The following is a 72089-nucleotide window of genomic DNA, read 5'->3' as shown; positions in this document are numbered from 1 at the left end:
TTTTTTACCAAAACGACAGCTTAAATAGGGTGATAAAAATGTTGATATGAATGTGATTTTTTTTCTGACTGCGGTTTCAAAACCATGCACCAGAATCCACTTCTTTCAACTCAGTAATACATTTTGGATGTGTACCTAGAGTTTAAAGCAGAAAAACCGGAACTTTTAGAATTTTCATTTTTTGACCAAAACGACAGCCCCGGGGGTGATAAAAATGTTGATATGGATGTGAATTTTTTTCTGACTGCGGTTTCAAAACCATGCACCAGAATCCACTTCTTTCAACTCAGTAATACATTTTGGATGTGTACCTAGAGTTTAAAGCAGAAAAACAGGAACTTTTAGAATTTTCATTTTTTGACCAAAACGACAGCCCCGGGGGTGATAAAAATGTTGATATGGATATGATTTTTTTTCTGACTGCGGTTTCAAAACCATGCACCAGAATCCACTTCTTTCAACTCAGTAATACATTTTGGATGTGTACCTAGAGTTTAAAGCAGAAAAACCGGAACTTTTAGAATTTTCATTTTTTTACCAAAACGACAGCCCCGGGGGTGATAAAAATGTTGATATGGATGTGTTTTTTTTCTGACTGCGGTTTCAAAACCATGCACCAGAATCCACTTCTTTCAACTCAGTAATACATTTTGGATGTGTACCTAGAGTTTAAAGCAGAAAAACAGGAACTTTTAGAATTTTCATTTTTTGACCAAAACGACAGCCCCGGGGGTGATAAAAATGTTGATATTGATGTGATTTTTTTTCTGACTGCGGTTTCAAAACCATGCACAGAATCCACTTCTTTCAACTCAGTAATACATTTTGGATGTGTACCTAGAGTTTAAAGCAGAAAAACAGGAACTTTTAGAATTTTCATTTTTTGACCAAAACAACAGCCCCGTGGGTGATAAAAATGTTGATATGGATGTGATTTTTTTTCTGACTGCGGTTTCAAAACCATGCACCAGAATCCACTTCTTTCAACTCAGTAATACATTTTGGATGTGTACCTAGAGTTTAAAGCAGAAAAACAGGAACTTTTAGAATTTTCATTTTTTGACCAAAACAACAGCCCCGTGGGTGATAAAAATGTTGATATGGATGTGATTTTTTTTTCTGACTGCGGTTTCAAAACCATGCACCAGAATCCACTTCTTTCAACTCAGTAATACATTTTGGATGTGTACCTAGAGTTTAAAGCAGAAAAACAGGAACTTTTAGAATTTTCATTTTTTGACCAAAATGACAGCCCCGGGGGTGATAAAAATGTTGATATGGATGTGATTTTTTTTCTGACTGCGGTTTCAAAACCATGCACCAGAATCCACTTCTTTCAACTCAGTAATACATTTTGGATGTGTACCTAGAGTTTAAAGCAGAAAAACCGGAACTTTTAGAATTTTCATTTTTTGACCAAAACGATAGCCCCGGGGGTGATAAAAATGTTGATATGGATGTGATTTTTTTTCTGACTGCGGTTTCAAAACCATGCACCAGAATCCACTTCTTTCAACTCAGTAATACATTTTGGATGTGTACCTAGAGTTTAAAGCAGAAAAACAGGAACTTTTAGAATTTTCATTTTTTTACCAAAACGACAGCTTAAATAGGGTGATAAAAATGTTGATATGAATGTGATTTTTTTTCTGACTGCGGTTTCAAAACCATGCACCAGAATCCACTTCTTTCAACTCAGTAATACATTTTGGATGTGTACCTAGAGTTTAAAGCAGAAAAACCGGAACTTTTAGAATTTTCATTTTTTGACCAAAACGACAGCCCCGGGGGTGATAAAAATGTTGATATGGATGTGATTTTTTTTCTGACTGCGGTTTCAAAACCATGCACCAGAATCCACTTCTTTCAACTCAGTAATACATTTTGGATGTGTACCTAGAGTTTAAAGCAGAAAAACAGGAACTTTTAGAATTTTCATTTTTTGAACAAAACGACAGACCCGGGGGTGATAAAAATGTTGATATGGATGTGAATTTTTTTCTGACTGCGGTTTCAAAACCATGCACCAGAATCCACTTCTTTCAACTCAGTAATACATTTTGGATGTGTACCTAGAGTTTAAAGCAGAAAAACAGGAACTTTTAGAATTTTCATTTTTTGACCAAAACGACAGCCCCGGGGGTGATAAAAATGTTGATATGGATATGATTTTTTTTCTGACTGCGGTTTCAAAACCATGCACCAGAATCCACTTCTTTCAACTCAGTAATACATTTTGGATGTGTACCTAGAGTTTAAAGCAGAAAAACCGGAACTTTTAGAATTTTCATTTTTTTACCAAAACGACAGCCCCGGGGGTGATAAAAATGTTGATATGGATGTGTTTTTTTTCTGACTGCGGTTTCAAAACCATGCACCAGAATCCACTTCTTTCAACTCAGTAATACATTTTGGATGTGTACCTAGAGTTTAAAGCAGAAAAACAGGAACTTTTAGAATTTTCATTTTTTGACCAAAACGACAGCCCCGGGGGTGATAAAAATGTTGATATTGATGTGATTTTTTTTCTGACTGCGGTTTCAAAACCATGCACCAGAATCCACTTCTTTCAACTCAGTAATACATTTTGGATGTGTACCTAGAGTTTAAAGCAGAAAAACAGGAACTTTTAGAATTTTCATTTTTTGACCAAAACAACAGCCCCGTGGGTGATAAAAATGTTGATATGGATGTGATTTTTTTTCTGACTGCGGTTTCAAAACCATGCACCAGAATCCACTTCTTTCAACTCAGTAATACATTTTGGATGTGTACCTAGAGTTTAAAGCAGAAAAACAGGAACTTTTAGAATTTTCATTTTTTGACCAAAACAACAGCCCCGGGGGTGATAAAAATGTTGATATGGATGTGATTTTTTTTCTGGCTGCGGTTTCAAAACCATGCACCAGAATCCACTTCTTTCAACTCAGTAATACATTTTGGATGTGTACCTAGAGTTTAAAGCAGAAAAACCGGAACTTTTAGAATTTTCATTTTTTTACCAAAATGACAGCCCCGGGGATGATAAAATTGTTGATATGGATGTGATTTTTTTTCTGACTGCGGTTTCAAAACCATGCACCAGAATCCACTTCTTTCAACTCAGTAATACATTTTGGATGTGTACCTAGAGTTTAAAGCAGAAAAACAGGAACTTTTAGAATTTTCATTTTTTGACCAAAACGACAGCCCCGGGGGTGATAAAAATGTTGATATGGATATGATTTTTTTTCTGACTGCGGTTTCAAAACCATGCACCAGAATCCACTTCTTTCAACTCAGTAATACATTTTGGATGTGTACCTAGAGTTTAAAGCAGAAAAACCGGAACTTTTAGAATTTTCATTTTTTTACCAAAACGACAGCCCCGGGGGTGATAAAAATGTTGATATGGATGTGTTTTTTTTCTGACTGCGGTTTCAAAACCATGCACCAGAATCCACTTCTTTCAACTCAGTAATACATTTTGGATGTGTACCTAGAGTTTAAAGCAGAAAAACAGGAACTTTTAGAATTTTCATTTTTTGACCAAAACGACAGCCCCGGGGGTGATAAAAATGTTGATATTGATGTGATTTTTTTTCTGACTGCGGTTTCAAAACCATGCACATAATCCACTTCTTTCAACTCAGTAATACATTTTGGATGTGTACCTAGAGTTTAAAGCAGAAAAACAGGAACTTTTAGAATTTTCATTTTTTGACCAAAACAACAGCCCCGTGGGTGATAAAAATGTTGATATGGATGTGATTTTTTTTCTGACTGCGGTTTCAAAACCATGCACCAGAATCCACTTCTTTCAACTCAGTAATACATTTTGGATGTGTACCTAGAGTTTAAAGCAGAAAAACAGGAACTTTTAGAATTTTCATTTTTTGACCAAAACAACAGCCCCGTGGGTGATAAAAATGTTGATATGGATGTGATTTTTTTTTCTGACTGCGGTTTCAAAACCATGCACCAGAATCCACTTCTTTCAACTCAGTAATACATTTTGGATGTGTACCTAGAGTTTAAAGCAGAAAAACAGGAACTTTTAGAATTTTCATTTTTTGACCAAAATGACAGCCCCGGGGGTGATAAAAATGTTGATATGGATGTGATTTTTTTTCTGACTGCGGTTTCAAAACCATGCACCAGAATCCACTTCTTTCAACTCAGTAATACATTTTGGATGTGTACCTAGAGTTTAAAGCAGAAAAACCGGAACTTTTAGAATTTTCATTTTTTGACCAAAACGATAGCCCCGGGGGTGATAAAAATGTTGATATGGATGTGATTTTTTTTCTGACTGCGGTTTCAAAACCATGCACCAGAATCCACTTCTTTCAACTCAGTAATACATTTTGGATGTGTACCTAGAGTTTAAAGCAGAAAAACAGGAACTTTTAGAATTTTCATTTTTTTACCAAAACGACAGCTTAAATAGGGTGATAAAAATGTTGATATGAATGTGATTTTTTTTCTGACTGCGGTTTCAAAACCATGCACCAGAATCCACTTCTTTCAACTCAGTAATACATTTTGGATGTGTACCTAGAGTTTAAAGCAGAAAAACCGGAACTTTTAGAATTTTCATTTTTTGACCAAAACGACAGCCCCGGGGGTGATAAAAATGTTGATATGGATGTGATTTTTTTTCTGACTGCGGTTTCAAAACCATGCACCAGAATCCACTTCTTTCAACTCAGTAATACATTTTGGATGTGTACCTAGAGTTTAAAGCAGAAAAACAGGAACTTTTAGAATTTTCATTTTTTGAACAAAACGACAGACCCGGGGGTGATAAAAATGTTGATATGGATGTGAATTTTTTTCTGACTGCGGTTTCAAAACCATGCACCAGAATCCACTTCTTTCAACTCAGTAATACATTTTGGATGTGTACCTAGAGTTTAAAGCAGAAAAACAGGAACTTTTAGAATTTTCATTTTTTGACCAAAACGACAGCCCCGGGGGTGATAAAAATGTTGATATGGATATGATTTTTTTTCTGACTGCGGTTTCAAAACCATGCACCAGAATCCACTTCTTTCAACTCAGTAATACATTTTGGATGTGTACCTAGAGTTTAAAGCAGAAAAACCGGAACTTTTAGAATTTTCATTTTTTTACCAAAACGACAGCCCCGGGGGTGATAAAAATGTTGATATGGATGTGTTTTTTTTCTGACTGCGGTTTCAAAACCATGCACCAGAATCCACTTCTTTCAACTCAGTAATACATTTTGGATGTGTACCTAGAGTTTAAAGCAGAAAAACAGGAACTTTTAGAATTTTCATTTTTTGACCAAAACGACAGCCCCGGGGGTGATAAAAATGTTGATATTGATGTGATTTTTTTTCTGACTGCGGTTTCAAAACCATGCACCAGAATCCACTTCTTTCAACTCAGTAATACATTTTGGATGTGTACCTAGAGTTTAAAGCAGAAAAACAGGAACTTTTAGAATTTTCATTTTTTGACCAAAACAACAGCCCCGTGGGTGATAAAAATGTTGATATGGATGTGATTTTTTTTCTGACTGCGGTTTCAAAACCATGCACCAGAATCCACTTCTTTCAACTCAGTAATACATTTTGGATGTGTACCTAGAGTTTAAAGCAGAAAAACAGGAACTTTTAGAATTTTCATTTTTTGACCAAAACAACAGCCCCGGGGGTGATAAAAATGTTGATATGGATGTGATTTTTTTTCTGGCTGCGGTTTCAAAACCATGCACCAGAATCCACTTCTTTCAACTCAGTAATACATTTTGGATGTGTACCTAGAGTTTAAAGCAGAAAAACCGGAACTTTTAGAATTTTCATTTTTTTACCAAAATGACAGCCCCGGGGATGATAAAATTGTTGATATGGATGTGATTTTTTTTCTGACTGCGGTTTCAAAACCATGCACCAGAATCCACTTCTTTCAACTCAGTAATACATTTTGGATGTGTACCTAGAGTTTAAAGCAGAAAAACAGGAACTTTTAGAATTTTCATTTTTTGAACAAAACGACAGACCCGGGGGTGATAAAAATGTTGATATGGATGTGAATTTTTTTCTGACTGCGGTTTCAAAACCATGCACCAGAATCCACTTCTTTCAACTCAGTAATACATTTTGGATGTGTACCTAGAGTTTAAAGCAGAAAAACAGTAACTTTTAGAATTTTCATTTTTTGACCAAAACGACAGCCCCGGGGGTGATAAAAATGTTGATATGGATGTGATTTTTTTTCTGACTGCGGTTTCAAAACCATGCACCAGAATCCACTTCTTTCAACTCAGTAATACATTTTGGATGTGTACCTAGAGTTTAAAGCAGAAAAACAGGAACTTTTAGAATTTTCATTTTTTGAACAAAACGACAGCTTAAATAGGGTGATAAAAATGTTGATATGAATGTGATTTTTTTTCTGACTGCGGTTTCAAAACCATGCACCAGAATCCACTTCTTTCAACTCAGTAATACATTTTGGATGTGTACCTAGAGTTTAAAGCAGAAAAACAGGAACTTTTAGAATTTTCATTTTTTGACCAAAACGACAGCCCCGGGGGTGATAAAAATGTTGATATGAATGTGATTTTTTTTCTGACTGCGGTTTCAAAACCATGCACCAGAATCCACTTCTTTCAACTCAGTAATACATTTTGGATGTGTACCTAGAGTTTAAAGCAGAAAAACCGGAACTTTTAGAATTTTCATTTTTTGACCAAAACGACAGCCCCGGGGGTGATAAAAATGTTGATATGAATGTGATTTTTTTTCTGACTGCGGTTTCAAAACCATGCACCAGAATCCACTTCTTTCAACTCAGTAATACATTTTGGATGTGTACCTAGAGTTTAAAGCAGAAAAACCGGAACTTTTAGAATTTTCATTTTTTGACCAAAACGACAGCCCCGGGGGTGATAAAAATGTTGATATGGATGTGATTTTTTTTCTGACTGCGGTTTCAAAACCATGCACCAGAATCCAATTCTTTCAACTCAGTAATACATTTTGGATGTGTACCTAGAGTTTAAAGCAGAAAAACAGGAACTTTTAGAATTTTCATTTTTTGAACAAAACGACAGACCCGGGGATGATAAAAATGTTGATATGGATGTGAATTTTTTTCTGACTGCGGTTTCAAAACCATGCACCAGAATCCACTTCTTTCAACTCAGTAATACATTTTGGATGTGTACCTAGAGTTTAAAGCAGAAAAACCGGAACTTTTAGAATTTTCATTTTTTTACCAAATCGACAGCCCCGGGGGTGATAAAAATGTTGATATGGATGTGATTTTTTTTCTGACTGCGGTTTCAAAACCATGCACCAGAATCCACTTCTTTCAACTAAGTAATACATTTTGGATGTGTACCTAGAGTTTAAAGCAGAAAAACAGGAACTTTTAGAATTTTCATTTTTTGACCAAAATGACAGCCCCGGGGGTGATAAAAATGTTGATATGGATGTGATTTTTTTTCTGACTGCGGTTTCAAAACCATGCACCAGAATCCACTTCTTTCAACTCAGTAATACATTTTGGATGTGTACCTAGAGTTTAAAGCAGAAAAACCGGAACTTTTAGAATTTTCATTTTTTGACCAAAACGATAGCCCTGGGGGTGATAAAAATGTTGATATGGATGTGATTTTTTTTCTGACTGCGGTTTCAAAACCATGCACCAGAATCCACTTCTTTCAACTCAGTAATACATTTTGGATGTGTACCTAGAGTTTAAAGCAGAAAAACAGGAACTTTTAGAATTTTCATTTTTTTACCAAAACGACAGCTTAAATAGGGTGATAAAAATGTTGATATGAATGTGATTTTTTTTCTGACTGCGGTTTCAAAACCATGCACCAGAATCCAATTCTTTCAACTCAGTAATACATTTTGGATGTGTACCTAGAGTTTAAAGCAGAAAAACAGGAACTTTTAGAATTTTCATTTTTTGAACAAAACGACAGACCCGGGGATGATAAAAATGTTGATATGGATGTGAATTTTTTTCTGACTGCGGTTTCAAAACCATGCACCAGAATCCACTTCTTTCAACTCAGTAATACATTTTGGATGTGTACCTAGAGTTTAAAGCAGAAAAACCGGAACTTTTAGAATTTTCATTTTTTTACCAAATCGACAGCCCCGGGGGTGATAAAAATGTTGATATGGATGTGATTTTTTTTCTGACTGCGGTTTCAAAACCATGCACCAGAATCCACTTCTTTCAACTAAGTAATACATTTTGGATGTGTACCTAGAGTTTAAAGCAGAAAAACAGGAACTTTTAGAATTTTCATTTTTTGACCAAAATGACAGCCCCGGGGGTGATAAAAATGTTGATATGGATGTGATTTTTTTTCTGACTGCGGTTTCAAAACCATGCACCAGAATCCACTTCTTTCAACTCAGTAATACATTTTGGATGTGTACCTAGAGTTTAAAGCAGAAAAACCGGAACTTTTAGAATTTTCATTTTTTGACCAAAACGATAGCCCTGGGGGTGATAAAAATGTTGATATGGATGTGATTTTTTTTCTGACTGCGGTTTCAAAACCATGCACCAGAATCCACTTCTTTCAACTCAGTAATACATTTTGGATGTGTACCTAGAGTTTAAAGCAGAAAAACAGGAACTTTTAGAATTTTCATTTTTTTACCAAAACGACAGCTTAAATAGGGTGATAAAAATGTTGATATGAATGTGTTTTTTTTTCTGACTTCGGTTTCAAAACCATGCACCAGAATCCACTTCTTTCAACTCAGTAATACATTTTGGATGTGTACCTAGAGTTTAAAGCAGAAAAACCGGAACTTTTAGAATTTTCATTTTTTGACCAAAACGACAGCCCCGGGGGTGATAAAAATGTTGATATGGATGTGATTTTTTTTCTGACTGCGGTTTCAAAACCATGCACCAGAATCCACTTCTTTCAACTCAGTAATACATTTTGGATGTGTACCTAGAGTTTAAAGCAGAAAAACAGGAACTTTTAGAATTTTCATTTTTTGACCAAAACGACAGCCCCGGGGGTGATAAAAATGTTGATATGGATGTGATTTTTTTTCTGACTGCGGTTTCAAAACCATGCACCAGAATCCACTATTTTCAACTCAGTAATACATTTTGGATGTGTATCTAGAGTTAAAAGCAGAAAAAACGGAACTTTTAGAATTTTCATTTTTTTACCAAAACGACAGCCCCGGGGGTGATAAAAATGTTGATATGGATGTGATTTTTTTTCTGACTGCGGTTTCAAAACCATGCACCAGAATCCACTTCTTTCAACTCAGTAATACATTTTGGATGTGTACCTAGAGTTTAAAGCAGAAAAACAGGAACTTTTAGAATTTTCATTTTTTGACCAAAACGACAGCCCCGGGGGTGATAAAAATGTTGATATTGATGTGATTTTTTTTCTGACTGCGGTTTCAAAACCATGCACCAGAATCCACTTCTTTCAACTCAGTAATACATTTTGGATGTGTACCTAGAGTTTAAAGCAGAAAAACAGGAACTTTTAGAATTTTCATTTTTTGACCAAAACAACAGCCCCGTGGGTGATAAAAATGTTGATATGGATGTGATTTTTTTTTCTGACTGCGGTTTCAAAACCATGCACCAGAATCCACTTCTTTCAACTCAGTAATACATTTTGGATGTGTACCTAGAGTTTAAAGCAGAAAAACAGGAACTTTTAGAATTTTCATTTTTTGACCAAAATGACAGCCCCGGGGGTGATAAAAATGTTGATATGGATGTGATTTTTTTTTCTGACTGCGGTTTCAAAACCATGCACCAGAATCCACTTCTTTCAACTCAGTAATACATTTTGGATGTGTACCTAGAGTTTAAAGCAGAAAAACCGGAACTTTTAGAATTTTCATTTTTTGACCAAAACGATAGCCCCGGGAGTGATAAAAATGTTGATATGGATGTGATTTTTTTTCTGACTGCGGTTTCAAAACCATGCACCAGAATCCACTTCTTTCAACTCAGTAATACATTTTGGATGTGTACCTAGAGTTTAAAGCAGAAAAACAGGAACTTTTAGAATTTTCATTTTTTTACCAAAACGACAGCTTAAATAGGGTGATAAAAATGTTGATATGAATGTGATTTTTTTTCTGACTGCGGTTTCAAAACCATGCACCAGAATCCACTTCTTTCAACTCAGTAATACATTTTGGATGTGTACCTAGAGTTTAAAGCAGAAAAACCGGAACTTTTAGAATTTTAATTTTTTGACCAAAACGACAGCCCCGGGGGTGATAAAAATGTTGATATGGATGTGATTTTTTTTCTGACTGCGGTTTCAAAACCATGCACCAGAATCCACTTCTTTCAACTCAGTAATACATTTTGGATGTGTACCTAGAGTTTAAAGCAGAAAAACAGGAACTTTTAGAATTTTCATTTTTTGAACAAAACGACAGACCCGGGGGTGATAAAAATGTTGATATGGATGTGAATTTTTTTCTGACTGCGGTTTCAAAACCATGCACCAGAATCCACTTCTTTCAACTCAGTAATACATTTTGGATGTGTACCTAGAGTTTAAAGCAGAAAAACAGGAACTTTTAGAATTTTCATTTTTTGACCAAAATGACAGCCCCGGGGGTGATAAAAATGTTGATATGGATGTGATTTTTTTTCTGACTGCGGTTTCAAAACCATGCACCAGAATCCACTTCTTTCAACTCAGTAATACATTTTGGATGTGTACCTAGAGTTTAAAGCAGAAAAACCGGAACTTTTAGAATTTTCATTTTTTTACCAAAACGACAGCCCCGGGGGTGATAAAAATGTTGATATGGATGTGATTTTTTTTCTGACTGCGGTTTCAAAACCATGCACCAGAATCCACTTCTTTCAACTCAGTAATACATTTTGGATGTGTACCTAGAGTTTAAAGCAGAAAAACAGGAACTTTTAGAATTTTCATTTTTTGACCAAAACGACAGCCCCGGGGGTGATAAAAATGTTGATATTGATGTGATTTTTTTTCTGACTGCGGTTTCAAAACCATGCACCAGAATCCACTTCTTTCAACTCAGTAATACATTTTGGATGTGTACCTAGAGTTTAAAGCAGAAAAACAGGAACTTTTAGAATTTTCATTTTTTGACCAAAATGACAGCCCCGGGGCTGATAAAAATGTTGATATGGATGTGATTTTTTTTCTGACTGCGGTTTCAAAACCATGCACCAGAATCCACTTCTTTCAACTCAGTAATACATTTTGGATGTGTACCTAGAGTTTAAAGCAGAAAAACCGGAACTTTTAGAATTTTCATTTTTTGACCAAAACGACAGCCCCGGGGGTGATAAAAATGTTGATATGGATGTGATTTTTTTTCTGACTGCGGTTTCAAAACCATGCACCAGAATCCACTTCTTTCAACTCAGTAATACATTTTGGATGTGTACCTAGAGTTTAAAGCAGAAAAACAGGAACTTTTAGAATTTTCATTTTTTGACCAAAACAACAGCCCCGGGAGTGATAAAAATGTTGATATGGATGTGATTTTTTTTATGACTGCGGTTTCAAAACCATGCACCAGAATCCACTTCTTTCAACTCAGTAATACATTTTGGATGTGTACCTAGAGTTTAAAGCAGAAAAACAGGAACTTTTAGAATTTTCATTTTTTGACCAAAACAACAGCCCCGGGGGTGATAAAAATGTTGATATGGATGTGATTTTTTTTCTGACTGCGGTTTCAAAACCATGCACCAGAATCCACTTCTTTCAACTCAGTAATACATTTTGGATGTGTACCTAGAGTTTAAAGCAGAAAAACTGGAACTTTTAGAATTTTCATTTTTTGACCAAAACGACAGCCCCGGGGGTGATAAAAATGTTGATATGGATGTGATTTTTTTTCTGGCTGCGGTTTCAAAACCATGCACCAGAATCCACTTCTTTCAACTCAGTAATACATTTTGGATGTGTACCTAGAGTTTAAAGCAGAAAAAACGGAACTTTTAGAATTTTCATTTTTTGACCAAAATGACAGCCCCGGGGGTGATAAAATTGTTGATATGGATGTGATTTTTTTTCTGACTGCGGTTTCAAAACCATGCACCAGAATCCACTTCTTTCAACTCAGTAATACATTTTGGATGTGTACCTAGAGTTTAAAGCAGAAAAACAGGAACTTTTAGAATTTTCATTTTTTGAACAAAACGACAGACCCGGGGGTGATAAAAATGTTGATATGGATGTGAATTTTTTCTGACTGCGGTTTCAAAACCATGCACCAGAATCCACTTCTTTCAACTCAGTAATACATTTTGGATGTGTACCTAGAGTTTAAAGCAGAAAAACAGGAACTTTTAGAATTTTCATTTTTTGACCAAAACGACAGCCCCGGGGTTGATAAAAATGTTGATATGGATGTGATTTTTTTTCTGACTGCGGTTTCAAAACCATGCACCAGAATCCACTTCTTTCAACTCAGTAATACATTTCGGATGTGTACCTAGAGTTTAAAGCAGAAAAACAGGAACTTTTAGAATTTTCATTTTTTGACCAAAACGACAGCCCCGGGGGTTATAAAAATGTTGATATGGATGTGATTTTTTTTCTGACTGCGGTTTCAAAACCATGAACCAGAATCCACTTCTTTCAACTCAGTAATACATTTTGGATGTGTACCTAGAGTTTAAAGCAGAAAAACAGGAACTTTTAGAATTTTCATTTTTTGAACAAAACGACAGCCCCGGGGGTGATAAAAATGTTGATATGAATGTGATTTTTTTTCTGACTGCGGTTTCAAAACCATGCACCAGAATCCACTTCTTTCAACTCAGTAATACATTTTGGATGTGTACCTAGAGTTTAAAGCAGAAAAACCGGAACTTTTAGAATTTTCATTTTTTGACCAAAACGACAGCCCCGGGGGTGATAAAAATGTTGATATGGATGTGATTTTTTTTCTGACTGCGGTTTCAAAACCATGCACCAGAATCCAATTCTTTCAACTCAGTAATACATTTTGGATGTGTACCTAGAGTTTAAAGCAGAAAAACAGGAACTTTTAGAATTTTCATTTTTTGAACAAAACGACAGACCCGGGGATGATAAAAATGTTGATATGGATGTGAATTTTTTTCTGACTGCGGTTTCAAAACCATGCACCAGAATCCACTTCTTTCAACTCAGTAATACATTTTGGATGTGTACCTAGAGTTTAAAGCAGAAAAACCGGAACTTTTAGAATTTTCATTTTTTTACCAAAACGACAGCCCCGGGGGTGATAAAAATGTTGATATGGATGTGATTTTTTTTCTGACTGCGGTTTCAAAACCATGCACCAGAATCCACTTCTTTCAACTCAGTAATACATTTTGGATGTGTACCTAGAGTTTAAAGCAGAAAAACAGGAACTTTTAGAATTTTCATTTTTTGACCAAAACGACAGCCCCGGGGGTGATAAAAATGTTGATATGAATGTGATTTTTTTTCTGACTGCGGTTTCAAAACCATGCACCAGAATCCACTTCTTTCAACTCAGTAATACATTTTGGATGTGTACCTAGAGTTTAAAGCAGAAAAACCGGAACTTTTAGAATTTTCATTTTTTTACCAAAACGACAGCCCCGGGGGTGATAAAAATGTTGATATGGATGTGATTTTTTTTTCTGACTGCGGTTTCAAAACCATGCACCAGAATCCACTTCTTTCAACTCAGTAATACATTTTGGATGTGTACCTAGAGTTTAAAGCAGAAAAACCGGAACTTTTAGAATTTTCATTTTTTTACCAAAACGACAGCCCCGGGGGTGATAAAAATGTTGATATGGATGTGATTTTTTTTCTGACTGCGGTTTCAAAACCATGCACCAGAATCCACTTCTTTCAACTCAGTAATACATTTTGGATGTGTACCTAGAGTTTAAAGCAGAAAAACAGGAACTTTTAGAATTTTCATTTTTTGACCAAAACGACAGCCCCGGGGGTGATAAAAATGTTGATATTGATGTGATTTTTTTTCTGACTGCGGTTTCAAAACCATGCACCAGAATCCACTTCTTTCAACTCAGTAATACATTTTGGATGTGTACCTAGAGTTTAAAGCAGAAAAACCGGAACTTTTAGAATTTTCATTTTTTGACCAAAACGACAGCCCCGGGGGTGATAAAAATGTTGATATGGATGTGATTTTTTTTCTGACTGCGGTTTCAAAACCATGCACCAGAATCCACTTCTTTCAACTCAGTAATACATTTTGGATGTGTACCTAGAGTTTAAAGCAGAAAAACAGGAACTTTTAGAATTTTCATTTTTTGACCAAAACAACAGCCCCGGGAGTGATAAAAATGTTGATATGGATGTGATTTTTTTTCTGACTGCGGTTTCAAAACCATGCACCAGAATCCACTTCTTTCAACTCAGTAATACATTTTGGATGTGTACCTAGAGTTTAAAGCAGAAAAACAGGAACTTTTAGAATTTTCATTTTTTGACCAAAACAACAGCCCCGGGGGTGATAAAAATGTTGATATGGATGTGATTTTTTTTCTGACTGCGGTTTCAAAACCATGCACCAGAATCCACTTCTTTCAACTCAGTAATACATTTTGGATGTGTACCTAGAGTTTAAAGCAGAAAAACTGGAACTTTTAGAATTTTCATTTTTTGACCAAAACGACAGCCCCGGGGGTGATAAAAATGTTGATATGGATGTGATTTTTTTTCTGGCTGCGGTTTCAAAACCATGCACCAGAATCCACTTCTTTCAACTCAGTAATACATTTTGGATGTGTACCTAGAGTTTAAAGCAGAAAAAACGGAACTTTTAGAATTTTCATTTTTTGACCAAAATGACAGCCCCGGGGGTGATAAAATTGTTGATATGGATGTGATTTTTTTTCTGACTGCGGTTTCAAAACCATGCACCAGAATCCACTTCTTTCAACTCAGTAATACATTTTGGATGTGTACCTAGAGTTTAAAGCAGAAAAACAGGAACTTTTAGAATTTTCATTTTTTGAACAAAACGACAGACCCGGGGGTGATAAAAATGTTGATATGGATGTGAATTTTTTCTGACTGCGGTTTCAAAACCATGCACCAGAATCCACTTCTTTCAACTCAGTAATACATTTTGGATGTGTACCTAGAGTTTAAAGCAGAAAAACAGGAACTTTTAGAATTTTCATTTTTTGACCAAAACGACAGCCCCGGGGTTGATAAAAATGTTGATATGGATGTGATTTTTTTTCTGACTGCGGTTTCAAAACCATGCACCAGAATCCACTTCTTTCAACTCAGTAATACATTTTGGATGTGTACCTAGAGTTTAAAGCAGAAAAACAGGAACTTTTAGAATTTTCATTTTTTGACCAAAACGACAGCCCCGGGGGTTATAAAAATGTTGATATGGATGTGATTTTTTTTCTGACTGCGGTTTCAAAACCATGAACCAGAATCCACTTCTTTCAACTCAGTAATACATTTTGGATGTGTACCTAGAGTTTAAAGCAGAAAAACAGGAACTTTTAGAATTTTCATTTTTTGAACAAAACGACAGCCCCGGGGGTGATAAAAATGTTGATATGAATGTGATTTTTTTTCTGACTGCGGTTTCAAAACCATGCACCAGAATCCACTTCTTTCAACTCAGTAATACATTTTGGATGTGTACCTAGAGTTTAAAGCAGAAAAACCGGAACTTTTAGAATTTTCATTTTTTGACCAAAACGACAGCCCCGGGGGTGATAAAAATGTTGATATGGATGTGATTTTTTTTCTGACTGCGGTTTCAAAACCATGCACCAGAATCCAATTCTTTCAACTCAGTAATACATTTTGGATGTGTACCTAGAGTTTAAAGCAGAAAAACAGGAACTTTTAGAATTTTCATTTTTTGAACAAAACGACAGACCCGGGGATGATAAAAATGTTGATATGGATGTGAATTTTTTTCTGACTGCGGTTTCAAAACCATGCACCAGAATCCACTTCTTTCAACTCAGTAATACATTTTGGATGTGTACCTAGAGTTTAAAGCAGAAAAACCGGAACTTTTAGAATTTTCATTTTTTTACCAAAACGACAGCCCCGGGGGTGATAAAAATGTTGATATGGATGTGATTTTTTTTCTGACTGCGGTTTCAAAACCATGCACCAGAATCCACTTCTTTCAACTCAGTAATACATTTTGGATGTGTACCTAGAGTTTAAAGCAGAAAAACAGGAACTTTTAGAATTTTCATTTTTTGACCAAAACGACAGCCCCGGGGGTGATAAAAATGTTGATATGAATGTGATTTTTTTTCTGACTGCGGTTTCAAAACCATGCACCAGAATCCACTTCTTTCAACTCAGTAATACATTTTGGATGTGTACCTAGAGTTTAAAGCAGAAAAACCGGAACTTTTAGAATTTTCATTTTTTGACCAAAACGACAGCCCCGGGGGTGATAAAAATGTTGATATGGATGTGATTTTTTTTTCTGACTGCGGTTTCAAAACCATGCACCAGAATCCACTTCTTTCAACTCAGTAATACATTTTGGATGTGTACCTAGAGTTTAAAGCAGAAAAACAGGAACTTTTAGAATTTTCATTTTTTGAACAAAACGACAGACCCGGGGGTGATAAAAATGTTGATATGGATGTGAATTTTTTCTGACTGCGGTTTCAAAACCATGCACCAGAATCCACTTCTTTCAACTCAGTAATACATTTTGGATGTGTACCTAGAGTTTAAAGCAGAAAAACAGGAACTTTTAGAATTTTCATTTTTTGACCAAAACGACAGCCCCGGGGGTGATAAAAATGTTGATATGGATGTGATTTTTTTTCTGACTGCGGTTTCAAAACCATGCACCAGAATCCACTTCTTTCAACTCAGTAATACATTTTGGATGTGTACCTAGAGTTTAAAGCAGAAAAACAGGAACTTTTAGAATTTTCATTTTTTGACCAAAACGACAGCCCCGGGGGTTATAAAAATGTTGATATGGATGTGATTTTTTTTCTGACTGCGGTTTCAAAACCATGAACCAGAATCCACTTCTTTCAACTCAGTAATACATTTTGGATGTGTACCTAGAGTTTAAAGCAGAAAAACAGGAACTTTTAGAATTTTCATTTTTTGAACAAAACGACAGCCCCGGGGGTGATAAAAATGTTGATATGAATGTGATTTTTTTTCTGACTGCGGTTTCAAAACCATGCACCAGAATCCACTTCTTTCAACTCAGTAATACATTTTGGATGTGTACCTAGAGTTTAAAGCAGAAAAACCGGAACTTTTAGAATTTTCATTTTTTGACCAAAACGACAGCCCCGGGGGTGATAAAAATGTTGATATGGATGTGATTTTTTTTCTGACTGCGGTTTCAAAACCATGCACCAGAATCCAATTCTTTCAACTCAGTAATACATTTTGGATGTGTACCTAGAGTTTAAAGCAGAAAAACAGGAACTTTTAGAATTTTCATTTTTTGAACAAAACGACAGACCCGGGGATGATAAAAATGTTGATATGGATGTGAATTTTTTTCTGACTGCGGTTTCAAAACCATGCACCAGAATCCACTTCTTTCAACTCAGTAATACATTTTGGATGTGTACCTAGAGTTTAAAGCAGAAAAACCGGAACTTTTAGAATTTTCATTTTTTTACCAAAACGACAGCCCCGGGGGTGATAAAAATGTTGATATGGATGTGATTTTTTTTCTGACTGCGGTTTCAAAACCATGCACCAGAATCCACTTCTTTCAACTCAGTAATACATTTTGGATGTGTACCTAGAGTTTAAAGCAGAAAAACAGGAACTTTTAGAATTTTCATTTTTTGACCAAAACGACAGCCCCGGGGGTGATAAAAATGTTGATATTGATGTGATTTTTTTTCTGACTGCGGTTTCAAAACCATGCACCAGAATCCACTTCTTTCAACTCAGTAATACATTTTGGATGTGTACCTAGAGTTTAAAGCAGAAAAACAGGAACTTTTAGAATTTTCATTTTTTGACCAAAACGACAGCCCCGGGGGTGATAAAAATGTTGATATGGATGTGATTTTTTTTTCTGACTGCGGTTTCAAAACCATGCACCAGAATCCACTTCTTTCAACTCAGTAATACATTTTGGATGTGTACCTAGAGTTTAAAGCAGAAAAACAGGAACTTTTAGAATTTTCATTTTTTGACCAAAACGACAGCCCCGGGGGTGATAAAAATGTTGATATGGATGTGATTTTTTTTTCTGACTGCGGTTTCAAAACCATGCACCAGAATCCACTTCTTTCAACTCAGTAATACATTTTGGATGTGTACCTAGAGTTTAAAGCAGAAAAACAGGAACTTTTAGAATTTTCATTTTTTGACCAAAACGACAGCCCCGGGGGTGATAAAAATGTTGATATTGATGTGATTTTTTTTCTGACTGCGGTTTCAAAACCATGCACCAGAATCCACTTCTTTCAACTCAGTAATACATTTTGGATGTGTACCTAGAGTTTAAAGCAGAAAAACAGGAACTTTTAGAATTTTCATTTTTTTACCAAAACGACAGCTTAAATAGGGTGATAAAAATGTTGATATGAATGTGATTTTTTTTCTGACTGCGGTTTCAAAACCATGCACCAGAATCCACTTCTTTCAACTCAGTAATACATTTTGGATGTGTACCTAGAGTTTAAAGCAGAAAAACCGGAACTTTTAGAATTTTCATTTTTTGACCAAAACGACAGCCCCGGGGGTGATAAAAATGTTGATATGGATGTGATTTTTTTTCTGACTGCGGTTTCAAAACCATGCACCAGAATCCACTTCTTTCAACTCAGTAATACATTTTGGATGTGTACCTAGAGTTTAAAGCAGAAAAACAGGAACTTTTAGAATTTTCATTTTTTGAACAAAACGACAGACCCGGGGGTGATAAAAATGTTGATATGGATGTGAATTTTTTTCTGACTGCGGTTTCAAAACCATGCACCAGAATCCACTTCTTTCAACTCAGTAATACATTTTGGATGTGTACCTAGAGTTTAAAGCAGAAAAACAGGAACTTTTAGAATTTTCATTTTTTGACCAAAACGACAGCCCCGGGGGTGATAAAAATGTTGATATGGATGTGATTTTTTTTCTGACTGCGGTTTCAAAACCATGCACCAGAATCCACTTCTTTCAACTCAGTAATACATTTTGGATGTGTACCTAGAGTTTAAAGCAGAAAAACCGGAACTTTTAGAATTTTCATTTTTTTACCAAAACGACAGCCCCGGGGGTGATAAAAATGTTGATATGGATGTGATTTTTTTTCTGACTGCGGTTTCAAAACCATGCACCAGAATCCAATTCTTTCAACTCAGTAATACATTTTGGATGTGTACCTAGAGTTTAAAGCAGAAAAACAGGAACTTTTAGAATTTTCATTTTTTGAACAAAACGACAGACCCGGGGATGATAAAAATGTTGATATGGATGTGAATTTTTTTCTGACTGCGGTTTCAAAACCATGCACCAGAATCCACTTCTTTCAACTCAGTAATACATTTTGGATGTGTACCTAGAGTTTAAAGCAGAAAAACAGGAACTTTTAGAATTTTCATTTTTTGACCAAAACGACAGCCCCGGGGGTGATAAAAATGTTGATATGGATGTGATTTTTTTTCTGACTGCGGTTTCAAAACCATGCACCAGAATCCACTTCTTTCAACTCAGTAATACATTTTGGATGTGTACCTAGAGTTTAAAGCAGAAAAACCGGAACTTTTAGAATTTTCATTTTTTTACCAAAACGACAGCCCCGGGGGTGATAAAAATGTTGATATGGATGTGATTTTTTTTCTGACTGCGGTTTCAAAACCATGCACCAGAATCCAATTCTTTCAACTCAGTAATACATTTTGGATGTGTACCTAGAGTTTAAAGCAGAAAAACAGGAACTTTTAGAATTTTCATTTTTTGAACAAAACGACAGACCCGGGGATGATAAAAATGTTGATATGGATGTGAATTTTTTTCTGACTGCGGTTTCAAAACCATGCACCAGAATCCACTTCTTTCAACTCAGTAATACATTTTGGATGTGTACCTAGAGTTTAAAGCAGAAAAACCGGAACTTTTAGAATTTTCATTTTTTTACCAAAACGACAGCCCCGGGGGTGATAAAAATGTTGATATGGATGTGATTTTTTTTCTGACTGCGGTTTCAAAACCATGCACCAGAATCCACTTCTTTCAACTCAGTAATACATTTTGGATGTGTACCTAGAGTTTAAAGCAGAAAAACAGGAACTTTTAGAATTTTCATTTTTTGACCAAAACGACAGCCCCGGGGGTGATAAAAATGTTGATATTGATGTGATTTTTTTTCTGACTGCGGTTTCAAAACCATGCACCAGAATCCACTTCTTTCAACTCAGTAATATATTTTGGATGTGTACCTAGAGTTTAAAGCAGAAAAACAGGAACTTTTAGAATTTTCATTTTTTGACCAAAACAACAGCCCCGTGGGTGATAAAAATGTTGATATGGATGTGATTTTTTTTCTGACTGCGGTTTCAAAACCATGCACCAGAATCCACTTCTTTCAACTCAGTAATACATTTTGGATGTGTACCTAGAGTTTAAAGCAGAAAAACAGGAACTTTTAGAATTTTCATTTTTTGACCAAATTGACAGCCCCGGGGGTGATAAAAATGTTGATATGGATGTGATTTTTTTTCTGACTGCGGTTTCAAAACCATGCACCAGAATCCACTTCTTTCAACTCAGTAATACATTTTGGATGTGTACCTAGAGTTTAAAGCAGAAAAACAGGAACTTTTAGAATTTTCATTTTTTGACCAAAACGATAGCCCCGGGGGTGATAAAAATGTTGATATGGATGTGATTTTTTTTCTGACTGCGGTTTCAAAACCATGCACCAGAATCCACTTCTTTCAACTCAGTAATACATTTTGGATGTGTACCTAGAGTTTAAAGCAGAAAAACAGGAACTTTTAGAATTTTCATTTTTTTACCAAAACGACAGCTTAAATAGGGTGATAAAAATGTTGATATGAATGTGATTTTTTTTCTGACTGCGGTTTCAAAACCATGCACCAGAATCCACTTCTTTCAACTCAGTAATACATTTTGGATGTGTACCTAGAGTTTAAAGCAGAAAAACCGGAACTTTTAGAATTTTCATTTTTTGACCAAAACGACAGCCCCGGGGGTGATAAAAATGTTGATATGGATGTGATTTTTTTTCTGACTGCGGTTTCAAAACCATGCACCAGAATCCACTTCTTTCAACTCAGTAATACATTTTGGATGTGTACCTAGAGTTTAAAGCAGAAAAACAGGAACTTTTAGAATTTTCATTTTTTGAACAAAACGACAGACCCGGGGGTGATAAAAATGTTGATATGGATGTGAATTTTTTTCTGACTGCGGTTTCAAAACCATGCACCAGAATCCACTTCTTTCAACTCAGTAATACATTTTGGATGTGTACCTAGAGTTTAAAGCAGAAAAACAGGAACTTTTAGAATTTTCATTTTTTGACCAAAACGACAGCCCCGGGGGTGATAAAAATGTTGATATGGATGTGATTTTTTTTCTGACTGCGGTTTCAAAACCATGCACCAGAATCCACTTCTTTCAACTCAGTAATACATTTTGGATGTGTACCTAGAGTTTAAAGCAGAAAAACCGGAACTTTTAGAATTTTCATTTTTTTACCAAAACGACAGCCCCGGGGGTGATAAAAATGTTGATATGGATGTGATTTTTTTTCTGACTGCGGTTTCAAAACCATGCACCAGAATCCACTTCTTTCAACTCAGTAATACATTTTGGATGTGTACCTAGAGTTTAAAGCAGAAAAACAGGAACTTTTAGAATTTTCATTTTTTGACCAAAACAACAGCCCCGGGGGTGATAAAAATGTTGATATGGATGTGATTTTTTTTCTGACTGCGGTTTCAAAACCATGCACCAGAATCCACTTCTTTCAACTCAGTAATACATTTTGGATGTGTACCTAGAGTTTAAAGCAGAAAAACAGGAACTTTTAGAATTTTCATTTTTTGACCAAAACGACAGCCCCGGGGGTTATAAAAATGTTGATATGTATGTGATTTTTTTTCTGACTGCGGTTTCAAAACCATGAACCAGAATCCACTTCTTTCAACTCAGTAATACATTTTGGATGTGTACCTAGAGTTTAAAGCAGAAAAACAGGAACTTTTAGAATTTTCATTTTTTGAACAAAACGACAGCTTAAATAGGGTGATAAAAATGTTGATATGAATGTGATTTTTTTTCTGACTGCGGTTTCAAAACCATGCACCAGAATCCACTTCTTTCAACTCAGTAATACATTTTGGATGTGTACCTAGAGTTTAAAGCAGAAAAACCGGAACTTTTAGAATTTTCATTTTTTTACCAAAACGACAGCCCAGGGGGTGATAAAAATGTTGATATGGATGTGATTTTTTTTCTGACTGCGGTTTCAAAACCATGCACCAGAATCCACTTCTTTCAACTCAGTAATACATTTTGGATGTGTACCTAGAGTTTAAAGCAGAAAAACAGGAACTTTTAGAATTTTCATTTTTTGACCAAAACGACAGCCCCGGGGTTGATAAAAATGTTGATATTGATGTGATTTTTTTTCTGACTGCGGTTTCAAAACCATGCACCAGAATCCACTTCTTTCAACTCAGTAATACATTTTGGATGTGTACCTAGAGTTTAAAGCAGAAAAACAGGAACTTTTAGAATTTTCATTTTTTGACCAAAACAACAGCCCCGTGGGTGATAAAAATGTTGATATGGATGTGATTTTTTTTCTGACTGCGGTTTCAAAACCATGCACCAGAATCCACTTCTTTCAACTCAGTAATACATTTTGGATGTGTACCTAGAGTTTAAAGCAGAAAAACAGGAACTTTTAGAATTTTCATTTTTTGACCAAATTGACAGCCCCGGGGGTGATAAAAATGTTGATATGGATGTGATTTTTTTTCTGACTGCGGTTTCAAAACCATGCACCAGAATCCACTTCTTTCAACTCAGTAATACATTTTGGATGTGTACCTAGAGTTTAAAGCAGAAAAACAGGAACTTTTAGAATTTTCATTTTTTGACCAAAACGATAGCCCCGGGGGTGATAAAAATGTTGATATGGATGTGATTTTTTTTCTGACTGCGGTTTCAAAACCATGCACCAGAATCCACTTCTTTCAACTCAGTAATACATTTTGGATGTGTACCTAGAGTTTAAAGCAGAAAAACAGGAACTTTTAGAATTTTCATTTTTTTACCAAAACGACAGCTTAAATAGGGTGATAAAAATGTTGATATGAATGTGATTTTTTTTCTGACTGCGGTTTCAAAACCATGCACCAGAATCCACTTCTTTCAACTCAGTAATACATTTTGGATGTGTACCTAGAGTTTAAAGCAGAAAAACAGGAACTTTTAGAATTTTCATTTTTTGAACAAAACGACAGACCCGGGGGTGATAAAAATGTTGATATGGATGTGAATTTTTTTCTGACTGCGGTTTCAAAACCATGCACCAGAATCCACTTCTTTCAACTCAGTAATACATTTTGGATGTGTACCTAGAGTTTAAAGCAGAAAAACAGGAACTTTTAGAATTTTCATTTTTTGACCAAAACGACAGCCCCGGGGGTGATAAAAATGTTGATATGGATGTGATTTTTTTTCTGACTGCGGTTTCAAAACCATGCACCAGAATCCACTTCTTTCAACTCAGTAATACATTTTGGATGTGTACCTAGAGTTTAAAGCAGAAAAACCGGAACTTTTAGAATTTTCATTTTTTTACCAAAACGACAGCCCCGGGGGTGATAAAAATGTTGATATGGATGTGATTTTTTTTCTGACTGCGGTTTCAAAACCATGCACCAGAATCCACTTCTTTCAACTCAGTAATACATTTTGGATGTGTACCTAGAGTTTAAAGCAGAAAAACCGGAACTTTTAGAATTTTCATTTTTTTACCAAAACGACAGCCCCGGGGGTGATAAAAATGTTGATATGGATGTGATTTTTTTTCTGACTGCGGTTTCAAAACCATGCACCAGAATCCACTTCTTTCAACTCAGTAATACATTTTGGATGTGTACCTAGAGTTTAAAGCAGAAAAACAGGAACTTTTAGAATTTTCATTTTTTGACCAAAACGACAGCCCCGGGGTTGATAAAAATGTTGATATTGATGTGATTTTTTTTCTGACTGCGGTTTCAAAACCATGCACCAGAATCCACTTCTTTCAACTCAGTAATACATTTTGGATGTGTACCTAGAGTTTAAAGCAGAAAAACAGGAACTTTTAGAATTTTCATTTTTTGACCAAAAGAACAGCCCCGTGGGTGATAAAAATGTTGATATGGATGTGATTTTTTTTCTGACTGCGGTTTCAAAACCATGCACCAGAATCCACTTCTTTCAACTCAGTAATACATTTTGGATGTGTACCTAGAGTTTAAAGCAGAAAAACAGGAACTTTTAGAATTTTCATTTTTTGACCAAATTGACAGCCCCGGGGGTGATAAAAATGTTGATATGGATGTGATTTTTTTTCTGACTGCGGTTTCAAAACCATGCACCAGAATCCACTTCTTTCAACTCAGTAATACATTTTGGATGTGTACCTAGAGTTTAAAGCAGAAAAACAGGAACTTTTAGAATTTTCATTTTTTGACCAAAACGATAGCCCCGGGGGTGATAAAAATGTTGATATGGATGTGATTTTTTTTCTGACTGCGGTTTCAAAACCATGCACCAGAATCCACTTCTTTCAACTCAGTAATACATTTTGGATGTGTACCTAGAGTTTAAAGCAGAAAAACAGGAACTTTTAGAATTTTCATTTTTTTACCAAAACGACAGCTTAAATAGGGTGATAAAAATGTTGATATGAATGTGATTTTTTTTCTGACTGCGGTTTCAAAACCATGCACCAGAATCCACTTCTTTCAACTCAGTAATACATTTTGGATGTGTACCTAGAGTTTAAAGCAGAAAAACCGGAACTTTTAGAATTTTCATTTTTTGACCAAAACGACAGCCCCGGGGGTGATAAAAATGTTGATATGGATGTGATTTTTTTTCTGACTGCGGTTTCAAAACCATGCACCAGAATCCACTTCTTTCAACTCAGTAATACATTTTGGATGTGTACCTAGAGTTTAAAGCAGAAAAACAGGAACTTTTAGAATTTTCATTTTTTGAACAAAACGACAGACCCGGGGGTGATAAAAATGTTGATATGGATGTGAATTTTTTTCTGACTGCGGTTTCAAAACCATGCACCAGAATCCACTTCTTTCAACTCAGTAATACATTTTGGATGTGTACCTAGAGTTTAAAGCAGAAAAACAGGAACTTTTAGAATTTTCATTTTTTGACCAAAACGACAGCCCCGGGGGTGATAAAAATGTTGATATGGATGTGATTTTTTTTCTGACTGCGGTTTCAAAACCATGCACCAGAATCCACTTCTTTCAACTCAGTAATACATTTTGGATGTGTACCTAGAGTTTAAAGCAGAAAAACCGGAACTTTTAGAATTTTCATTTTTTTACCAAAACGACAGCCCCGGGGGTGATAAAAATGTTGATATGGATGTGATTTTTTTTCTGACTGCGGTTTCAAAACCATGCACCAGAATCCACTTCTTTCAACTCAGTAATACATTTTGGATGTGTACCTAGAGTTTAAAGCAGAAAAACAGGAACTTTTAGAATTTTCATTTTTTGACCAAAACAACAGCCCCGGGGGTGATAAAAATGTTGATATGGATGTGATTTTTTTTCTGACTGCGGTTTCAAAACCATGCACCAGAATCCACTTCTTTCAACTCAGTAATACATTTTGGATGTGTACCTAGAGTTTAAAGCAGAAAAACAGGAACTTTTAGAATTTTCATTTTTTGACCAAAACAACAGCCCCGGGGGTGATAAAAATGTTGATATGGATGTGATTTTTTTTCTGACTGCGGTTTCAAAACCATGCACCAGAATCCACTTCTTTCAACTCAGTAATACATTTTGGATGTGTACCTAGAGTTTAAAGCAGAAAAACAGGAACTTTTAGAATTTTCATTTTTTGACCAAAACAACAGCCCCGGGGGTGATAAAAATGTTGATATGGATGTGATTTTTTTTCTGACTGCGGTTTCAAAACCATGCACCAGAATCCACTTCTTTCAACTCAGTAATACATTTTGGATGTGTACCTAGAGTTTAAAGCAGAAAAACTGGAACTTTTAGAATTTTCATTTTTTGACCAAAACGACAGCCCCGGGGATGATAAAAATGTTGATATGGATGTGATTTTTTTTCTGGCTGCGGTTTCAAAACCATGCACCAGAATCCACTTCTTTCAACTCAGTAATACATTTTGGATGTGTACCTAGAGTTTAAAGCAGAAAAACCGGAACTTTTAGAATTTTCATTTTTTGACCAAAATGACAGCCCCGGGGGTGATAAAATTGTTGATATGGATGTGATTTTTTTTCTGACTGCGGTTTCAAAACCATGCACCAGAATCCACTTCTTTCAACTCAGTAATACATTTTGGATGTGTACCTAGAGTTTAAAGCAGAAAAACAGGAACTTTTAGAATTTTCATTTTTTGAACAAAACGACAGACCCGGGGGTGATAAAAATGTTGATATGGATGTGAATTTTTTTCTGACTGCGGTTTCAAAACCATGCACCAGAATCCACTTCTTTCAACTCAGTAATACATTTTGGATGTGTACCTAGAGTTTAAAGCAGAAAAACAGGAACTTTTAGAATTTTCATTTTTTGACCAAAACGACAGCCCCGGGGGTTATAAAAATGTTGATATGGATGTGATTTTTTTTCTGACTGCGGTTTCAAAACCATGAACCAGAATCCACTTCTTTCAACTCAGTAATACATTTTGGATGTGTACCTAGAGTTTAAAGCAGAAAAACAGGAACTTTTAGAATTTTCATTTTTTGACCAAAACAACAGCCCCGTGGGTGATAAAAATGTTGATATGGATGTGATTTTTTTTCTGACTGCGGTTTCAAAACCATGCACCAGAATCCACTTCTTTCAACTCAGTAATACATTTTGGATGTGTACCTAGAGTTTAAAGCAGAAAAACAGGAACTTTTAGAATTTTCATTTTTTGAACAAAACGACAGACCCGGGGGTGATAAAAATGTTGATATGGATGTGATTTTTTTTCTGACTGCGGTTTCAAAACCATGCACCAGAATCCACTTCTTTCAACTCAGTAATACATTTTGGATGTGTACCTAGAGTTTAAAGCAGAAAAACAGGAACTTTTAGAATTTTCATTTTTTGACCAAAACAACAGCCCCGTGGGTGATAAAAATGTTGATATGGATGTAATTTTTTTTTCTGACTGCGGTTTCAAAACCATGCACCAGAATCCACTTCTTTCAACTCAGTAATACATTTTGGATGTGTACCTAGAGTTTAAAGCAGAAAAACAGGAACTTTTAGAATTTTCATTTTTTGACCAAAACAACAGCCCCGTGGGTGATAAAAATGTTGATATGGATGTGATTTTTTTTCTGACTGCGATTTCAAAACCATGCACCAGAATCCACTTCTTTCAACTCAGTAATACATTTTGGATGTGTACCTAGAGTTTAAAGCAGAAAAACCGGAACTTTTAGAATTTTCATTTTTTGACCAAAACGATAGCCCCGGGGGTGATAAAAATGTTGATATGGATGTGATTTTTTTTCTGACTGCGGTTTCAAAACCATGCACCAGAATCCACTTCTTTCAACTCAGTAATACATTTTGGATGTGTACCTAGAGTTTAAAGCAGAAAAACCAGAACTTTTAGAATTTTCATTTTTTGACCAAAACGACAGCCCCGGGGTTGATAAAAATGTTGATATGGATGTGATTTTTTTTCTGACTGCGGTTTCAAAACCATGCACCAGAATCCACTTCTTTCAACTCAGTAATACATTTTGGATGTGTACCTAGAGTTTAAAGCAGAAAAACAGGAACTTTTAGAATTTTCATTTTTTGACCAAAACAACAGCCCCGTGGGTGATAAAAATGTTGATATGGATGTGATTTTTTTTCTGACTGCGGTTTCAAAACCATGCACCAGAATCCACTTCTTTCAACTCAGTAATACATTTTGGATGTGTACCTAGAGTTTAAAGCAGAAAAACAGGAACTTTTAGAATTTTCATTTTTTGAACAAAACGACAGACCCGAGGGTGATAAAAATGTTGATATGGATGTGAATTTTTTTCTGACTGCGGTTTCAAAACCATGCACCAGAATCCACTTCTTTCAACTCAGTAATACATTTTGGATGTGTACCTAGAGTTTAAAGCAGAAAAACAGGAACTTTTAGAATTTTCATTTTTTGACCAAAACGACAGCTTAAATAGGGTGATAAAAATGTTGATATGAATGTGATTTTTTTTCTGACTGCGGTTTCAAAACCATGCACCAGAATCCACTTCTTTCAACTCAGTAATACCTTTTGGATGTGTACCTAGAGTTTAAAGCAGAAAAACAGGAACTTTTAAAATTTTCATTTTTTGACCAAAATGACAGCCCCGGGGGTGATAAAAATGTTGATATGGATGTGATTTTTTTTCTGACTGCGGTTTCAAAACCATGCACCAGAATCCACTTCTTTCAACTCAGTAATACATTTTGGATGTGTACCTAGAGTTTAAAGCAGAAAAACAGGAACTTTTAGAATTTTCATTTTTTGACCAAATCGACAGCCCCGGGGGTGATAAAAATGTTGATATGGATGTGATTTTTTTTCTGACTGCGGTTTCAAAACCATGCACCATAATCCACTTCTTTGAACTCAATAATACATTTTGGATGTGTACCTAGAGTTTAAAGCAGAAAAACAGGAACTTTTAGAATTTTCATTTTTTGACCAAAACGACAGCCCCGGCCGGGGTTTATAAAAATGTTGATATGGATGTGATTTTTTTTCTGACTGCGGTTTCAAAACCATGAACCAGAATCCACTTCTTTCAACTCAGTAATACATTTTGGATGTGTACCTAGAGTTTAAAGCAGAAAAACAGGAACTTTTAGAATTTTCATTTTTTGACCAAAACGACAGACCCGGGGGATGATAAAAATGTTGATATGGATGTGATTTTTTTTCTGACTGCGGTTTCTAAACCATGCACCAGAATCCACTTCTTTCAACTCAGTAATACATTTTGGATGTGTACCTAGAGTTTAAAGCAGAAAAACAGGAACTTTTAGAATTTTCATTTTTTGACCAAAACGACAGCCCCGGGGGTGATAAAAATGTTGATATGGATGTGATTTTTTTTCTGACTGCGGTTTCAAAACCATGCACCAGAATCCACTTCTTTCAACTCAGTAATACATTTTGGATGTGTACCTAGAGTTTAAAGCAGAAAAACCGGAACTTTTAGAATTTTCATTTTTTGACCAAAACGATAGCCCTGGGGGTGATAAAAATGTTGATATGGATGTGATTTTTTTTCTGACTGCGGTTTCAAAACCATGCACCAGAATCCACTTCTTTCAACTCAGTAATACATTTTGGATGTGTACCTAGAGTTTAAAGCAGAAAAACAGGAACTTTTAGAATTTTCATTTTTTTACCAAAACGACAGCTTAAATAGGGTGATAAAAATGTTGATATGAATGTGATTTTTTTTCTGACTGCGGTTTCAAAACCATGCACCAGAATCCACTTCTTTCAACTCAGTAATACATTTTGGATGTGTACCTAGAGTTTAAAGCAGAAAAACAGGAACTTTTAGAATTTTCATTTTTTGACCAAAACGACAGACCCGGGGGTGATAAAAATGTTGATATGGATGTGAATTTTTTTCTGACTGCGGTTTCAAAACCATGCACCAGAATCCACTTCTTTCAACTCAGTAATACATTTTGGATGTGTACCTAGAGTTTAAAGCAGAAAAACAGGAACTTTTAGAATTTTCATTTTAGGACCAAAACGACAGCCCCGGGGGTGATAAAAATGTTGATATGGATGTGATTTTTTTTCTGACTGCGGTTTCAAAACCATGCACCAGAATCCACTTCTTTCAACTCAGTAATACATTTTGGATGTGTACCTAGAGTTTAAAGCAGAAAAACCGGAACTTTTAGAATTTTCATTTTTTTACCAAAACGACAGCCCCGGGGGTGATAAAAATGTTGATATGGATGTGATTTTTTTTCTGACTGCGGTTTCAAAACCATGCACCAGAATCCACTTCATTCAACTCAGTAATACATTTTGGATGTGTACCTAGAGTTTAAAGCAGAAAAACAGGAACTTTTAGAATTTTCATTTTTTGACCAAAACGACAGCCCCGGGGATGATACAAATGTTGATATTGATGTGATTTTTTTTCTGACTGCGGTTTCAAAACCATGCACCAGAATCCACTTCTTTCAACTCAGTAATACATTTTGGATGTGTACCTAGAGTTTAAAGCAGAAAAACAGGAACTTTTAGAATTTTCATTTTTTGACCAAAACAACAGCCCCGTGGGTGATAAAAATGTTGATATGGATGTGATTTTTTTTCTGACTGCGATTTCAAAACCATGCACCAGAATCCACTTCTTTCAACTCAGTAATACATTTTGGATGTGTACCTAGAGTTTAAAGCAGAAAAACAGGAACTTTTAGAATTTTCATTTTTTGACCAAAACAACAGCCCCGTGGGTGATAAAAATGTTGATATGGATGTGATTTTTTTTTCTGACTGCGGTTTCAAAACCATGCACCAGAATCCACTTCTTTCAACTCAGTAATACATTTTGGATGTGTACCTAGAGTTTAAAGCAGAAAAACAGGAACTTTTAGAATTTTCATTTTTTGACCAAAATGACAGCCCCGGGGGTGATAAAAATGTTGATATGGATGTGATTTTTTTTCTGACTGCGGTTTCAAAACCATGCACCAGAATCCACTTCTTTCAACTTAGTAATACATTTTGGATGTGTACCTAGAGTTTAAAGCAGAAAAACCGGAACTTTTAGAATTTTCATTTTTTGACCAAAACGATAGCCCCGGGGGTGATAAAAATGTTGATATGGATGTGATTTTTTTTCTGACTGCGGTTTCAAAACCATGCACCAGAATCCACTTCTTTCAACTCAGTAATACATTTTGGATGTGTACCTAGAGTTTAAAGCAGAAAAACAGGAACTTTTAGAATTTTCATTTTTTGACCAAAACAACAGCCCCGTGGGTGATAAAAATGTTGATATGGATGTGATTTTTTTTTCTGACTGCGGTTTCAAAACCATGCACCAGAATCCACTTCTTTCAACTCAGTAATACATTTTGGATGTGTACCTAGAGTTTAAAGCAGAAAAACAGGAACTTTTAGAATTTTCATTTTTTGACCAAAATGACAGCCCCGGGGGTGATAAAAATGTTGATATGGATGTGATTTTTTTTCTGACTGCGGTTTCAAAACCATGCACCAGAATCCACTTCTTTCAACTCAGTAATACATTTTGGATGTGTACCTAGAGTTTAAAGCAGAAAAACCGGAACTTTTAGAATTTTCATTTTTTGACCAAAACGATAGCCCCGGGGGTGATAAAAATGTTGATATGGATGTGATTTTTTTTCTGACTGCGGTTTCAAAACCATGCACCAGAATCCACTTCTGTCAACTCAGTAATACATTTTGGATGTGTACCTAGAGTTTAAAGCAGAAAAACAGGAACTTTTAGAATTTTCATTTTTTTACCAAAACGACAGCTTAAATAGGGTGATAAAAATGTTGATATGAATGTGATTTTTTTTCTGACTGCGGTTTCAAAACCAGGCACCAGAATCCACTTCTTTCAACTCAGTAATACATTTTGGATGTGTACCTAGAGTTTAAAGCAGAAAAACCGGAACTTTTAGAATTTTCATTTTTTGACCAAAACGACAGCCCCGGGGGTGATAAAAATGTTGATATGGATGTGATTTTTTTTCTGACTGCGGTTTCAAAACCATGCACCAGAATCCACTTCTTTCAACTCAGTAATACATTTTGGATGTGTACCTAGAGTTTAAAGCAGAAAAACAGGAACTTTTAGAATTTTCATTTTTTAAACAAAACGACAGACCCGGGGGTGATAAAAATGTTGATATGGATGTGAATTTTTTTCTGACTGCGGTTTCAAAACCATGCACCAGAATCCACTTCTTTCAACTCAGTAATACATTTTGGATGTGTACCTAGAGTTTAAAGCAGAAAAACAGGAACTTTTAGAATTTTCATTTTAGGACCAAAACGACAGCCCCGGGGGTGATAAAAATGTTGATATGGATGTGATTTTTTTTCTGACTGCGGTTTCAAAACCATGCACCAGAATCCACTTCTTTCAACTCAGTAATACATTTTGGATGTGTACCTAGAGTTTAAAGCAGAAAAAACAGAACTTTTAGAATTTTCATTTTTTTACCAAAACGACAGCCCCGGGGGTGATAAAAATGTTGATATGGATGTGATTTTTTTTCTGACTGCGGTTTCAAAACCATGCACCAGAATCCACTTCTTTCAACTCAGTAATACATTTTGGATGTGTACCTAGAGTTTAAAGCAGAAAAACAGGAACTTTTAGAATTTTCATTTTTTGACCAAAACGACAGCCCCGGGGGTGATAAAAATGTTGATATTGATGTGATTTTTTTTCTGACTGCGGTTTCAAAACCATGCACCAGAATCCACTTCTTTCAACTCAGTAATACATTTTGGATGTGTACCTAGAGTTTAAAGCAGAAAAACAGGAACTTTTAGAATTTTCATTTTTTGACCAAAACAACAGCCCCGTGGGTGATAAAAATGTTGATATGGATGTGATTTTTTTTCTGACTGCGATTTCAAAACCATGCACCAGAATCCACTTCTTTCAACTCAGTAATACATTTTGGATGTGTACCTAGAGTTTAAAGCAGAAAAACAGGAACTTTTAGAATTTTCATTTTTTGACCAAAACAACAGCCCCGTGGGTGATAAAAATGTTGATATGGATGTGATTTTTTTTTCTGACTGTGGTTTCAAAACCATGCACCAGAATCCACTTCTTTCAACTCAGTAATACATTTTGGATGTGTACCTAGAGTTTAAAGCAGAAAAACAGGAACTTTTAGAATTTTCATTTTTTGACCAAAATGACAGCCCCGGGGGTGATAAAAATGTTGATATGGATGTGATTTTTTTTCTGACTGCGGTTTCAAAACCATGCACCAGAATCCACTTCTTTCAACTCAGTAATACATTTTGGATGTGTACCTAGAGTTTAAAGCAGAAAAACCGGAACTTTTAGAATTTTCATTTTTTGACCAAAACGATAGCCCCGGGGGTGATAAAAATGTTGATATGGATGTGATTTTTTTTCTGACTGCGGTTTCAAAACCATGCACCAGAATCCACTTCTTTCAACTCAGTAATACATTTTGGATGTGTACCTAGAGTTTAAAGCAGAAAAACCGGAACTTTTAGAATTTTCATTTTTTGACCAAAACGACAGCCCCGGGGGTGATAAAAATGTTGATATGGATGTGATTTTTTTTCTGACTGCGGTTTCAAAACCATGCACCAGAATCCACTTCTTTCAACTCAGTAATACATTTTGGATGTGTACCTAGAGTTTAAAGCAGAAAAACAGGAACTTTTAGAATTTTCATTTTTTGACCAAAACAACAGCCCCGTGGGTGATAAAAATGTTGATATGGATGTGATTTTTTTTCTGACTGCGGTTTCAAAACCATGCACCAGAATCCACTTCTTTCAACTCAGTAATACATTTTGGATGTGTACCTAGAGTTTAAAGCAGAAAAACAGGAACTTTTAGAATTTTCATTTTTTGACCAAAATGACAGCCCCGGGGGTGATAAAAATGTTGATATGGATGTGATTTTTTTTCTGACTGCGGTTTCAAAACCATGCACCAGAATCCACTTCTTTCAACTCAGTAATACATTTTGGATGTGTACCTAGAGTTTAAAGCAGAAAAACAGGAACTTTTAGAATTTTCATTTTTTGAACAAAACGACAGACCCGGGGGTGATAAAAATGTTGATATGGATGTGAATTTTTTTCTGACTGCGGTTTCAAAACCATGCACCAGAATCCACTTCTTTCAACTCAGTAATACATTTTGGATGTGTACCTAGAGTTTAAAGCAGAAAAACAGGAACTTTTAGAATTTTCATTTTAGGACCAAAACGACAGCCCCGGGGGTGATAAAAATGTTGATATGGATGTGATTTTTTTTCTGACTGCGGTTTCAAAACCATGCACCAGAATCCACTTCTTTCAACTCAGTAATACATTTTGGATGTGTACCTAGAGTTTAAAGCAGAAAAACCGGAACTTTTAGAATTTTCATTTTTTTACCAAAACGACAGCCCCGGGGGTGATAAAAATGTTGATATGGATGTGATTTTTTTTCTGACTGCGGTTTCAAAACCATGCACCAGAATCCACTTCTTTCAACTCAGTAATACATTTTGGATGTGTACCTAGAGTTTAAAGCAGAAAAACAGGAACTTTTAGAATTTTCATTTTTTGACCAAAACGACAGCCCCGGGGGTGATAAAAATGTTGATATTGATGTGATTTTTTTTCTGACTGCGGTTTCAAAACCATGCACCAGAATCCACTTCTTTCAACTCAGTAATACATTTTGGATGTGTACCTAGAGTTTAAAGCAGAAAAACAGGAACTTTTAGAATTTTCATTTTTTGACCAAAACAACAGCCCCGTGGGTGATAAAAATGTTGATATGGATGTGATTTTTTTTCTGACTGCGATTTCAAAACCATGCACCAGAATCCACTTCTTTCAACTCAGTAATACATTTTGGATGTGTACCTAGAGTTTAAAGCAGAAAAACAGGAACTTTTAGAATTTTCATTTTTTGACCAAAACAACAGCCCCGTGGGTGATAAAAATGTTGATATGGATGTGATTTTTTTTTCTGACTGCGGTTTCAAAACCATGCACCAGAATCCACTTCTTTCAACTCAGTAATACATTTTGGATGTGTACCTAGAGTTTAAAGCAGAAAAACAGGAACTTTTAGAATTTTCATTTTTTGACCAAAATGACAGCCCCGGGGGTGATAAAAATGTTGATATGGATGTGATTTTTTTTCTGACTGCGGTTTCAAAACCATGCACCAGAATCCACTTCTTTCAACTCAGTAATACATTTTGGATGTGTACCTAGAGTTTAAAGCAGAAAAACCGGAACTTTTAGAATTTTCATTTTTTGACCAAAACGATAGCCCCGGGGGTGATAAAAATGTTGATATGGATGTGATTTTTTTTCTGACTGCGGTTTCAAAACCATGCACCAGAATCCACTTCTTTCAACTCAGTAATACATTTTGGATGTGTACCTAGAGTTTAAAGCAGAAAAACCGGAACTTTTAGAATTTTCATTTTTTGACCAAAACGACAGCCCCGGGGGTGATAAAAATGTTGATATGGATGTGATTTTTTTTCTGACTGCGGTTTCAAAACCATGCACCAGAATCCACTTCTTTCAACTCAGTAATACATTTTGGATGTGTACCTAGAGTTTAAAGCAGAAAAACAGGAACTTTTAGAATTTTCATTTTTTGACCAAAACAACAGCCCCGTGGGTGATAAAAATGTTGATATGGATGTGATTTTTTTTCTGACTGCGGTTTCAAAACCATGCACCAGAATCCACTTCTTTCAACTCAGTAATACATTTTGGATGTGTACCTAGAGTTTAAAGCAGAAAAACAGGAACTTTTAGAATTTTCATTTTTTGACCAAAATGACAGCCCCGGGGGTGATAAAAATGTTGATATGGATGTGATTTTTTTTCTGACTGCGGTTTCAAAACCATGCACCAGAATCCACTTCTTTCAACTCAGTAATACATTTTGGATGTGTACCTAGAGTTTAAAGCAGAAAAACCGGAACTTTTAGAATTTTCATTTTTTGACCAAAACGATAGCCCCGGGGGTGATAAAAATGTTGATATGGATGTGATTTTTTTTCTGACTGCGGTTTCAAAACCATGCACCAGAATCCACTTCTTTCAACTCAGTAATACATTTTGGATGTGTACCTAGAGTTTAAAGCAGAAAAACAGGAACTTTTAGAATTTTCATTTTTTGACCAAAACGACAGCCCCGAGGGTGATAAAAATGTTGATATGGATGTGATTTTTTTTCTGACTGCGGTTTCAAAACCATGCACCAGAATCCACTTCTTTCAACTCAGTAATACATTTTGGATGTGTACCTAGAGTTTAAAGCAGAAAAACAGGAACTTTTAGAATTTTCATTTTTTGACCAAAACAACAGCCCCGTGGGTGATAAAAATGTTGATATGGATGTAATTTTTTTTTCTGACTGCGGTTTCAAAACCATGCACCAGAATCCACTTCTTTCAACTCAGTAATACATTTTGGATGTGTACCTAGAGTTTAAAGCAGAAAAACAGGAACTTTTAGAATTTTCATTTTTTGACCAAAACAACAGCCCCGTGGGTGATAAAAATGTTGATATGGATGTGATTTTTTTTCTGACTGCGATTTCAAAACCATGCACCAGAATCCACTTCTTTCAACTCAGTAATACATTTTGGATGTGTACCTAGAGTTTAAAGCAGAAAAACCGGAACTTTTAGAATTTTCATTTTTTGACCAAAACGATAGCCCCGGGGGTGATAAAAATGTTGATATGGATGTGATTTTTTTTCTGACTGCGGTTTCAAAACCATGCACCAGAATCCACTTCTTTCAACTCAGTAATACATTTTGGATGTGTACCTAGAGTTTAAAGCAGAAAAACCAGAACTTTTAGAATTTTCATTTTTTGACCAAAACGACAGCCCCGGGGTTGATAAAAATGTTGATATGGATGTGATTTTTTTTCTGACTGCGGTTTCAAAACCATGCACCAGAATCCACTTCTTTCAACTCAGTAATACATTTTGGATGTGTACCTAGAGTTTAAAGCAGAAAAACAGGAACTTTTAGAATTTTCATTTTTTGACCAAAACAACAGCCCCGTGGGTGATAAAAATGTTGATATGGATGTGATTTTTTTTCTGACTGCGGTTTCAAAACCATGCACCAGAATCCACTTCTTTCAACTCAGTAATACATTTTGGATGTGTACCTAGAGTTTAAAGCAGAAAAACAGGAACTTTTAGAATTTTCATTTTTTGAACAAAACGACAGACCCGAGGGTGATAAAAATGTTGATATGGATGTGAATTTTTTTCTGACTGCGGTTTCAAAACCATGCACCAGAATCCACTTCTTTCAACTCAGTAATACATTTTGGATGTGTACCTAGAGTTTAAAGCAGAAAAACAGGAACTTTTAGAATTTTCATTTTTTGACCAAAACGACAGCTTAAATAGGGTGATAAAAATGTTGATATGAATGTGATTTTTTTTCTGACTGCGGTTTCAAAACCATGCACCAGAATCCACTTCTTTCAACTCAGTAATACCTTTTGGATGTGTACCTAGAGTTTAAAGCAGAAAAACAGGAACTTTTAAAATTTTCATTTTTTGACCAAAATGACAGCCCCGGGGGTGATAAAAATGTTGATATGGATGTGATTTTTTTTCTGACTGCGGTTTCAAAACCATGCACCAGAATCCACTTCTTTCAACTCAGTAATACATTTTGGATGTGTACCTAGAGTTTAAAGCAGAAAAACAGGAACTTTTAGAATTTTCATTTTTTGACCAAATCGACAGCCCCGGGGGTGATAAAAATGTTGATATGGATGTGATTTTTTTTCTGACTGCGGTTTCAAAACCATGCACCATAATCCACTTCTTTGAACTCAATAATACATTTTGGATGTGTACCTAGAGTTTAAAGCAGAAAAACAGGAACTTTTAGAATTTTCATTTTTTGACCAAAACGACAGCCCCGGCCGGGGTTTATAAAAATGTTGATATGGATGTGATTTTTTTTCTGACTGCGGTTTCAAAACCATGAACCAGAATCCACTTCTTTCAACTCAGTAATACATTTTGGATGTGTACCTAGAGTTTAAAGCAGAAAAACAGGAACTTTTAGAATTTTCATTTTTTGACCAAAACGACAGACCCGGGGGATGATAAAAATGTTGATATGGATGTGATTTTTTTTCTGACTGCGGTTTCTAAACCATGCACCAGAATCCACTTCTTTCAACTCAGTAATACATTTTGGATGTGTACCTAGAGTTTAAAGCAGAAAAACAGGAACTTTTAGAATTTTCATTTTTTGACCAAAACGACAGCCCCGGGGGTGATAAAAATGTTGATATGGATGTGATTTTTTTTCTGACTGCGGTTTCAAAACCATGCACCAGAATCCACTTCTTTCAACTCAGTAATACATTTTGGATGTGTACCTAGAGTTTAAAGCAGAAAAACAGGAACTTTTAGAATTTTCATTTTTTTACCAAAACGACAGCTTAAATAGGGTGATAAAAATGTTGATATGAATGTGATTTTTTTTCTGACTGCGGTTTCAAAACCATGCACCAGAATCCACTTCTTTCAACTCAGTAATACATTTTGGATGTGTACCTAGAGTTTAAAGCAGAAAAACAGGAACTTTTAGAATTTTCATTTTTTGACCAAAACGACAGACCCGGGGGTGATAAAAATGTTGATATGGATGTGAATTTTTTTCTGACTGCGGTTTCAAAACCATGCACCAGAATCCACTTCTTTCAACTCAGTAATACATTTTGGATGTGTACCTAGAGTTTAAAGCAGAAAAACAGGAACTTTTAGAATTTTCATTTTAGGACCAAAACGACAGCCCCGGGGGTGATAAAAATGTTGATATGGATGTGATTTTTTTTCTGACTGCGGTTTCAAAACCATGCACCAGAATCCACTTCTTTCAACTCAGTAATACATTTTGGATGTGTACCTAGAGTTTAAAGCAGAAAAACCGGAACTTTTAGAATTTTCATTTTTTTACCAAAACGACAGCCCCGGGGGTGATAAAAATGTTGATATGGATGTGATTTTTTTTCTGACTGCGGTTTCAAAACCATGCACCAGAATCCACTTCATTCAACTCAGTAATACATTTTGGATGTGTACCTAGAGTTTAAAGCAGAAAAACAGGAACTTTTAGAATTTTCATTTTTTGACCAAAACGACAGCCCCGGGGATGATACAAATGTTGATATTGATGTGATTTTTTTTCTGACTGCGGTTTCAAAACCATGCACCAGAATCCACTTCTTTCAACTCAGTAATACATTTTGGATGTGTACCTAGAGTTTAAAGCAGAAAAACAGGAACTTTTAGAATTTTCATTTTTTGACCAAAACAACAGCCCCGTGGGTGATAAAAATGTTGATATGGATGTGATTTTTTTTCTGACTGCGATTTCAAAACCATGCACCAGAATCCACTTCTTTCAACTCAGTAATACATTTTGGATGTGTACCTAGAGTTTAAAGCAGAAAAACAGGAACTTTTAGAATTTTCATTTTTTGACCAAAACAACAGCCCCGTGGGTGATAAAAATGTTGATATGGATGTGATTTTTTTTTCTGACTGCGGTTTCAAAACCATGCACCAGAATCCACTTCTTTCAACTCAGTAATACATTTTGGATGTGTACCTAGAGTTTAAAGCAGAAAAACAGGAACTTTTAGAATTTTCATTTTTTGACCAAAATGACAGCCCCGGGGGTGATAAAAATGTTGATATGGATGTGATTTTTTTTCTGACTGCGGTTTCAAAACCATGCACCAGAATCCACTTCTTTCAACTTAGTAATACATTTTGGATGTGTACCTAGAGTTTAAAGCAGAAAAACCGGAACTTTTAGAATTTTCATTTTTTGACCAAAACGATAGCCCCGGGGGTGATAAAAATGTTGATATGGATGTGATTTTTTTTCTGACTGCGGTTTCAAAACCATGCACCAGAATCCACTTCTTTCAACTCAGTAATACATTTTGGATGTGTACCTAGAGTTTAAAGCAGAAAAACAGGAACTTTTAGAATTTTCATTTTTTGACCAAAACAACAGCCCCGTGGGTGATAAAAATGTTGATATGGATGTGATTTTTTTTTCTGACTGCGGTTTCAAAACCATGCACCAGAATCCACTTCTTTCAACTCAGTAATACATTTTGGATGTGTACCTAGAGTTTAAAGCAGAAAAACAGGAACTTTTAGAATTTTCATTTTTTGACCAAAATGACAGCCCCGGGGGTGATAAAAATGTTGATATGGATGTGATTTTTTTTCTGACTGCGGTTTCAAAACCATGCACCAGAATCCACTTCTTTCAACTCAGTAATACATTTTGGATGTGTACCTAGAGTTTAAAGCAGAAAAACCGGAACTTTTAGAATTTTCATTTTTTGACCAAAACGATAGCCCCGGGGGTGATAAAAATGTTGATATGGATGTGATTTTTTTTCTGACTGCGGTTTCAAAACCATGCACCAGAATCCACTTCTGTCAACTCAGTAATACATTTTGGATGTGTACCTAGAGTTTAAAGCAGAAAAACAGGAACTTTTAGAATTTTCATTTTTTTACCAAAACGACAGCTTAAATAGGGTGATAAAAATGTTGATATGAATGTGATTTTTTTTCTGACTGCGGTTTCAAAACCAGGCACCAGAATCCACTTCTTTCAACTCAGTAATACATTTTGGATGTGTACCTAGAGTTTAAAGCAGAAAAACCGGAACTTTTAGAATTTTCATTTTTTGACCAAAACGACAGCCCCGGGGGTGATAAAAATGTTGATATGGATGTGATTTTTTTTCTGACTGCGGTTTCAAAACCATGCACCAGAATCCACTTCTTTCAACTCAGTAATACATTTTGGATGTGTACCTAGAGTTTAAAGCAGAAAAACAGGAACTTTTAGAATTTTCATTTTTTAAACAAAACGACAGACCCGGGGGTGATAAAAATGTTGATATGGATGTGAATTTTTTTCTGACTGCGGTTTCAAAACCATGCACCAGAATCCACTTCTTTCAACTCAGTAATACATTTTGGATGTGTACCTAGAGTTTAAAGCAGAAAAACAGGAACTTTTAGAATTTTCATTTTAGGACCAAAACGACAGCCCCGGGGGTGATAAAAATGTTGATATGGATGTGATTTTTTTTCTGACTGCGGTTTCAAAACCATGCACCAGAATCCACTTCTTTCAACTCAGTAATACATTTTGGATGTGTACCTAGAGTTTAAAGCAGAAAAAACAGAACTTTTAGAATTTTCATTTTTTTACCAAAACGACAGCCCCGGGGGTGATAAAAATGTTGATATGGATGTGATTTTTTTTCTGACTGCGGTTTCAAAACCATGCACCAGAATCCACTTCTTTCAACTCAGTAATACATTTTGGATGTGTACCTAGAGTTTAAAGCAGAAAAACAGGAACTTTTAGAATTTTCATTTTTTGACCAAAACGACAGCCCCGGGGGTGATAAAAATGTTGATATTGATGTGATTTTTTTTCTGACTGCGGTTTCAAAACCATGCACCAGAATCCACTTCTTTCAACTCAGTAATACATTTTGGATGTGTACCTAGAGTTTAAAGCAGAAAAACAGGAACTTTTAGAATTTTCATTTTTTGACCAAAACAACAGCCCCGTGGGTGATAAAAATGTTGATATGGATGTGATTTTTTTTCTGACTGCGATTTCAAAACCATGCACCAGAATCCACTTCTTTCAACTCAGTAATACATTTTGGATGTGTACCTAGAGTTTAAAGCAGAAAAACAGGAACTTTTAGAATTTTCATTTTTTGACCAAAACAACAGCCCCGTGGGTGATAAAAATGTTGATATGGATGTGATTTTTTTTTCTGACTGCGGTTTCAAAACCATGCACCAGAATCCACTTCTTTCAACTCAGTAATACATTTTGGATGTGTACCTAGAGTTTAAAGCAGAAAAACAGGAACTTTTAGAATTTTCATTTTTTGACCAAAATGACAGCCCCGGGGGTGATAAAAATGTTGATATGGATGTGATTTTTTTTCTGACTGCGGTTTCAAAACCATGCACCAGAATCCACTTCTTTCAACTCAGTAATACATTTTGGATGTGTACCTAGAGTTTAAAGCAGAAAAACCGGAACTTTTAGAATTTTCATTTTTTGACCAAAACGATAGCCCCGGGGGTGATAAAAATGTTGATATGGATGTGATTTTTTTTCTGACTGCGGTTTCAAAACCATGCACCAGAATCCACTTCTTTCAACTCAGTAATACATTTTGGATGTGTACCTAGAGTTTAAAGCAGAAAAACCGGAACTTTTAGAATTTTCATTTTTTGACCAAAACGACAGCCCGGGGGTGATAAAAATGTTGATATGGATGTGATTTTTTTTCTGACTGCGGTTTCAAAACCATGCACCAGAATCCACTTCTTTCAACTCAGTAATACATTTTGGATGTGTACCTAGAGTTTAAAGCAGAAAAACAGGAACTTTTAGAATTTTCATTTTTTGACCAAAACAACAGCCCCGTGGGTGATAAAAATGTTGATATGGATGTGATTTTTTTTCTGACTGCGGTTTCAAAACCATGCACCAGAATCCACTTCTTTCAACTCAGTAATACATTTTGGATGTGTACCTAGAGTTTAAAGCAGAAAAACAGGAACTTTTAGAATTTTCATTTTTTGACCAAAATGACAGCCCCGGGGGTGATAAAAATGTTGATATGGATGTGATTTTTTTTCTGACTGCGGTTTCAAAACCATGCACCAGAATCCACTTCTTTCAACTCAGTAATACATTTTGGATGTGTACCTAGAGTTTAAAGCAGAAAAACAGGAACTTTTAGAATTTTCATTTTTTGAACAAAACGACAGACCCGGGGGTGATAAAAATGTTGATATGGATGTGAATTTTTTTCTGACTGCGGTTTCAAAACCATGCACCAGAATCCACTTCTTTCAACTCAGTAATACATTTTGGATGTGTACCTAGAGTTTAAAGCAGAAAAACAGGAACTTTTAGAATTTTCATTTTAGGACCAAAACGACAGCCCCGGGGGTGATAAAAATGTTGATATGGATGTGATTTTTTTTCTGACTGCGGTTTCAAAACCATGCACCAGAATCCACTTCTTTCAACTCAGTAATACATTTTGGATGTGTACCTAGAGTTTAAAGCAGAAAAACCGGAACTTTTAGAATTTTCATTTTTTTACCAAAACGACAGCCCCGGGGGTGATAAAAATGTTGATATGGATGTGATTTTTTTTCTGACTGCGGTTTCAAAACCATGCACCAGAATCCACTTCTTTCAACTCAGTAATACATTTTGGATGTGTACCTAGAGTTTAAAGCAGAAAAACAGGAACTTTTAGAATTTTCATTTTTTGACCAAAACGACAGCCCCGGGGGTGATAAAAATGTTGATATTGATGTGATTTTTTTTCTGACTGCGGTTTCAAAACCATGCACCAGAATCCACTTCTTTCAACTCAGTAATACATTTTGGATGTGTACCTAGAGTTTAAAGCAGAAAAACAGGAACTTTTAGAATTTTCATTTTTTGACCAAAACAACAGCCCCGTGGGTGATAAAAATGTTGATATGGATGTGATTTTTTTTCTGACTGCGATTTCAAAACCATGCACCAGAATCCACTTCTTTCAACTCAGTAATACATTTTGGATGTGTACCTAGAGTTTAAAGCAGAAAAACAGGAACTTTTAGAATTTTCATTTTTTGACCAAAACAACAGCCCCGTGGGTGATAAAAATGTTGATATGGATGTGATTTTTTTTTCTGACTGCGGTTTCAAAACCATGCACCAGAATCCACTTCTTTCAACTCAGTAATACATTTTGGATGTGTACCTAGAGTTTAAAGCAGAAAAACAGGAACTTTTAGAATTTTCATTTTTTGACCAAAATGACAGCCCCGGGGGTGATAAAAATGTTGATATGGATGTGATTTTTTTTCTGACTGCGGTTTCAAAACCATGCACCAGAATCCACTTCTTTCAACTCAGTAATACATTTTGGATGTGTACCTAGAGTTTAAAGCAGAAAAACCGGAACTTTTAGAATTTTCATTTTTTGACCAAAACGATAGCCCCGGGGGTGATAAAAATGTTGATATGGATGTGATTTTTTTTCTGACTGCGGTTTCAAAACCATGCACCAGAATCCACTTCTTTCAACTCAGTAATACATTTTGGATGTGTACCTAGAGTTTAAAGCAGAAAAACCGGAACTTTTAGAATTTTCATTTTTTGACCAAAACGACAGCCCCGGGGGTGATAAAAATGTTGATATGGATGTGATTTTTTTTCTGACTGCGGTTTCAAAACCATGCACCAGAATCCACTTCTTTCAACTCAGTAATACATTTTGGATGTGTACCTAGAGTTTAAAGCAGAAAAACAGGAACTTTTAGAATTTTCATTTTTTGACCAAAACAACAGCCCCGTGGGTGATAAAAATGTTGATATGGATGTGATTTTTTTTCTGACTGCGGTTTCAAAACCATGCACCAGAATCCACTTCTTTCAACTCAGTAATACATTTTGGATGTGTACCTAGAGTTTAAAGCAGAAAAACAGGAACTTTTAGAATTTTCATTTTTTGACCAAAATGACAGCCCCGGGGGTGATAAAAATGTTGATATGGATGTGATTTTTTTTCTGACTGCGGTTTCAAAACCATGCACCAGAATCCACTTCTTTCAACTCAGTAATACATTTTGGATGTGTACCTAGAGTTTAAAGCAGAAAAACCGGAACTTTTAGAATTTTCATTTTTTGACCAAAACGATAGCCCCGGGGGTGATAAAAATGTTGATATGGATGTGATTTTTTTTCTGACTGCGGTTTCAAAACCATGCACCAGAATCCACTTCTTTCAACTCAGTAATACATTTTGGATGTGTACCTAGAGTTTAAAGCAGAAAAACAGGAACTTTTAGAATTTTCATTTTTTGACCAAAACGACAGCCCCGAGGGTGATAAAAATGTTGATATGGATGTGATTTTTTTTCTGACTGCGGTTTCAAAACCATGCACCAGAATCCACTTCTTTCAACTCAGTAATACATTTTGGATGTGTACCTAGAGTTTAAAGCAGAAAAACAGGAACTTTTAGAATTTTCATTTTTTGACCAAAACAACAGCCCCGTGGGTGATAAAAATGTTGATATGGATGTGATTTTTTTTCTGACTGCGATTTCAAAACCATGCACCAGAATCCACTTCTTTCAACTCAGTAATACATTTTGGATGTGTACCTAGAGTTTAAAGCAGAAAAACAGGAACTTTTAGAATTTTCATTTTTTGACCAAAATGACAGCCCCGGGGGTGATAAAAATGTTGATATGGATGTGATTTTTTTTCTGACTGCGGTTTCAAAACCATGCACCAGAATCCACTTCTTTCAACTCAGTAATACATTTTGGATGTGTACCTAGAGTTTAAAGCAGAAAAACCGGAACTTTTAGAATTTTCATTTTTTGACCAAAACGATAGCCCCGGGGGTGATAAAAATGTTGATATGGATGTGATTTTTTTTCTGACTGCGGTTTCAAAACCATGCACCAGAATCCACTTCTTTCAACTCAGTAATACATTTTGGATGTGTACCTAGAGTTTAAAGCAGAAAAACCGGAACTTTTAGAATTTTCATTTTTTGACCAAAACGACAGCCCCGGGGGTGATAAAAATGTTGATATGGATGTGATTTTTTTTCTGACTGCGGTTTCAAAACCATGCACCAGAATCCACTTCTTTCAACTCAGTAATACATTTTGGATGTGTACCTAGAGTTTAAAGCAGAAAAACAGGAACTTTTAGAATTTTCATTTTTTGACCAAAACAACAGCCCCGTGGGTGATAAAAATGTTGATATGGATGTGATTTTTTTTCTGACTGCGATTTCAAAACCATGCACCAGAATCCACTTCTTTCAACTCAGTAATACATTTTGGATGTGTACCTAGAGTTTAAAGCAGAAAAACAGGAACTTTTAGAATTTTCATTTTTTGACCAAAACAACAGCCCCGTGGGTGATAAAAATGTTGATATGGATGTGATTTTTTTTTCTGACTGCGGTTTCAAAACCATGCACCAGAATCCACTTCTTTCAACTCAGTAATACATTTTGGATGTGTACCTAGAGTTTAAAGCAGAAAAACAGGAACTTTTAGAATTTTCATTTTTTGACCAAAATGACAGCCCCGGGGGTGATAAAAATGTTGATATGGATGTGATTTTTTTTCTGACTGCGGTTTCAAAACCATGCACCAGAATCCACTTCTTTCAACTCAGTAATACATTTTGGATGTGTACCTAGAGTTTAAAGCAGAAAAACCGGAACTTTTAGAATTTTCATTTTTTTGACCAAAACGATAGCCCCGGGGGTGATAAAAATGTTGATATGGATGTGATTTTTTTTCTGACTGCGGTTTCAAAACCATGCACCAGAATCCACTTCTTTCAACTCAGTAATACATTTTGGATGTGTACCTAGAGTTTAAAGCAGAAAAACAGGAACTTTTAGAATTTTCATTTTTTGACCAAAACGACAGCCCCGGGGGTGATAAAAATGTTGATATGGATGTGATTTTTTTTCTGACTGCGGTTTCAAAACCATGCACCAGAATCCACTTCTTTCAACTCAGTAATACATTTTGGATGTGTACCTAGAGTTTAAAGCAGAAAAACAGGAACTTTTAGAATTTTCATTTTTTGACCAAAACAACAGCCCCGTGGGTGATAAAAATGTTGATATGGATGTGATTTTTTTTCTGACTGCGGTTTCAAAACCATGCACCAGAATCCACTTCTTTCAACTCAGTAATACATTTTGGATGTGTACCTAGAGTTTAAAGCAGAAAAACAGGAACTTTTAGAATTTTCATTTTTTGACCAAAACAACAGCCCCGTGGGTGATAAAAATGTTGATATGGATGTGATTTTTTTTTCTGACTGCGGTTTCAAAACCATGCACCAGAATCCACTTCTTTCAACTCAGTAATACATTTTGGATGTGTACCTAGAGTTTAAAGCAGAAAAACAGGAACTTTTAGAATTTTCATTTTTTGACCAAAATGAAAGCCCCGGGGGTGATAAAAATGTTGATATGGATGTGATTTTTTTTCTGACTGCGGTTTCAAAACCATGCACCAGAATCCACTTCTTTCAACTCAGTAATACATTTTGGATGTGTACCTAGAGTTTAAAGAAGAAAAACCGGAACTTTTAGAATTTTCATTTTTTGACCAAAACGATAGCCCCGGGGGTGATAAAAATGTTGATATGGATGTGATTTTTTTTCTGACTGCGGTTTCAAAACCATGCACCAGAATCCACTTCTTTCAACTCAGTAATACATTTTGGATGTGTACCTAGAGTTTAAAGCAGAAAAACAGGAACTTTTAGAATTTTCATTTTTTTACCAAAACGACAGCTTAAATAGGGTGATAAAAATGTTGATATGAATGTGATTTTTTTTCTGACTGCGGTTTCAAAACCATGCACCAGAATCCACTTCTTTCAACTCAGTAATACATTTTGGATGTGTACCTAGAGTTTAAAGCAGAAAAACCGGAACTTTTAGAATTTTCATTTTTTGACCAAAACGACAGCCCCGGGGGTGATAAAAATGTTGATATGGATGTGATTTTTTTTCTGACTGCGGTTTCAAAACCATGCACCAGAATCCACTTCTTTCAACTCAGTAATACATTTTGGATGTGTACCTAGAGTTTAAAGCAGAAAAACAGGAACTTTTAGAATTTTCATTTTTTGACCAAAACAACAGCCCCGTGGGTGATAAAAATGTTGATATGGATGTGATTTTTTTTTCTGACTGCGGTTTCAAAACCATGCACCAGAATCCACTTCTTTCAACTCAGTAATACATTTTGGATGTGTACCTAGAGTTTAAAGCAGAAAAACAGGAACTTTTAGAATTTTCATTTTTTGACCAAAATGAAAGCCCCGGGGGTGATAAAAATGTTGATATGGATGTGATTTTTTTTCTGACTGCGGTTTCAAAACCATGCACCAGAATCCACTTCTTTCAACTCAGTAATACATTTTGGATGTGTACCTAGAGTTTAAAGCAGAAAAACAGGAACTTTTAGAATTTTCATTTTTTTACCAAAACGACAGCTTAAATAGGGTGATAAAAATGTTGATATGAATGTGATTTTTTTTCTGACTGCGGTTTCAAAACCATGCACCAGAATCCACTTCTTTCAACTCAGTAATACATTTTGGATGTGTACCTAGAGTTTAAAGCAGAAAAACCGGAACTTTTAGAATTTTCATTTTTTGACCAAAACGACAGCCCCGGGGGTGATAAAAATGTTGATATGGATGTGATTTTTTTTCTGACTGCGGTTTCAAAACCATGCACCAGAATCCACTTCTTTCAACTCAGTAATACATTTTGGATGTGTACCTAGAGTTTAAAGCAGAAAAACAGGAACTTTTAGAATTTTCATTTTTTGAACAAAACGACAGACCCGGGGGTGATAAAAATGTTGATATGGATGTGAATTTTTTTCTGACTGCGGTTTCAAAACCATGCACCAGAATCCACTTCTTTCAACTCAGTAATACATTTTGGATGTGTACCTAGAGTTTAAAGCAGAAAAACAGGAACTTTTAGAATTTTCATTTTTTGACCAAAACGACAGCCCCGGGGGTGATAAAAATGTTGATATGGATATGATTTTTTTTCTGACTGCGGTTTCAAAACCATGCACCAGAATCTACTTCTTTCAACTCAGTAATACATTTTGGATGTGTACCTAGAGTTTAAAGCAGAAAAACCGGAACTTTTAGAATTTTCATTTTTTTACCAAAACGACAGCCCCGGGGGTGATAAAAATGTTGATATGGATGTGTTTTTTTTCTGACTGCGGTTTCAAAACCATGCACCAGAATCCACTTCTTTCAACTCAGTAATACATTTTGGATGTGTACCTAGAGTTTAAAGCAGAAAAACAGGAACTTTTAGAATTTTCATTTTTTGACCAAAACGACAGCCCCGGGGGTGATAAAAATGTTGATATTGATGTGATTTTTTTTCTGACTGCGGTTTCAAAACCATGCACCAGAATCCACTTCTTTCAACTCAGTAATACATTTTGGATGTGTACCTAGAGTTTAAAGCAGAAAAACAGGAACTTTTAGAATTTTCATTTTTTGACCAAAACAACAGCCCCGGGGGTGATAAAAATGTTGATATGGATGTGATTTTTTTTCTGACTGCGGTTTCAAAACCATGCACCAGAATCCACTTCTTTCAACTCAGTAATACATTTTGGATGTGTACCTAGAGTTTAAAGCAGAAAAACTGGAACTTTTAGAATTTTCATTTTTTGACCAAAACGACAGCCCCGGGGGTGATAAAAATGTTGATATGGATGTGATTTTTTTTCTGGCTGCGGTTTCAAAACCATGCACCAGAATCCACTTCTTTCAACTCAGTAATACATTTTGGATGTGTACCTAGAGTTTAAAGCAGAAAAACCGGAACTTTTAGAATTTTCATTTTTTTACCAAAATGACAGCCCCGGGGGTGATAAAATTGTTGATATGGATGTGATTTTTTTTCTGACTGCGGTTTCAAAACCATGCACCAGAATCCACTTCTTTCAACTCAGTAATACATTTTGGATGTGTACCTAGAGTTTAAAGCAGAAAAACAGGAACTTTTAGAATTTTCATTTTTTGAACAAAACGACAGACCCGGGGGTGATAAAAATGTTGATATGGATGTGAATTTTTTTCTGACTGCGGTTTCAAAACCATGCACCAGAATCCACTTCTTTCAACTCAGTAATACATTTTGGATGTGTACCTAGAGTTTAAAGCAGAAAAACAGGAACTTTTAGAATTTTCATTTTTTGACCAAAACGACAGCCCCGGGGGTGATAAAAATGTTGATATGGATGTGATTTTTTTTCTGACTGCGGTTTCAAAACCATGCACCAGAATCCACTTCTTTCAACTCAGTAATACATTTTGGATGTGTACCTAGAGTTTAAAGCAGAAAAACAGGAACTTTTAGAATTTTCATTTTTTGAACAAAACGACAGCTTAAATAGGGTGATAAAAATGTTGATATGAATGTGATTTTTTTTCTGACTGCGGTTTCAAAACCATGCACCAGAATCCACTTCTTTCAACTCAGTAATACATTTTGGATGTGTACCTAGAGTTTAAAGCAGAAAAACAGGAACTTTTAGAATTTTCATTTTTTGACCAAAACGACAGCCCCGGGGGTGATAAAAATGTTGATATGAATGTGATTTTTTTTCTGACTGCGGTTTCAAAACCATGCACCAGAATCCACTTCTTTCAACTCAGTAATACATTTTGGATGTGTACCTAGAGTTTAAAGCAGAAAAACCGGAACTTTTAGAATTTTCATTTTTTGACCAAAACGACAGCCCCGGGGGTGATAAAAATGTTGATATGAATGTGATTTTTTTTCTGACTGCGGTTTCAAAACCATGCACCAGAATCCACTTCTTTCAACTCAGTAATACATTTTGGATGTGTACCTAGAGTTTAAAGCAGAAAAACCGGAACTTTTAGAATTTTCATTTTTTGACCAAAACGACAGCCCCGGGGGTGATAAAAATGTTGATATGGATGTGATTTTTTTTCTGACTGCGGTTTCAAAACCATGCACCAGAATCCAATTCTTTCAACTCAGTAATACATTTTGGATGTGTACCTAGAGTTTAAAGCAGAAAAACAGGAACTTTTAGAATTTTCATTTTTTGAACAAAACGACAGACCCGGGGATGATAAAAATGTTGATATGGATGTGAATTTTTTTCTGACTGCGGTTTCAAAACCATGCACCAGAATCCACTTCTTTCAACTCAGTAATACATTTTGGATGTGTACCTAGAGTTTAAAGCAGAAAAACCGGAACTTTTAGAATTTTCATTTTTTTACCAAAACGACAGCCCCGGGGGTGATAAAAATGTTGATATGGATGTGATTTTTTTTCTGACTGCGGTTTCAAAACCATGCACCAGAATCCACTTCTTTCAACTCAGTAATACATTTTGGATGTGTACCTAGAGTTTAAAGCATAAAAACAGGAACTTTTAGAATTTTCATTTTTTGACCAAAACGACAGCCCCGGGGGTGATAAAAATGTTGATATTGATGTGATTTTTTTTCTGACTGCGGTTTCAAAACCATGCACCAGAATCCACTTCTTTCAACTCAGTAATACATTTTGGATGTGTACCTAGAGTTTAAAGCAGAAAAACAGGAACTTTTAGAATTTTCATTTTTTGACCAAAACGACAGCCCCGGGGGTGATAAAAATGTTGATATTGATGTGATTTTTTTTCTGACTGCGGTTTCAAAACCATGCACCAGAATCCACTTCTTTCAACTCAGTAATACATTTTGGATGTGTACCTAGAGTTTAAAGCAGAAAAAAACAGAACTTTTAGAATTTTCATTTTTTGACCAAAACGACAGCCCCGGGGGTGATAAAAATGTTGATATGGATGTGATTTTTTTTCTGACTGCGGTTTCAAAACCATGCACCAGAATCCACTTCTTTCAACTCAGTAATACATTTTGGATGTGTACCTAGAGTTTAAAGCAGAAAAACAGGAACTTTTAGAATTTTCATTTTTTTACCAAAACGACAGCTTAAATAGGGTGATAAAAATGTTGATATGAATGTGATTTTTTTTCTGACTGCGGTTTCAAAACCATGCACCAGAATCCACTTCTTTCAACTCAGTAATACATTTTGGATGTGTACCTAGAGTTTAAAGCAGAAAAACCGGAACTTTTAGAATTTTCATTTTTTGACCAAAACGACAGCCCCGGGGGTGATAAAAATGTTGATATGGATGTGATTTTTTTTCTGACTGCGGTTTCAAAACCATGCACCAGAATCCACTTCTTTCAACTCAGTAATACATTTTGGATGTGTACCTAGAGTTTAAAGCAGAAAAACAGGAACTTTTAGAATTTTCATTTTTTGACCAAAACAACAGCCCCGTGGGTGATAAAAATGTTGATATGGATGTGATTTTTTTTTCTGACTGCGGTTTCAAAACCATGCACCAGAATCCACTTCTTTCAACTCAGTAATACATTTTGGATGTGTACCTAGAGTTTAAAGCAGAAAAACAGGAACTTTTAGAATTTTCATTTTTTGACCAAAATGAAAGCCCCGGGGGTGATAAAAATGTTGATATGGATGTGATTTTTTTTCTGACTGCGGTTTCAAAACCATGCACCAGAATCCACTTCTTTCAACTCAGTAATACATTTTGGATGTGTACCTAGAGTTTAAAGCAGAAAAACAGGAACTTTTAGAATTTTCATTTTTTTACCAAAACGACAGCTTAAATAGGGTGATAAAAATGTTGATATGAATGTGATTTTTTTTCTGACTGCGGTTTCAAAACCATGCACCAGAATCCACTTCTTTCAACTCAGTAATACATTTTGGATGTGTACCTAGAGTTTAAAGCAGAAAAACCGGAACTTTTAGAATTTTCATTTTTTGACCAAAACGACAGCCCCGGGGGTGATAAAAATGTTGATATGGATGTGATTTTTTTTCTGACTGCGGTTTCAAAACCATGCACCAGAATCCACTTCTTTCAACTCAGTAATACATTTTGGATGTGTACCTAGAGTTTAAAGCAGAAAAACAGGAACTTTTAGAATTTTCATTTTTTGAACAAAACGACAGACCCGGGGGTGATAAAAATGTTGATATGGATGTGAATTTTTTTCTGACTGCGGTTTCAAAACCATGCACCAGAATCCACTTCTTTCAACTCAGTAATACATTTTGGATGTGTACCTAGAGTTTAAAGCAGAAAAACAGGAACTTTTAGAATTTTCATTTTTTGACCAAAACGACAGCCCCGGGGGTGATAAAAATGTTGATATGGATATGATTTTTTTTCTGACTGCGGTTTCAAAACCATGCACCAGAATCTACTTCTTTCAACTCAGTAATACATTTTGGATGTGTACCTAGAGTTTAAAGCAGAAAAACCGGAACTTTTAGAATTTTCATTTTTTTACCAAAACGACAGCCCCGGGGGTGATAAAAATGTTGATATGGATGTGTTTTTTTTCTGACTGCGGTTTCAAAACCATGCACCAGAATCCACTTCTTTCAACTCAGTAATACATTTTGGATGTGTACCTAGAGTTTAAAGCAGAAAAACAGGAACTTTTAGAATTTTCATTTTTTGACCAAAACGACAGCCCCGGGGGTGATAAAAATGTTGATATTGATGTGATTTTTTTTCTGACTGCGGTTTCAAAACCATGCACCAGAATCCACTTCTTTCAACTCAGTAATACATTTTGGATGTGTACCTAGAGTTTAAAGCAGAAAAACAGGAACTTTTAGAATTTTCATTTTTTGACCAAAACAACAGCCCCGGGGGTGATAAAAATGTTGATATGGATGTGATTTTTTTTCTGACTGCGGTTTCAAAACCATGCACCAGAATCCACTTCTTTCAACTCAGTAATACATTTTGGATGTGTACCTAGAGTTTAAAGCAGAAAAACTGGAACTTTTAGAATTTTCATTTTTTGACCAAAACGACAGCCCCGGGGGTGATAAAAATGTTGATATGGATGTGATTTTTTTTCTGGCTGCGGTTTCAAAACCATGCACCAGAATCCACTTCTTTCAACTCAGTAATACATTTTGGATGTGTACCTAGAGTTTAAAGCAGAAAAACCGGAACTTTTAGAATTTTCATTTTTTTACCAAAATGACAGCCCCGGGGGTGATAAAATTGTTGATATGGATGTGATTTTTTTTCTGACTGCGGTTTCAAAACCATGCACCAGAATCCACTTCTTTCAACTCAGTAATACATTTTGGATGTGTACCTAGAGTTTAAAGCAGAAAAACAGGAACTTTTAGAATTTTCATTTTTTGAACAAAACGACAGACCCGGGGGTGATAAAAATGTTGATATGGATGTGAATTTTTTTCTGACTGCGGTTTCAAAACCATGCACCAGAATCCACTTCTTTCAACTCAGTAATACATTTTGGATGTGTACCTAGAGTTTAAAGCAGAAAAACAGGAACTTTTAGAATTTTCATTTTTTGACCAAAACGACAGCCCCGGGGGTGATAAAAATGTTGATATGGATGTGATTTTTTTTCTGACTGCGGTTTCAAAACCATGCACCAGAATCCACTTCTTTCAACTCAGTAATACATTTTGGATGTGTACCTAGAGTTTAAAGCAGAAAAACAGGAACTTTTAGAATTTTCATTTTTTGAACAAAACGACAGCTTAAATAGGGTGATAAAAATGTTGATATGAATGTGATTTTTTTTCTGACTGCGGTTTCAAAACCATGCACCAGAATCCACTTCTTTCAACTCAGTAATACATTTTGGATGTGTACCTAGAGTTTAAAGCAGAAAAACAGGAACTTTTAGAATTTTCATTTTTTGACCAAAACGACAGCCCCGGGGGTGATAAAAATGTTGATATGAATGTGATTTTTTTTCTGACTGCGGTTTCAAAACCATGCACCAGAATCCACTTCTTTCAACTCAGTAATACATTTTGGATGTGTACCTAGAGTTTAAAGCAGAAAAACCGGAACTTTTAGAATTTTCATTTTTTGACCAAAACGACAGCCCCGGGGGTGATAAAAATGTTGATATGAATGTGATTTTTTTTCTGACTGCGGTTTCAAAACCATGCACCAGAATCCACTTCTTTCAACTCAGTAATACATTTTGGATGTGTACCTAGAGTTTAAAGCAGAAAAACCGGAACTTTTAGAATTTTCATTTTTTGACCAAAACGACAGCCCCGGGGGTGATAAAAATGTTGATATGGATGTGATTTTTTTTCTGACTGCGGTTTCAAAACCATGCACCAGAATCCAATTCTTTCAACTCAGTAATACATTTTGGATGTGTACCTAGAGTTTAAAGCAGAAAAACAGGAACTTTTAGAATTTTCATTTTTTGAACAAAACGACAGACCCGGGGATGATAAAAATGTTGATATGGATGTGAATTTTTTTCTGACTGCGGTTTCAAAACCATGCACCAGAATCCACTTCTTTCAACTCAGTAATACATTTTGGATGTGTACCTAGAGTTTAAAGCAGAAAAACCGGAACTTTTAGAATTTTCATTTTTTTACCAAAACGACAGCCCCGGGGGTGATAAAAATGTTGATATGGATGTGATTTTTTTTCTGACTGCGGTTTCAAAACCATGCACCAGAATCCACTTCTTTCAACTCAGTAATACATTTTGGATGTGTACCTAGAGTTTAAAGCATAAAAACAGGAACTTTTAGAATTTTCATTTTTTGACCAAAACGACAGCCCCGGGGGTGATAAAAATGTTGATATTGATGTGATTTTTTTTCTGACTGCGGTTTCAAAACCATGCACCAGAATCCACTTCTTTCAACTCAGTAATACATTTTGGATGTGTACCTAGAGTTTAAAGCAGAAAAACAGGAACTTTTAGAATTTTCATTTTTTGACCAAAACGACAGCCCCGGGGGTGATAAAAATGTTGATATTGATGTGATTTTTTTTCTGACTGCGGTTTCAAAACCATGCACCAGAATCCACTTCTTTCAACTCAGTAATACATTTTGGATGTGTACCTAGAGTTTAAAGCAGAAAAACCGGAACTTTTAGAATTTTCATTTTTTGACCAAAACGATAGCCCTGGGGGTGATAAAAATGTTGATATGGATGTGATTTTTTTTCTGACTGCGGTTTCAAAACCATGCACCAGAATCCACTTCTTTCAACTCAGTAATACATTTTGGATGTGTACCTAGAGTTTAAAGCAGAAAAACCGGAACTTTTAGAATTTTCATTTTTTGACCAAAACGACAGCCCCGGGGGTGATAAAAATGTTGATATGGATGTGATTTTTTTACTGACTGCGGTTTCAAAACCATGCACCAGAATCCACTTCTTTCAACTCAGTAATACATTTTGGATGTGTACCTAGAGTTTAAAGCAGAAAAACAGGAACTTTTAGAATTTTCATTTTTTGAACAAAACGACAGACCCGGGGATGATAAAAATGTTGATATGGATGTGAATTTTTTTCTGACTGCGGTTTCAAAACCATGCACCAGAATCCACTTCTTTCAACTCAGTAATACATTTTGGATGTGTACCTAGAGTTTAAAGCAGAAAAACCGGAACTTTTAGAATTTTCATTTTTTTACCAAAACGACAGCCCCGGGGGTGATAAAAATGTTGATATGGATGTGATTTTTTTTCTGACTGCGGTTTCAAAACCATGCACCAGAATCCACTTCTTTCAACTCAGTAATACATTTTGGATGTGTACCTAGAGTTTAAAGCATAAAAACAGGAACTTTTAGAATTTTCATTTTTTGACCAAAACGACAGCCCCGGGGGTGATAAAAATGTTGATATTGATGTGATTTTTTTTCTGACTGCGGTTTCAAAACCATGCACCAGAATCCACTTCTTTCAACTCAGTAATACATTTTGGATGTGTACCTAGAGTTTAAAGCAGAAAAACAGGAACTTTTAGAATTTTCATTTTTTGACCAAAACGACAGCCCCGGGGGTGATAAAAATGTTGATATTGATGTGATTTTTTTTCTGACTGCGGTTTCAAAACCATGCACCAGAATCCACTTCTTTCAACTCAGTAATACATTTTGGATGTGTACCTAGAGTTTAAAGCAGAAAAACCGGAACTTTTAGAATTTTCATTTTTTGACCAAAACGATAGCCCTGGGGGTGATAAAAATGTTGATATGGATGTGATTTTTTTTCTGACTGCGGTTTCAAAACCATGCACCAGAATCCACTTCTTTCAACTCAGTAATACATTTTGGATGTGTACCTAGAGTTTAAAGCAGAAAAACCGGAACTTTTAGAATTTTCATTTTTTGACCAAAACGACAGCCCCGGGGGTGATAAAAATGTTGATATGGATGTGATTTTTTTACTGACTGCGGTTTCAAAACCATGCACCAGAATCCACTTCTTTCAACTCAGTAATACATTTTGGATGTGTACCTAGAGTTTAAAGCAGAAAAACCGGAACTTTTAGAATTTTCATTTTTTTACCAAAACGACAGCCCCGGGGGTGATAAAAATGTTGATATGGATGTGATTTTTTTTCTGACTGCGGTTTCAAAACCATGCACCAGAATCCACTTCTTTCAACTCAGTAATACATTTTGGATGTGTACCTAGAGTTTAAAGCATAAAAACAGGAACTTTTAGAATTTTCATTTTTTGACCAAAACGACAGCCCCGGGGGTGATAAAAATGTTGATATTGATGTGATTTTTTTTCTGACTGCGGTTTCAAAACCATGCACCAGAATCCACTTCTTTCAACTCAGTAATACATTTTGGATGTGTACCTAGAGTTTAAAGCAGAAAAACAGGAACTTTTAGAATTTTCATTTTTTGACCAAAACGACAGCCCCGGGGGTGATAAAAATGTTGATATTGATGTGATTTTTTTTCTGACTGCGGTTTCAAAACCATGCACCAGAATCCACTTCTTTCAACTCAGTAATACATTTTGGATGTGTACCTAGAGTTTAAAGCAGAAAAACCGGAACTTTTAGAATTTTCATTTTTTGACCAAAACGATAGCCCTGGGGGTGATAAAAATGTTGATATGGATGTGATTTTTTTTCTGACTGCGGTTTCAAAACCATGCACCAGAATCCACTTCTTTCAACTCAGTAATACATTTTGGATGTGTACCTAGAGTTTAAAGCAGAAAAACCGGAACTTTTAGAATTTTCATTTTTTGACCAAAACGACAGCCCCGGGGGTGATAAAAATGTTGATATGGATGTGATTTTTTTACTGACTGCGGTTTCAAAACCATGCACCAGAATCCACTTCTTTCAACTCAGTAATACATTTTGGATGTGTACCTAGAGTTTAAAGCAGAAAAACAGGAACTTTTAGAATTTTCATTTTTTGAACAAAACGACAGACCCGGGGATGATAAAAATGTTGATATGGATGTGAATTTTTTTCTGACTGCGGTTTCAAAACCATGCACCAGAATCCACTTCTTTCAACTCAGTAATACATTTTGGATGTGTACCTAGAGTTTAAAGCAGAAAAACCGGAACTTTTAGAATTTTCATTTTTTTACCAAAACGACAGCCCCGGGGGTGATAAAAATGTTGATATGGATGTGATTTTTTTTCTGACTGCGGTTTCAAAACCATGCACCAGAATCCACTTCTTTCAACTCAGTAATACATTTTGGATGTGTACCTAGAGTTTAAAGCATAAAAACAGGAACTTTTAGAATTTTCATTTTTTGACCAAAACGACAGCCCCGGGGGTGATAAAAATGTTGATATTGATGTGATTTTTTTTCTGACTGCGGTTTCAAAACCATGCACCAGAATCCACTTCTTTCAACTCAGTAATACATTTTGGATGTGTACCTAGAGTTTAAAGCAGAAAAACAGGAACTTTTAGAATTTTCATTTTTTGACCAAAACGACAGCCCCGGGGGTGATAAAAATGTTGATATTGATGTGATTTTTTTTCTGACTGCGGTTTCAAAACCATGCACCAGAATCCACTTCTTTCAACTCAGTAATACATTTTGGATGTGTACCTAGAGTTTAAAGCAGAAAAACCGGAACTTTTAGAATTTTCATTTTTTGACCAAAACGATAGCCCTGGGGGTGATAAAAATGTTGATATGGATGTGATTTTTTTTCTGACTGCGGTTTCAAAACCATGCACCAGAATCCACTTCTTTCAACTCAGTAATACATTTTGGATGTGTACCTAGAGTTTAAAGCAGAAAAACCGGAACTTTTAGAATTTTCATTTTTTGACCAAAACGACAGCCCCGGGGGTGATAAAAATGTTGATATGGATGTGATTTTTTTACTGACTGCGGTTTCAAAACCATGCACCAGAATCCACTTCTTTCAACTCAGTAATACATTTTGGATGTGTACCTAGAGTTTAAAGCAGAAAAACAGGAACTTTTAGAATTTTAATTTTTTGAACAAAACGACAGACCCGGGGGTGATAAAAATGTTGATATGGATGTGAATTTTTTTCTGACTGCGGTTTCAAAACCATGCACCAGAATCCACTTCTTTCAACTCAGTAATACATTTTGGATGTGTACCTAGAGTTTAAAGCAGAAAAACAGGAACTTTTAGAATTTTCATTTTTTGACCAAAACGACAGCCCCGGGGGTGATAAAAATGTTGATATGGATGTGATTTTTTTTCTGACTGCGGTTTCAAAACCATGCACCAGAATCCACTTCTTTCAACTCAGTAATACATTTTGGATGTGTATCTAGAGTTTAAAGCAGAAAAACCGGAACTTTTAGAATTTTCATTTTTTGACCAAAACGATAGCCCCGGGATTGATAAAAATGTTCATATGGATGTGATTTTTTTTCTGACTGCGGTTTCAAAACCATGCACCAGAATCCACTTCTTTCAACTCAGTAATACATTTTGGATGTGTACCTAGAGTTTAAAGCAGAAAAACAGGAACTTTTAGAATTTTCATTTTTTACCAAAACGACAGCTTAAATAGGGTGATAAAAATGTTGATATGAATGTGATTTTTTTTCTGACTGCGGTTTCAAAACCATGCACCAGAATCCACTTCTTTCAACTCAGTAATACATTTTGGATGTGTACCTAGAGTTTAAAGCAGAAAAACAGGAACTTTTAGAATTTTCATTTTTTGACCAAAACGACAGCCCCGGGGGTGATAAAAATGTTGATATGGATGTGATTTTTTTTCTGACTGCGGTTTCAAAACCATGCACCAGAATCCACTTCTTTCAACTCAGTAATACATTTTGGATGTGTACCTAGAGTTTAAAGCAGAAAAACAGGAACTTTTAGAATTTTCATTTTTTGACCAAAACGACAGCCCCGGGGGTGATAAAAATGTTGATATGGATGTGATTTTTTTTCTGACTGCGGTTTCAAAACCATGCACCAGAATCCACTTCTTTCAACTCAGTAATACATTTTGGATGTGTACCTAGAGTTTAAAGCAGAAAAACAGGAACTTTTAGAATTTTCATTTTTTGACCAAAATGACAGCCCCGGGGGTAATAAAAAAGTTGATATGGATGTGATTTTTTTTCTGACTGCGGTTTCAAAACCATGCACCAGAATCCACTTCTTTCAACTCAGTAAAACATTTTGGATGTGTACCTAGAGTTTAAAGCAGAAAAACCGGAACTTTTAGAATTTTCATTTTTTGACCAAAACGATAGCCCCGGGATTGATAAAAATGTTCATATGGATGTGATTTTTTTTCTGACTGCGGTTTCAAAACCATGCACCAGAATCCACTTCTTTCAACTCAGTAATACATTTTGGATGTGTACCTAGAGTTTAAAGCAGAAAAACAGGAACTTTTAGAATTTTCATTTTTTACCAAAACGACAGCTTAAATAGGGTGATAAAAATGTTGATATGAATGTGATTTTTTTTCTGACTGCGGTTTCAAAACCATGCACCAGAATCCACTTCTTTCAACTCAGTAATACATTTTGGATGTGTACCTAGAGTTTAAAGCAGAAAAACAGGAACTTTTAGAATTTTCATTTTTTGACCAAAACGACAGCCCCGGGGGTGATAAAAATGTTGATATGGATGTGATTTTTTTTCTGACTGCGGTTTCAAAACCATGCACCAGAATCCACTTCTTTCAACTCAGTAATACATTTTGGATGTGTACCTAGAGTTTAAAGCAGAAAAACAGGAACTTTTAGAATTTTCATTTTTTGACCAAAACGACAGCCCCGGGGGTGATAAAAATGTTGATATGGATGTGATTTTTTTTCTGACTGCGGTTTCAAAACCATGCACCAGAATCCACTTCTTTCAACTCAGTAATACATTTTGGATGTGTACCTAGAGTTTAAAGCAGAAAAACAGGAACTTTTAGAATTTTCATTTTTTGACCAAAACGACAGCCCCGGGGGTGATAAAAATGTTGATATGGATGTGATTTTTTTTCTGACTGCGGTTTCAAAACCATGCACCAGAATCCACTTCTTTCAACTCAGTAATACATTTTGGATGTGTACCTAGAGTTTAAAGCAGAAAAACAGGAACTTTTAGAATTTTCATTTTTTGACCAAAACGACAGCCCCGGGGGTGATAAAAATGTTGATATGGATGTGATTTTTTTTCTGACTGCGGTTTCAAAACCATGCACCAGAATCCACTTCTTTCAACTCAGTAATACATTTTGAATGTGTACCTAGAGTTTAAAGCAGAAAAACAGGAACTTTTAGAATTTTCATTTTTTGAACAAAATGACAGACCCGGGGGTGATAAAAATGTTGATATGGATGTGAATTTTTTTCTGACTGCGGTTTCAAAACCATGCACCAGAATCCACTTCTTTCAACTCAGTAATACATTTTGGATGTGTACCTAGAGTTTAAAGCAGAAAAACAGGAACTTTTAGAATTTTCATTTTTTGACCAAAACGACAGCTTAAATAGGGTGATAAAAATGTTGATATGAATGTGATTTTTTTTCTGACTGCGGTTTCAAAACCATGCACCAGAATCCACTTCTTTCAACTCAGTAATACCTTTTGGATGTGTACCTAGAGTTTAAAGCAGAAAAACAGGAACTTTTAGAATTTTCATTTTTTGACCAAAATGACAGCCCCGGGGGTGATAAAAATGTTGATATGGATGTGATTTTTTTTCTGACTGCGGTTTCAAAACCATGCACCAGAATCCACTTCTTTCAACTCAGTAATACATTTTGGATGTGTACCTAGAGTTTAAAGCAGAAAAACCGGAACTTTTAGAATTTTCATTTTTTGACCAAAACGACAGCCCCGGGGGTGATAAAAATGTTGATATGGATGTGATTTTTTTTCTGACTGCGGTTTCAAAACCATGCACCAGAATCCACTTCTTTCAACTCAGTAATACATTTTGGATGTGTACCTAGAGTTTAAAGCAGAAAAACAGGAACTTTTAGAATTTTCATTTTTTGACCAAAACGACAGCCCCGGCCGGGGTTTATAAAAATGTTGATATGGATGTGATTTTTTTTCTGACTGCGGTTTCAAAACCATGAACCAGAATCCACTTCTTTCAACTCAGTAATACATTTTGGATGTGTACCTAGAGTTTAAAGCAGAAAAACAGGAACTTTTAGAATTTTCATTTTTTGACCAAAACGACAGCCCCGGGGGTGATAAAAATGTTGATATGGATGTGATTTTTTTTCTGACTGCGGTTTCAAAACCATGCACCAGAATCCACTTCTTTCAACTCAGTAATACATTTTGGATGTGTACCTAGAGTTTAAAGCAGAAAAACCGGAACTTTTAGAATTTTCATTTTTTGACCAAAACGATAGCCCTGGGGGTGATAAAAATGTTGATATGGATGTGATTTTTTTTCTGACTGCGGTTTCAAAACCATGCACCAGAATCCACTTCTTTCAACTCAGTAATACATTTTGGATGTGTACCTAGAGTTTAAAGCAGAAAAACAGGAACTTTTAGAATTTTCATTTTTTTACCAAAACGACAGCTTAAATAGGGTGATAAAAATGTTGATATGAATGTGATTTTTTTTCTGACTGCGGTTTCAAAACCATGCACCAGAATCCACTTCTTTCAACTCAGTAATACATTTTGGATGTGTACCTAGAGTTTAAAGCAGAAAAACCGGAACTTTTAGAATTTTCATTTTTTGACCAAAACGACAGCCCCGGGGGTGATAAAAATGTTGATATGGATGTGATTTTTTTTCTGACTGCGGTTTCAAAACCATGCACCAGAATCCACTTCTTTCAACTCAGTAATACATTTTGGATGTGTACCTAGAGTTTAAAGCAGAAAAACAGGAACTTTTAGAATTTTCATTTTTTGAACAAAACGACAGACCCGGGGGTGATAAAAATGTTGATATGGATGTGAATTTTTTTCTGACTGCGGTTTCAAAACCATGCACCAGAATCCACTTCTTTCAACTCAGTAATACATTTTGGATGTGTACCTAGAGTTTAAAGCAGAAAAACAGGAACTTTTAGAATTTTCATTTTTTGACCAAAACGACAGCCCCGGGGGTGATAAAAATGTTGATATGGATGTGATTTTTTTTTTGACTGCGGTTTCAAAACCATGCACCAGAATCCACTTCTTTCAACTCAGTAATACATTTTGGATGTGTACCTAGAGTTTAAAGCAGAAAAACCGGAACTTTTAGAATTTTCATTTTTTTACCAAAACGACAGCCCCGGGGGTGATAAAAATGTTGATATGGATGTGATTTTTTTTCTGACTGCGGTTTCAAAACCATGCACCAGAATCCACTTCTTTCAACTCAGTAATACATTTTGGATGTGTACCTAGAGTTTAAAGCAGAAAAACAGGAACTTTTAGAATTTTCATTTTTTGACCAAAACGACAGCCCCGGGGGTGATAAAAATGTTGATATTGATGTGATTTTTTTTCTGACTGCGGTTTCAAAACCATGCACCAGAATCCACTTCTTTCAACTCAGTAATACATTTTGGATGTGTACCTAGAGTTTAAAGCAGAAAAACAGGAACTTTTAGAATTTTCATTTTTTGACCAAAACAACAGCCCCGTGGGTGATAAAAATGTTGATATGGATGTGATTTTTTTTCTGACTGCGATTTCAAAACCATGCACCAGAATCCACTTCTTTCAACTCAGTAATACATTTTGGATGTGTACCTAGAGTTTAAAGCAGAAAAACAGGAAATTTTAGAATTTTCATTTTTTGACCAAAACAACAGCCCCGTGGGTGATAAAAATGTTGATATCAATGTAATTTTTTTTTCTGACTGCGGTTTCAAAACCATGCACCAGAATCCACTTCTTTCAACTCAGTAATACATTTTGGATGTGTACCTAGAGTTTAAAGCAGAAAAACAGGAACTTTTAGAATTTTCATTTTTTGACCAAAATGACAGCCCCGGGGGTGATAAAAATGTTGATATGGATGTGATTTTTTTTCTGACTGCGGTTTCAAAACCATGCACCAGAATCCACTTCTTTCAACTCAGTAATACATTTTGGATGTGTACCTAGAGTTTAAAGCAGAAAAACAGGAACTTTTAGAATTTTCATTTTTTGACCAAAACAACAGCCCCGTGGGTGATAAAAATGTTGATATGGATGTGATTTTTTTTCTGACTGCGATTTCAAAACCATGCACCAGAATCCACTTCTTTCAACTCAGTAATACATTTTGGATGTGTACCTAGAGTTTAAAGCAGAAAAACAGGAACTTTTAGAATTTTCATTTTTTGACCAAAACAACAGCCCCGTGGGTGATAAAAATGTTGATATGGATGTGATTTTTTTTTCTGACTGCGGTTTCAAAACCATGCACCAGAATCCACTTCTTTCAACTCAGTAATACATTTTGGATGTGTACCTAGAGTTTAAAGCAGAAAAACAGGAACTTTTAGAATTTTCATTTTTTGACCAAAATGACAGCCCCGGGGGTGATAAAAATGTTGATATGGATGTGATTTTTTTTCTGACTGCGGTTTCAAAACCATGCACCAGAATCCACTTCTTTCAACTCAGTAATACATTTTGGATGTGTACCTAGAGTTTAAAGCAGAAAAACAGGAACTTTTAGAATTTTCATTTTTTGACCAAAACAACAGCCCCGTGGGTGATAAAAATGTTGATATGGATGTGATTTTTTTTCTGACTGCGGTTTCAAAACCATGCACCAGAATCCACTTCTTTCAACTCAGTAATACATTTTGGATGTGTACCTAGAGTTTAAAGCAGAAAAACAGGAACTTTTAGAATTTTCATTTTTTGAACAAAACGACAGACCCGGGGGTGATAAAAATGTTGATATGGATGTGAATTTTTTTCTGACTGCGGTTTCAAAACCATGCACCAGAATCCACTTCTTTCAACTCAGTAATACATTTTGGATGTGTACCTAGAGTTTAAAGCAGAAAAACAGGAACTTTTAGAATTTTCATTTTTTGACCAAAACGACAGCTTAAATAGGGTGATAAAAATGTTGATATGAATGTGATTTTTTTTCTGACTGCGGTTTCAAAACCATGCACCAGAATCCACTTCTTTCAACTCAGTAATACCTTTTGGATGTGTACCTAGAGTTTAAAGCAGAAAAACAGGAACTTTTAAAATTTTCATTTTTTGACCAAAATGACAGCCCCGGGGGTGATAAAAATGTTGATATGGATGTGATTTTTTTTCTGACTGCGGTTTCAAAACCATGCACCAGAATCCACTTCTTTCAACTCAGTAATACATTTTGGATGTGTACCTAGAGTTTAAAGCAGAAAAACCGGAACTTTTAGAATTTTCATTTTTTGACCAAAACGACAGCCCCGGGGGTGATAAAAATGTTGATATGGATGTGATTTTTTTTCTGACTGCGGTTTCAAAACCATGCACCAGAATCCACTTCTTTCAACTCAGTAATACATTTTGGATGTGTACCTACAGTTTAAAGCAGAAAAACAGGAACTTTTAGAATTTTCATTTTTTGACCAAATCGACAGCCCCGGGGGTGATAAAAATGTTGATATGGATGTGATTTTTTTTCTGACTGCGGTTTCAAAACCATGCACCAGAATCCACTTCTTTGAACTCAATAATACATTTTGGATGTGTACCTAGAGTTTAAAGCAGAAAAACAGGAACTTTTAGAATTTTCATTTTTTGACCAAAACGACAGCCCCGGCCGGGGTTTATAAAAATGTTGATATGGATGTGATTTTTTTTCTGACTGCGGTTTCAAAACCATGAACCAGAATCCACTTCTTTCAACTCAGTAATACATTTTGGATGTGTACCTAGAGTTTAAAGCAGAAAAACAGGAACTTTTAGAATTTTCATTTTTTGACCAAAACGACAGACCCGGGGGGTGATAAAAATGTTGATATGGATGTGATTTTTTTTCTGACTGCGGTTTCTAAACCATGCACCAGAATCCACTTCTTTCAACTCAGTAATACATTTTGGATGTGTACCTAGAGTTTAAAGCAGAAAAACAGGAACTTTTAGAATTTTCATTTTTTGAACAAAACGACAGACCCGGGGGTGATAAAAATGTTGATATGGATGTGAATTTTTTTCTGACTGCGGTTTCAAAACCATGCACCAGAATCCACTTCTTTCAACTCAGTAATACATTTTGGATGTGTACCTAGAGTTTAAAGCAGAAAAACAGGAACTTTTAGAATTTTCATTTTTTGACCAAAACAACAGCCCCGTGGGTGATAAAAATGTTGATATGGATGTGATTTTTTTTCTGACTGCGATTTCAAAACCATGCACCAGAATCCACTTCTTTCAACTCAGTAATACATTTTGGATGTGTACCTAGAGTTTAAAGCAGAAAAACAGGAACTTTTAGAATTTTCATTTTTTGACCAAAACAACAGCCCCGTGGGTGATAAAAATGTTGATATGGATGTGATTTTTTTTTCTGACTGCGGTTTCAAAACCATGCACCAGAATCCACTTCTTTCAACTCAGTAATACATTTTGGATGTGTACCTAGAGTTTAAAGCAGAAAAACAGGAACTTTTAGAATTTTCATTTTTTGACCAAAATGACAGCCCCGGGGGTGATAAAAATGTTGATATGGATGTGATTTTTTTTCTGACTGCGGTTTCAAAACCATGCACCAGAATCCACTTCTTTCAACTCAGTAATACATTTTGGATGTGTACCTAGAGTTTAAAGCAGAAAAACAGGAACTTTTAGAATTTTCATTTTTTGACCAAAACAACAGCCCCGTGGGTGATAAAAATGTTGATATGGATGTGATTTTTTTTCTGACTGCGGTTTCAAAACCATGCACCAGAATCCACTTCTTTCAACTCAGTAATACATTTTGGATGTGTACCTAGAGTTTAAAGCAGAAAAACAGGAACTTTTAGAATTTTCATTTTTTGAACAAAACGACAGACCCGGGGGTGATAAAAATGTTGATATGGATGTGAATTTTTTTCTGACTGCGGTTTCAAAACCATGCACCAGAATCCACTTCTTTCAACTCAGTAATACATTTTGGATGTGTACCTAGAGTTTAAAGCAGAAAAACAGGAACTTTTAGAATTTTCATTTTTTGACCAAAACGACAGCTTAAATAGGGTGATAAAAATGTTGATATGAATGTGATTTTTTTTCTGACTGCGGTTTCAAAACCATGCACCAGAATCCACTTCTTTCAACTCAGTAATACCTTTTGGATGTGTACCTAGAGTTTAAAGCAGAAAAACAGGAACTTTTAAAATTTTCATTTTTTGACCAAAATGACAGCCCCGGGGGTGATAAAAATGTTGATATGGATGTGATTTTTTTTCTGACTGCGGTTTCAAAACCATGCACCAGAATCCACTTCTTTCAACTCAGTAATACATTTTGGATGTGTACCTAGAGTTTAAAGCAGAAAAACCGGAACTTTTAGAATTTTCATTTTTTGACCAAAACGACAGCCCCGGGGGTTATAAAAATGTTGATATGGATGTGATTTTTTTTCTGACTGCGGTTTCAAAACCATGCACCAGAATCCACTTCTTTCAACTCAGTAATACATTTTGGATGTGTACCTAGAGTTTAAAGCAGAAAAACAGGAACTTTTAGAATTTTCATTTTTTGACCAAATCGACAGCCCCGGGGGTGATAAAAATGTTGATATGGATGTGATTTTTTTTCTGACTGCGGTTTCAAAACCATGCACCAGAATCCACTTCTTTCAACTCAGTAATACATTTTGGATGTGTACCTAGAGTTTAAAGCAGAAAAACAGGAACTTTTAGAATTTTCATTTTTTGAACAAAACGACAGACCCGGGGGTGATAAAAATGTTGATATGGATGTGAATTTTTTTCTGACTGCGGTTTCAAAACCATGCACCAGAATCCACTTCTTTCAACTCAGTAATACATTTTGGATGTGTACCTAGAGTTTAAAGCAGAAAAACAGGAACTTTTAGAATTTTCATTTTTTGACCAAAACGACAGCCCCGGGGGTGATAAAAATGTTGATATTGATGTGATTTTTTTTCTGACTGCGGTTTCAAAACCATGCACCAGAATCCACTTCTTTCAACTCAGTAATACATTTTGGATGTGTACCTAGAGTTTAAAGCAGAAAAACAGGAACTTTTAGAATTTTCATTTTTTGACCAAAACAACAGCCCCGTGGGTGATAAAAATGTTGATATGGATGTGATTTTTTTTCTGACTGCGATTTCAAAACCATGCACCAGAATCCACTTCTTTCAACTCAGTAATACATTTTGGATGTGTACCTAGAGTTTAAAGCAGAAAAACAGGAACTTTTAGAATTTTCATTTTTTGACCAAAACAACAGCCCCGTGGGTGATAAAAATGTTGATATGGATGTGATTTTTTTTTCTGACTGCGGTTTCAAAACCATGCACCAGAATCCACTTCTTTCAACTCAGTAATACATTTTGGATGTGTACCTAGAGTTTAAAGCAGAAAAACAGGAACTTTTAGAATTTTCATTTTTTGACCAAAATGACAGCCCCGGGGGTGATAAAAATGTTGATATGGATGTGATTTTTTTTCTGACTGCGGTTTCAAAACCATGCACCAGAATCCACTTCTTTCAACTCAGTAATACATTTTGGATGTGTACCTAGAGTTTAAAGCAGAAAAACCGGAACTTTTAGAATTTTCATTTTTTGACCAAAACGATAGCCCCGGGGGTGATAAAAATGTTGATATGGATGTGATTTTTTTTCTGACTGCGGTTTCAAAACCATGCACCAGAATCCACTTCTTTCAACTCAGTAATACATTTTGGATGTGTACCTAGAGTTTAAAGCAGAAAAACCGGAACTTTTAGAATTTTCATTTTTTGACCAAAACGACAGCCCCGGGGGTGATAAAAATGTTGATATGGATGTGATTTTTTTTCTGACTGCGGTTTCAAAACCATGCACCAGAATCCACTTCTTTCAACTCAGTAATACATTTTGGATGTGTACCTAGAGTTTAAAGCAGAAAAACCGGAACTTTTAGAATTTTCATTTTTTGACCAAAACAACAGCCCCGTGGGTGATAAAAATGTTGATATGGATGTGATTTTTTTTCTGACTGCGGTTTCAAAACCATGCACCAGAATCCACTTCTTTCAACTCAGTAATACATTTTGGATGTGTACCTAGAGTTTAAAGCAGAAAAACAGGAACTTTTAGAATTTTCATTTTTTGACCAAAACGATAGCCCCGGGGGTGATAAAAATGTTGATATGGATGTGATTTTTTTTCTGACTGCGGTTTCAAAACCATGCACCAGAATCCACTTCTTTCAACTCAGTAATACATTTTGGATGTGTACCTAGAGTTTAAAGCAGAAAAACAGGAACTTTTAGAATTTTCATTTTTTGACCAAAACGACAGCCCCGGGGGTGATAAAAATGTTGATATGGATGTGATTTTTTTTCTGACTGCGGTTTCAAAACCATGCACCAGAATCCACTTCTTTCAACTCAGTAATACATTTTGGATGTGTACCTAGAGTTTAAAGCAGAAAAACAGGAACTTTTAGAATTTTCATTTTTTGACCAAAACAACAGCCCCGTGGGTGATAAAAATGTTGATATGGATGTGATTTTTTTTCTGACTGCGATTTCAAAACCATGCACCAGAATCCACTTCTTTCAACTCAGTAATACATTTTGGATGTGTACCTAGAGTTTAAAGCAGAAAAACAGGAACTTTTAGAATTTTCATTTTTTGACCAAAATGACAGCCCCGGGGGTGATAAAAATGTTGATATGGATGTGATTTTTTTTCTGACTGCGGTTTCAAAACCATGCACCAGAATCCACTTCTTTCAACTCAGTAATACATTTTGGATGTGTACCTAGAGTTTAAAGCATAAAAACAGGAACTTTTAGAATTTTCATTTTTTGACCAAAACGACAGCCCCGGGGGTGATAAAAATGTTGATATTGATGTGATTTTTTTTCTGACTGCGGTTTCAAAACCATGCACCAGAATCCACTTCTTTCAACTCAGTAATACATTTTGGATGTGTACCTAGAGTTTAAAGCAGAAAAACAGGAACTTTTAGAATTTTCATTTTTTGACCAAAACGACAGCCCCGGGGGTGATAAAAATGTTGATATTGATGTGATTTTTTTTCTGACTGCGGTTTCAAAACCATGCACCAGAATCCACTTCTTTCAACTCAGTAATACATTTTGGATGTGTACCTAGAGTTTAAAGCAGAAAAACCGGAACTTTTAGAATTTTCATTTTTTGACCAAAACGATAGCCCTGGGGGTGATAAAAATGTTGATATGGATGTGATTTTTTTTCTGACTGCGGTTTCAAAACCATGCACCAGAATCCACTTCTTTCAACTCAGTAATACATTTTGGATGTGTACCTAGAGTTTAAAGCAGAAAAACAGGAACTTTTAGAATTTTCATTTTTTTACCAAAACGACAGCTTAAATAGGGTGATAAAAATGTTGATATGAATGTGATTTTTTTTCTGACTGCGGTTTCAAAACCATGCACCAGAATCCACTTCTTTCAACTCAGTAATACATTTTGGATGTGTACCTAGAGTTTAAAGCAGAAAAACCGGAACTTTTAGAATTTTCATTTTTTGACCAAAACGACAGCCCCGGGGGTGATAAAAATGTTGATATGGATGTGATTTTTTTACTGACTGCGGTTTCAAAACCATGCACCAGAATCCACTTCTTTCAACTCAGTAATACATTTTGGATGTGTACCTAGAGTTTAAAGCAGAAAAACAGGAACTTTTAGAATTTTCATTTTTTGAACAAAACGACAGACCCGGGGGTGATAAAAATGTTGATATGGATGTGAATTTTTTTCTGACTGCGGTTTCAAAACCATGCACCAGAATCCACTTCTTTCAACTCAGTAATACATTTTGGATGTGTACCTAGAGTTTAAAGCAGAAAAACAGGAACTTTTAGAATTTTCATTTTTTGACCAAAACGACAGCCCCGGGGGTGATAAAAATGTTGATATGGATGTGATTTTTTTTCTGACTGCGGTTTCAAAACCATGCACCAGAATCCACTTCTTTCAACTCAGTAATACATTTTGGATGTGTATCTAGAGTTTAAAGCAGAAAAACCGGAACTTTTAGAATTTTCATTTTTTGACCAAAACGATAGCCCCGGGATTGATAAAAATGTTCATATGGATGTGATTTTTTTTCTGACTGCGGTTTCAAAACCATGCACCAGAATCCACTTCTTTCAACTCAGTAATACATTTTGGATGTGTACCTAGAGTTTAAAGCAGAAAAACAGGAACTTTTAGAATTTTCATTTTTTACCAAAACGACAGCTTAAATAGGGTGATAAAAATGTTGATATGAATGTGATTTTTTTTCTGACTGCGGTTTCAAAACCATGCACCAGAATCCACTTCTTTCAACTCAGTAATACATTTTGGATGTGTACCTAGAGTTTAAAGCAGAAAAACAGGAACTTTTAGAATTTTCATTTTTTGACCAAAACGACAGACCCGGGGGTGATAAAAATGTTGATATGGATGTGATTTTTTTTCTGACTGCGGTTTCAAAACCATGCACCAGAATCCACTTCTTTCAACTCAGTAATACATTTTGGATGTGTACCTAGAGTTTAAAGCAGAAAAACAGGAACTTTTAGAATTTTCATTTTTTGACCAAAACGACAGCCCCGGGGGTGATAAAAATGTTGATATGGATGTGATTTTTTTTCTGACTGCGGTTTCAAAACCATGCACCAGAATCCACTTCTTTCAACTCAGTAATACATTTTGGATGTGTACCTAGAGTTTAAAGCAGAAAAACAGGAACTTTTAGAATTTTCATTTTTTGACCAAAACGACAGCCCCGGGGGTGATAAAAATGTTGATATGGATGTGATTTTTTTTCTGACTGCGGTTTCAAAACCATGCACCAGAATCCACTTCTTTCAACTCAGTAATACATTTTGGATGTGTACCTAGAGTTTAAAGCAGAAAAACAGGAACTTTTAGAATTTTCATTTTTTGACC

This window comes from Crinia signifera, chromosome 7 (genome assembly GCF_055691185.1).
Source record: "Crinia signifera chromosome 7, ASM5569118v1, whole genome shotgun sequence".
In the NCBI taxonomy this organism is placed as follows: Eukaryota; Metazoa; Chordata; class Amphibia; order Anura; family Myobatrachidae; genus Crinia; species Crinia signifera.
Note: the sequence above shows the minus strand (reverse complement) of the source record.